Source organism: Sylvia atricapilla, chromosome Z (genome assembly GCF_009819655.1).
Source record: "Sylvia atricapilla isolate bSylAtr1 chromosome Z, bSylAtr1.pri, whole genome shotgun sequence".
Taxonomy (NCBI): domain Eukaryota; kingdom Metazoa; phylum Chordata; class Aves; order Passeriformes; family Sylviidae; genus Sylvia; species Sylvia atricapilla.
The window spans coordinates 46,493,953-46,566,041 of record NC_089174.1 but is presented as its reverse complement, the minus strand read 5'-3'; positions in this window follow the sequence as shown (position 1 = coordinate 46,566,041).

Genomic DNA, 72,089 nt, shown 5'->3' with positions numbered 1-72,089 from the left:
CTGAAACCATGAGGCAAATGCAAGATTTCAAAACAAGACTGTTGAACCTTACCCATTCTATGCTTTGTGTCCAGAGCATGGACAGAGAGAAAATTTAAATCACCTCTGGCATTGCAATGGCAGACCCCTAAAGCTTCCTGAGACAAATAAATCTTGCTCTAACATCCAGTATATTATATAAAGGCATAACATGCAGCTAACATTGGCTAGGAATCACCAACTGAAGAACTTAAATAACTGTTAATTTGTATTTTATACCCAAAGGTAAAGCTGAAAGTACAATTTTCTCTCACAAAAGAAAAAAATTATCACAGAATTTGAGAGATATCAAAATATGTTGTTGTGTCAACCATAGTTGAACTGTCTTCCCAATCTGGTCATCTGTCAGAAGCAAAATACCATGAAAACCATGATCAGCTAAAATGAAGTAAAAATATTTTTTAAAAGAAAAAACATTATTTGTTTAAAGAAACAAGGACAAGTAGCAACACAAAACTCACAGTAAACAGATTACACAGGGAATTTTCCTTTTAGTAGGAGAAAAGGTCCAAGATACCATCATAGCAGGGAGATGTAAACATTTGTGGAACTGAAGAAAAAAAAGAATGTTCAGAACCAGTATAACTCAAACCATCGCAGGCACAGCTGGACACCAACAGACTCAGAACAAGAATCAGATAAGCCAAGAGACCTTGGGAAGCAAAAGCTGTGGCAGGTCAAATCCCCATACTGAGGCCAGGCAGGTAATATCAGACAAAACAGAAGACAGATATGAGCAAGCACTGAATGCAAGGACTGAATGGAGGACGAGATAAATGGATCTACATTGAAAACAGAAATTGAGGCAAGCACTGCAGTGATAAGAAAGTACTGTATTTGGGAAAAGTGAAACTGTGTGGAAATTTCAAAAGAAGAAATGGACCAGTCAAAAGCAGTGAGGGAAAAAACTCTTAAAATGTGTGCAACTAAAAAGCCTCAAACCTCACCCTGTCAATAAAGCAGATAAGGCACAGCATTCTTGAGAAGTCTTCAACAAGCACCACTCAGCATCAGACTGAGAAAATAAGGAACAGACTGTGGTTAACTTAATGATAACATGAATCCAGGAAAAATCAGAAGCACAGACTTCAAATGAACTGCAGAAAACAGAAATGCACCAACAGCACACATAGCAAAAAGCATTTTCTGTACCTCACTCATGCTGAAAAAGCTGTTCAGAGAAGGGAAAAGGAATACCTCCAAATGGTACCACATTTGAATCATTATCAGGATATTCCAACATAAACTTTGCAATTATTGCAGCAGCTGCAGAGGTGGCTTGGTCTTATAAAGTCTTTTATAAGGCAAAAATGCAAGGAAAAGCAGGAAAGACAGATGCAAAGCTGAGAGAGTATACAGACATCAAAGGTAGGCCAGTTATTCACCCTAAGGGTACAGCAGAACTGTGGAACACAGTTGCCCCTGCACATCTTCAAAGATAATGACGTCAAAACAGCATTTTACAGCCTTCCCCAAATCTCTTTTTTGAAATACCAAATATCACAAAACCAGAAAATTCCTGAAGATAAAATTTTTCATTATCATATGAATCAAATACATTTCATAAGCACAAGAAATAAAAAATAGTTGCAGGAAATCTTTAATCTTAAATTTCTACAAGATAACAAAGGCACATGAGAAGAATCATCTCTCTGACTTCTCTCTGAAAGTCTTTCACCCAACTTTAATGCCTTTACTTCCATCCTAGACAGTGAACATGCTAAATCAACTTTTAGCAAAACCTTTTCTTAAGAAGCCCAGAGGCAGTGACAAGAAGGGTCTAATGAGACCCTGCTCCCAGGTTTCCTAGGTTTCCTAAGTAATTTGATTTTGACAATCTAGTGTGCATCCAGTTTGTCATGATAGTCATTCTCAGCCTGTCAGCTGAGCTGGGGTTTTTTAGCGTGTAGTTACCTGCTTTATCACCAAAGGAAAAGAAAGATAAATCCTATAAAACAGGAAAAGGTTGGACATTGTGTCTGTCAAACTTCATGTCAAAACTCTGGATATTCAGCAGTTAACTGTTTTGATTCTTACAATGTCTATCAGAGGCTGATAGTAGACCCTAAAGACGAGTACAGATTCCAACACAGAGAAAACTACTGTGTGTACAACTTCACTATATCCAGATATATGTCATAGTGCACTTCTGCATTTTTGTAAAATAGAGAAATATACAAAAATAATGGTGAATTATTTAGCTGAAATCTATTGATGACATTGGATGACCACTGAAAATTTCCCTCCTGTCTCCACACATATTATATTACCCTTTAATCATATTCATTATTAAGGGGAAGTGGAAAATAAAAATTGATGTGTAATAACTTGATCCCATCTTTTCATGAACACATATACTTATTTTGAGTTTGACAAACTAATACTGTAGAAAGATCTCTGCTTTTTCTAAGTGTAATAACCACATATATAATTTCTCTCTGTAACACTCATCTATGCATTATAAGGTACTCACAATGACTATTGGAGTGACTTGGAACAGAAAATAGGTCAGTGAATCAAGCAAAGAAGCACTAATATGGGCAAGCTGTAAGTCAGGAAATGAAGCAAAGAAATACAAAATCACTGGTCCTCAGGCAGCTGAAGTTACAATGCACAAAGGATTTGTATAGAGCTCCTTCAAGCATTAGACTATCAGTCTGGCTTCTAACTCCCTGAGTCTTTTTCTTTCTTTGAAGCATCTGACAGAAAACTGCTGGTCCTTTGCTGTTCTCCTCAAGCCTGACATCTGCATCAAAAAACTTAAATAAGGACAACCCAGTTCACAGAGCCCACATAAATGGCTAGCAGCTGCCAGACATTCCCAGACAGTAGCAAAGAGGGATGGATTGGTAGCAATGCAGGACAACGGCAAGTCTCTATATTGTGCTGGGAGTTTCCTTACTAGCTGTTACTTTCATCAAAGTGCCATGCTGTGCAATACCACTGTCTATTTTGCCCAGTATTCAAAAATACTGTAACACTTTGAGAGGCCATATATAAGAACTTAGCGCATATTACTACTACTGCATTATACTTAGTGCACACTAATAAAGGTGCAGCAAAATTCTAGGTGGATTAAAGATCAGGATAACTTTTCCTTCACTCTGTATTCACTTGGTGCATAGGTATTCTGGTTAAATTATCCTTTCTGGTGCTTTTGAGTCAGACAAGAATGGGAGCTTTTGCTTAGGTATGTGCATGAATTATGTTTATGATAAGTGTTTCCTTTCCTCACAAAATTGGAAAGCTGAATTAATATTCATTAGAAGGTAATAGGAACAAATAGCACAAAATATTTTAGAACACTAATTTAATATACAGATGCATATATGCTGCAAGTCTTTTGTCCCTGATTGGCCTTCTGTTTTCAAGCTCCAAAGTCTTTGAAATCGGAAAGTGAGGTTCCACAAAATAAGTAAAAATATTATTTTGCCTATTGCAAGATCCTGATTTGTGTGTGCCATCCTGTCAAAATGGAGCCTGTTGAAAGAAATACAATACAGCAGACCATGATGGAAGCTCAGAAAGAACCTTGTCATTATCTAATAAAGTAAAATGAGCAGATTTTACTATCTTTTTTATTATTATTAAATTGTGATTAATACCCCATCTTTTTGAAGACAATGAAGAATGTCTAAGACTTTCTTTTCCTAAGACTTTCTATGTTATATAAGTTAAGATTTATCAAGGAATCCTTAGGTAATGGAAAGAGGAAAAAAAGGGGGAAAATAGATTTATTTCCTAGTAACAGACATGCCCACATACACACCAGTCTCATGACCTGTTTTTATTTTCCTGAACACTTGAAAAACATCATAATACAAAGACAGTAAGAGTGATAGGAGCCCAAGGCTTTTATTTTGAGGGTGAAAAAAATCACACCTAAATTTTACAAAAACAAGTACTATTTCTAGTCTTTTTATTTCCTCTATTATTTTATAAGATACTGATGCTTGGGTTAAAAATTCTGGCGCAGAGCTGAAATAGGCAGTTATGCACACTTATTAGGAACAAGAGAGCTTTGACTGGGCATAGCCATCAGTGTGGTTTTGGTGCATTATCAAGGAGAAACAAGCTGTGAATGCCATCTGCTGGAGGAAGGCTTGCCAGGCCAAGCATTGATGATGCCTCACAATAGCTTTGGGCTGGGTAACAAATATCTGACACTGCATATCATAGCAATTTTTTCCATCAGCTCTGTCAGCAGAAGCAAGAGTCGATGCTTATTTTGAGGGAATTGGTCCATTCCTCTTTTTTTCAGCACTCTTCTTCAAATACAGTATTGTGCAGTGGAAATCTCTGGTTTTGTTCGATGGGAGTGGACTGGGTGAATAATAAGAAGGGAGAAGAACATGCAACAAAATGTATTTTTTCAATTGTGGTTGGGATATGAAGACATGAACACTTCCTCAGTTCATCACAGTGTGCATATGTTGACACAGGTCTGTCATCACACTGAGATGAGAACTCTGAGGAAAAAAGTCTCTCTGGATCGACTGTATTAGAGCTGGTCCAGGATGTGATGAGTTCAGTATTCTGTAAAAGCCACTTTAGGACTTGCTGCTTTCTTTAAGACTGGAATGAAGGGCACCATGCGAAAAGCTCCCAGGAGTTATTAATTAGCTTGATCTAGTCAGCCAGAGTCCTTTTAAATTAGTAGAGAAATCAGGCTTTTGCAAAGAAAGATAAATTTAAATATCTGTCATAGGATGGGACAAACAGGCCTGTAGGATATTGACTAAAGAGAGTATCTTCTATGTAAGTTGCTTAACTGATTTCAGCTATCTAGTTACTACTTTAAAACAAATCCTACTCTACCCATCATTCTCTCACTGAAATCAGCATGAATTTTGTGGAGTTCACCGTAAGACATATAGCAACATTTGACTAGCTTAAAAGGTATTGTTATGTCTTCTTACTGGATAAATTACTTTATTAATTTCATCTTTATAAAGAGACTCAAAGGATGAAGACAAAGGACTCAGCAGCTAGTGCTCCATGGGATAATTATGGTCATCACAATTACTGTAGGAATTTGAAGTCCCTGCTCACTGTTACTGCCTTGGTCATAGGACAGTAGATTTGGACATAGTTCCATTCTCTAGCAGTAAATTAATATTCATTCAGTGAGAAGAAAGGGACAAAATCCAGGCACTTTGCTGAGTTAAGAAAGATTCAGGCCTACATCCCATCTCTTAACCTGTAGATCTGGGCCTTAGCGCTTCTGACATTCACAACCCAGAGCAGATCCTGCTTCCTATTCTGCATGTCATATCTCCTCACCCAAGTACCTCAAGCTCCCCCCAGCCTAAATCCAGTCTGGATCACACAGGTCTTTCTAACTAACTAATATGATTCATCAAAAAGTCATTGAAATATTCCTCTTTCCCTTCATATAACTATGGACAAAAGACTAACTAGCAGAAGTAGCCAAGCTTTGGCGATTTCAGGCCTATACAGGGATTTGAAAACAGGAATGTGAAGGACTCTAGATCTGAGCACACAGTGAGAGAGGAGAGGAAGGAGTGATCAGTAAATTTCAGCTGTTTTCTGAAGAGCAGCAGAGTCTGAATCGCCTCCTGATTTGCTGCAGTGATTGCTTCCCCAGCAGGAGGTCTCAAGAGCTGTATAAGATGCTATGAAGCCCCTAGACAGAGGTGAAAGTCAGCCTCCCTTGAATTAAAAGTGGAAAAAGAGTGGGTTATAACAGCTCTAGCAATAATGAAAAAAAAGAAAAAATCACACTCGGAAAACAAAGCTCCAAAGGACCAAGAATACAGATGAAAAATTAGGGGAAAGGTGAGATTGTCTGTCTTGGGGATATGAAGCAGTGTATTAATCTTAGCTAAGCTAAGTCAGCACAGACAACTTGTTCTGCCTACAAATTAACCTCAGGTTTGGTCTGCTGCTATCCCAGTCAACTATCCAACATCTGCCTCTCATCGCCCATTTAGGTTAGTTTGAGCCTTCTAGTACAGATACTGTTACAAAGCAAGACTGTCCTAAGGTGAATCTATCCAAGCATAAAATGAGTTTATTGAATGTTTTTTCAGACATACAGGTTCACTGAAAGAAACCAGTTACCTTTCTTTACATGTTTAAGAAAGCTACAAACAGAGAAGCTGCCTAGGGCTGATAGCAGATCACAGCTAGGTCATGCAGAAGTAGAAGTGCTTCATTTATGGTAAGAAGACACACCAAGCTCTGAATTTTATGGTGTGTATATATTTTAGCTAAGAAAAAGTATGAAGCAAGAGTTACAAATCCAGTACTTGAAGGCAGCATTTACTTCCTTCAGGACAGCCATTTGGATTAAAGGGCAAGAATGTTATTTGATTCTGCAGTGACACAAAAAGTTTCATATATGATTTAGTAATTACACAGAAATAAAAAAAAAAAAAATCTGTACACAATTTTTAAATTATTGTCATTGTAGTAGAAGCAAAGAGGTCTGTGAAGTCTCATGTCATGTAACAACTATCTCCTTTCATTTTCAAAAATTGCATTAAGAATTTTAAAAATCATAGGAGATCAAGTGCACACTATGTAACAATTCAGAGCAATTATTTTTATTACCTCTACAGCTGAGTGAAAATCAGACACATTGTCGAAGGATAGTTTTTAAATATTTCTGTGAGAGCAATTCTTTTCCTCTGCTTTACAATATCCATCTTTTTTGACTTAGAAATTGGGAAAATACTTCCAAAATTTTACAGAGGTTTTTGATAACAAAGAGACCTTTTATATTTTCTCACTGTGCATATGATTAACTGGTTAGCATTCTCCACCACCCACTGCTTCTTTGCTGATCTATAGCTAGTAAATGAAATCACAAGGTGTCTAATTAACTACTATGACACTTTGAATCAATATATATGTATGTACACACATATTCATGCTTCAGCTTTTGTTCCAGCTGCTTTTTTTGCCACTGGCTGTTTAATGATTTTGACTCTCAGTTTGGATCTTTTCACTCCCTCCCCTATAAAAGACTTGTGTAAACTTAAAGCATTAATTTTTCTTTCTCTGTCATTACCTTAACTTTGTCCTTTCCTAATAAGATGCTTCTGTCAGCATGTCATGAACATTCATCAGAGGATTGGCACAAAGTTTGGCTGTAAAACTTTGCAGTGAGATGTGTCTGGATTATAGCCTATGAGAAACCAGGGTAATTTTAGATATTTTATTTTTATATTTTTTGATACTTCTGATTTTTGGAGTTTTTAGACTCCAAACAGCAGAAGCTAAAGCAGAATATAAGTCTGAATTTACATGTGCTTACCAGAGAATGCTACCATTAAAATGCCAGGTTGTTTTGTTTTGTTTGCCAGTGGTGCTCTTTTCCTAACTGCATGCAAGTCATTAAAAGTACCCAAAAGTAAGGCAAAAGCATACCTTCAAACATGAGGTTATTAATTTCAATATAAGTAATATTAGAAGAAGACTCTTCATGCAGCAATTTAGGGATTCTAACACCATAAGCCAAAGGGCATCTAGTAGACAGGAAATTATGGACAGCCACTCTATACTATATACAGCTGCACTTCTTGTCCAAGTAATTCTCATTATTCTGTCTTCCCTGTTATTGCAGCATCTTTTGTTCTCTTTATAAGTCTGTTACAAATTGTAAGTCTTGAAGAGTATATTAAGCTCTTTAAAAGAAACAAATGTTTTTAAAGTATTTGAAATTAATCCTTGTTTGTAGAAAAAAAAAAAAAAAAGGTCTTTAAAAGCAGAAGAAGAAATACTTGAGTGAAGCATTTAACAGAGATAATAACACATTTTTTTTATTTCTGGAACAATTTTAACACAGAAGCAGCATAATTGAGACTGTGAGAAGTGTAAGAAAGTATGTAAAAAAACATAATAGGTAATCTCCTGACTAACACAAATGAGAAAAAGCCAGATGCAGTCATAAGAGCCACTTCCACCTAGTCTCCCACGCTAGCCACTGTATCACCCGCAGTATCAAAGTCCGTGGGGTAATCATGGTTGAAGTAGTTGATACAAGAGTCCCTAGAATAAAGTAGCATCTGATCTTGAATAAAAAGTTGCAAAATGTTGCCCGGGGAACAAGAAACAACTGGGCTTTTGTTTGCGTGTTGCCTTGCATGACAGCTAACTTTCACTCCCAAATGCATCATTAGCTGAAGTTCACCTATGGCAAAAAGACATCTTCATTCCAAGAGCAGCACTAATTTTTTTAAAGTGTAAGATGAAGGCTTGGCCTTACTTTGCTTGTATATATTTGATTATACTTGTCCCTGACTGTGGAAGACAAGAGGGGGGTACCACAAAGACATACCTCATGAAATGATGATTGCTCTATGAGACACTTATAGTCCGCTAGAGTGATACACATTTAGCCCTTGAAAGACATCCTTTCCAACACCACTTTGCAGCCATAGCACCACACTCCCACAGCTAAATCAAAGGCCAGCTGATTAAGATGTTTATTGACTAATGAGAAAACTGTCAGGAAATTGGTAGAGAAGTAAAAGAATAAATTATCTTCACAATATAAGAATTATATAATAATGCCTGACTATAAAGCTAATAATTGTAGCTCTTAAGTCTAATGAATTACATACCTATGACCTACTCAATCCCAGTTCTGTTAGTATGGAAAAACAAATCTATTTCCCTCTGCAACCCTGGGCAGCAGGTCCATGGAGCAGGATGGCCTTTCAGCATTCTGATGAGTCAAGGCATGCCAGCAGCATTACTGCTGTCAGTTGGCATCACCACTCCTGATGAGTAAGGATCCATTTTTTAATTTTTTTTACATGTATAGTTTTTTAATTTATTTCCTGTTCTTCCTGAGTTCAGACTCACATTTTTTCCATACTTCCATATTTAGTCTTCCTCCAAGTTCTTTTACCAACAATATATTCCTATTTGTCCTCTCTTTATTTCCTCCAGACTTGCTACAGGACCAAAAGCTGTTATTTTTAGCATCTTTTCCCAGACAACATTGGCCTCATGGAAAGGATTACTTCAGTATGAGTGTCTTTGTACTCAAAGTTCTCCCATCATTGTCCATTTTAGACTGACCAAATTTTGTTTGCCCTGTTGAGTTATTGAACAAATATTTTAGTTTTAGTTTTAGCCCTGCCTGGCTCCTGCTCAGAAGTGGGCAACTTCTCACCATACACATCAAGTGTTTACATATCAAGGCAGCAGAGTAAAGTTGGTTTTCACACTTCTGCCTTGGGAACACTTCTGTGCTGGTCCTTGGGAGGACTTCGCTGCTGTGCAGCCTCATGTCCTGTGGAACAGAAGTTTAGGTTTGGTCAGCTGCAGCAACAATAACCCCATAGCCTTTAAAAAAAGCAAAAATCTTAGCATATTTCTGCTGCCACCAGCAAGAAAAAAAACATGCACCTAATTAACATCTTAATTGCCATCTTCTCCAAGGCAAACTCAGGGGCTTTCCAAGATTTGAAGATGATCTTGAAAGACTGAAGATATTGTTTTCATTTGAAGCCTGTTCACATGATAGGATTTTTTTCTTTCCCCTCAAAAGAGGTCACCAAATCAGTCTTTCTTCCACCATGTATTTTAATCTTTCCCTGGACTAGTAGCTTACCAACGTATTCTATATGGGCTTCCTTTACTGTAAAGTTGGATGGTCAAATTTTGCTTTGTTTGGTTGAAACTTTTTTTTTTTCTTTTGAACTTATATTTCTTAAGCATACAGGCTTCTTATTTTAAGATTTTAAAGTGCTCATTTCCCTGAGCCATCAGTAAATAACACTGCATTTCTCCATGGTCTGGTTTGCACAAATTGAGTTTTGTAGTTTGAAACTCCCTTATGCCTAAACAATCCCTGAATTTCACTTAACAGGCTATTAAAGTTATCACATAATTGTATAGAAGGGAACAAATTTTTAAGAAAACAAACATCATTTGGCACAGTTTTTCTTTAAATTCAAGAGAACCTCGAGGTCAACAGAACAAACAATATAATTAAAGCAGTCCTCTTTCTTGTGAAAACTCAGTTTAGGGTTGGAACAAAATATTCATCTTGGAAATATGCATTATGTATTACATATTCTAATACACCAGATTTCTTCTTTTGTCCTAAGAAATTGCATCACACATGTAATCTCTGGAAAAATTCTGGTTTGTGTGTTTTTCAACTTTGCTATCAAAGTAAGATATCCCACAGGTTTTGCATTGCAGAAATAAGTTGCTATCAAAGTAAGATATCCCACAGGTTTTGCATTGCAGAAATAAGTTATCTGCTCTTCTTCCCAAAATCCTGACTAACACAGAAGGGATTTATCTTGCTCTTCCAGAGAAGAGCTTTGTGGTCATACTGTGAAGTGCACCATACCTGCGTCCCAGTGCACATCTTTGCTCAGGCAGGAGATGTTGCTGGTGTCACTGGCTGTATCTAAATAAGGGGATGCAGGTTTCCCAGAGCCCAAACCCAGAAGCATGTGTGGGAGTGGGCGGAGCCCCAGCTGCTTTGCCCTGGAGAGAGCCAAGCTGAGGAGTTAAGGAAGAATTTCGCAACTTCACCCAGAGCCCCTAAGACAAAGACAAACCTCCTAGCCACGGCGACCTGTCCGGAGACCCACAAGCCCCCTCGGGATTTTATGTAGATCTGTTAAAATTGATTGGTTCTGTACCCTTTTCCTCCCACCCTGGTGTCCCATAAAAACCCCTGGGTTTCCTCTGGTCGGGAGAGGTTCCTCGTCCCTGAAGCCTTTCACTGGTACCCTCTCAATAAAGTACCACCTGCGGAAATTCCATACGAGACCTCTCTCTCTCTCACCACGGCCGGCTAAAAGAGGGGCTAACTCACAAGGGCATGAGCTAAGAGCACTGAGCTGAAATCACTGAAAGCTGAAATCACTGAGCTGAAAAATCACTGCTCTGCCCGCCAGCTGAGAAGCCCCTCTGCCAGCTGAGGAGCGCCCTGACCCCCCAAGGAGCTGTTTCTAGCGAGACATCCTTTGGGGTGGCTGTGGCTCTCTGGGTCCCAAGCAGCAGACCCCATCCACCAACTAGAATAAGCATGCATCACCTGTGTCCAAGATATGAGGTGGAAGCACTTCAGTGCTGTATACTGCTGGTTTCTACGGGAGAGGATGGACAGGATGCATGGGAGCCTGTACATGATTTAGCAAGTCCTCAGTCTGAATCGATGGTAAAACTAAACCTGAAGGTGTCTACAGTAAAAAGTTAGTACAAACTCTGGATTCTGGTTCTTGACTATCAATTGGGATCATGTTCATATGACAGGTCAGCCAGGGCTTTTGAGATCAATGTAGCTAAATTTCCCATCACAGCCTACTTCCCTCCAGGCACGGAAGGCTTTCCAGTTCAGCCAGATTCTGTTTAAAAATTATTTAGGAAAATTCACCCTCTCAGCAAAACCAAATTCATTAGGTCAGACAGTAGAAATAAAAATGTTTAAGCAGAACTCTTCTGCCAACATTATCTTTGTGAGCACATCCTAGCTTCTTCAGTAGATCTGTTGCAGGTTTGAGATGGATCTCAATGGTCACTACTCAGGTGGCTGGGATGTCCCTGCCTTTCCTGGTTATGACCTCCATGGCCTTTAATCCTCTTCTTATCTCAAATAACCTGTGACCACCAGAAATGTCCCTTGTCTGGACAGGTTCAATTTGTTTCCTCTTGGAGGCAAGGTATCCTTGGTAGGAAGCGAATGACTTGCAAAAGAGCCTTTTTTAGTTGAATACAGTAACTAAGTCCAAAGCAGCCAAGAAGCAGACTTGACATACCCCTGTACAGACAGGAACACATTTCTGGAACATAGCTCTGTATGTATGCATTGCACTCTGTTATTTACAAAAAGACTTCTACTATGATCCAAAAATAAAAACCATGATGAAGATTAGGTTCGGAGTGAAAAAAAAGCACAACAAAATTCAGTGATTTAATTTATGGAGACCTCTACATTAACCCAGCAATTTCAGTGGTCTGCCCCTCATAAACATGCGTGTGTTCCACAAGGAATTCTTTCATCATCCAGGGACAGCCCTGTAACCCAGCCTAACCTGCACCAACAATTCCTTTTTCTTAGCCAGTTCAGAATCACAGTGTCACAGAATGACTAAGAGAAAGTTTGTTCCCTGGAGGAACAATTCCATGAAGTACAAGGAAAATTCTTCATAAAGATTTACCTTCTTTTATGTATTGTGGAAGCATAATTCACTTCTAATTATCCCAAGATTTAAGCTTAGTCAAAGCCAGAGATTAGGAAAAATAAATATTTAGTTACTGGCCTAATGTAATTGAGATATAAAAGGCACACAGGTGCAAAATCAATGGAAGAAAAACATATTTCACAGATTTATTAGAGCCGAGTCACCATCCCTGGAGGTATTTAAAAGACGTGCAAATATGGCACTTAGGGACATGCTTCAGTGGTGGACTTGGCAGTGTTCCAGTAAGTATTTTTTGAGGAATACAACTGGTGCAGGTAGCTTGGTCTGCAAGCTGCAGCAGCCACTGGGTGCAACTCTGAGACAAGAGGCCAAGAACCAGCAGTCCTTTCCAAAACAAAGGGCATGAAGACCAGTGCCACTGGCTGGGGGATCGGACAGGTGAAGATATGGCAGAAGCAGAAGGCTCAGGAAGAAGAGAAAGACTTGAGCTTGCTTAAACTGTAAGGGTACAAAAGCTCAGGGGTTCTATATTGGGGGTCCCTCCTGGGAGGAACCAGCTCGAGCTGTTTCTGTGTTACTGCATCCTGAATAAATTGCTTTATGGAATGAGATATCGAAGACTCTTCAAAGGGAAATCTGGTGTCAAAGCAGTAAAGAAACCTTGTCTGATCATGTGATCCCATGGTGAGGGGAGGACCCTTAGGCTCACTTGAGCCACCCACTGCAAAAGGGCTTTGGTCCCAGCAGTCAGAATCTCTGGTAGTGGAATTGTGACTGTCAAGAGTCTCCAGAATGGCCAGAATGCAGCTTCCTTAACAAACCGAGTTGTTATTTAATGGTCTTTTCCAATCTAAACTATTCCATGATTCTGTGATTTTAGATATTGTAAAAGCTTCGCAATAAGGGGCAGGAGGAGCCTGACTCATGTCTTAAAGTAAGAATAGCTCTCTTACAAACATTGAAGTGAAAGGGACTTTGTTAAGCTTTTCTCAGACTTGCAGCCAAAAAAGTTATTCTCTGAAAAACATTAAATTTAGAATTTTAGAGTTTATAAGTTTTAGTTGTTGGGGGCTGGAGGGCACTGTGGTTTTCTTACTTGGATTTTTTTTATCCAGACACAAGAATACACATATGACTGAGAAAAAAAGGAGACAAATGGATAATACCAGGAGTTCAGCATACAGGAATACCTATACTAACCCTATCTTTGTAGAAGCTACCTGAGTCCACAGCTACAAATCTACAGCACATTTTCAACTTTCTTCTGCTGTTATTTATGCTCTGAGTTTTATTCATTTATTGGTCTCCATTGTGGAAGCAAGGAACAGATATGAAGGGACAGTATAGCCTCAGGGCACTGTGGAGAATTACACAGACGGAGACATAACTTCTCAAGTTTTACCCTAACACCTGCTCTGCTTTCCAGCAGAGTTGCAATAATTAGCCAGTTAGAAATTCAAGAGAACTGACATTCCGTTCCACAAAAAGCCAGCACTGTTCTTCCATCCTCTAAGCTGCCTATAAAATATTATCTTTATTAAAATATTTTCTATACCCATCATGACACATTGCAATTGACATGAAAAGAAAGTGATCTCAGATAACACAAAGACAAAATACCACAATCACCACCTGTAATAGCACCTGAAATAGCACCATTTTGAGGAAGAACAATTGTGTAGAAAGGCATTATATTTCCCTCTAATGTTGGCTTTCTTCTTCAGAAAATATATACCTTCTGCATGTTAAGTATGAATAGAGGAGCTATTGAGAAACATAAAGGTAGGTGACATGAATTGTTAATATCCAGTTTTGTTCATCTGTCAGGAAGAAATCTAATCTCTAAAAGTCTGAGAAAAGACCCTGGGTGCTAGTAATGGCTATTCCAGCACATACTTTTGGGATTTATTCCTTTGCTTTTTATGAAGTCTGTAAACAAGATAGAATAGGATTTCTTACATACTTATGTAAGTTTTTTCAACAACAGTGTAGTTTCCAATGGAAGACTAAGCTGATTAAAGACGAATATTTTGGTTACTACTAGCCCAAGTCAAAAAAACAAGATGCAAGTGGCAGAAACTGATGCACAGGAAGTTCCTCCTGAATATAAGGAAGAATTTCTTTACTGTGCAGGTGACCAGGAAAGTGGGACATGTTTCCCAGAGAGGTTGTGAAGTCTCCATCACTGAAGATATTCAAGAGCTATCTGGATGTAATCCTGGGCCATGTGCTCTAGGAGTTTGCACCAGATGACCTACTGTGGTCCATTCCAATCTGACCCATTCTATCAGGCTGTGATAGTGCTCCCCAATGTCAAAGAATACACTTGAATTGTACTGTTTTAATATTTCTAAAACCCCAGTTTTAGAATGGCTTCTCAGTCAGAAAAAAATTCCAGTGTCGTCTTAGAGTTTAACTTCTGCAAACAGAAATTTTGAAAAATATATAAGATACAAAAGCAGATGATCATATAAAAGTTTGAAGACAAGCATTTGTGTTCCTATCACACTTAATAATCAAAACATGATTGAATTCACAGGTGTGGCACAGAAAAGAGAGCTCAGCTTCTGAAAGAGCAGATGGTGCACTAGAAATGTGGCCAATGGTAGGATTCAAAACAAAAAGTTAGCTAAGTAGATCTAGTCTAGCAGACCCAAATAGTCTGTTTAGGCTTTCTACCTGCTTTTCTTCTGGGAAAAACACAGTCATAGACTGGGTGATATTCAGGTACTTAAATTTTCAGATTCTCTAGTCCAATTGTTTTGGAAACAACAAAACTTTTCTTAGAAAAAAAACCTGCAGTTTATTTAAGCAATTTTAATAGAAATATAAATTATGAATAAAATGTCTGTGAGGATGAAATTTGTGAGAAAAAGTGAGCCATTTACTTTCTACATGAGATGAATCAAGATAAAGCAAGAGAAGGGAATAGGACCTGCATGTCCTTTGCTAATGGAGAGCACTCTAATATCTCAGACTTTAAATTTCCTTGGTTAAACATCAGTAAGGTTGAAGATTCAGTGGGAAGGGGGAAAAAAAGGTATCTTAGAAGGTTTTGATATTTTTCTAGTGAAAAATCGAGGGAAAGTGTTTGTGGGATGCAGATCTGGTTGTATGAAGTTCCACTCTCCACTCTGAAAGTACAAAATTACCAAGCATAAACCCAAAAATTACACCTATTCCATTCACTATGTTCTTATCCTCCTGATCTGTTTTCTTGATTTCCTGTGTCCCAATCCTTTTTCAGTTCTTCTGTCCACTATTTTCCCTTGCCACTTTCCAGAGAAGCAGAGAGAGTATAACTTATCTTTGTGTCTCCCATGCTTTCTCCAAAAATAAAAAACTCACGATTTTACCATCTGATCTCTTAGTCCAACCCTGGGCTAGGTTCAACATTATGGAAGAGAATGGAGAGAGGAAATTTTAGCACTGGTTTTCAGTCTTCACAGCTCTTAACACAATCCATAAATAATGGATAGAATAATTAATATTGGCAAAAGATTCAGATAGTGCAGTGATAAATCCTTGCAGAAAATCTCATTCATTAGGATACATTCAGAGCCATTATTCCAACTTCAGAGCACAAAGTCTGCCCTGAAAGACAAACTGGAAACAAAACACATTTCCACTGGAGTAAGATAAGGAGACAAAAAAAAAAGGGTAAATTTTTTTATCCTTTAAGCTTGCCTCAAAAGAAATTAGGTCAAGTATTAAGAATAATTATATTATTCATTTATTTTTAATATATTTGATACAAAAGCAGTAATCTTATCACTATCAGAATTGTGATGGTTAAAAGAAAATAGAGTGAAGCATGCTTCCAGTAGAATATTCGGAACAATTTGTAGTTAGCTGATAGTGTACCATTTTATTTACTGGATAGAATACTGATCAGATTCATTGCACTTAAGATCTCAGGATAACATAATTCATTGCAGGGATGCAGGAAATATATAGAATACAATTGAAAGATTTATTATTAAATTTTCTCAGCTGCTGATTTTACAGTGAAATTTCTGAAATGTCTTAGGAATCTGGGGGGAAAGCTGTCACTTTTGAAATTTATGGTCAAGATGCAGTTTCGAGGCAAAGATTAACCACCTACAGAAGCTATAAATCAGCACAGGGATTTATATTTCCAAAGAAAGAACAGTCTAGACATAATTAATGATCAAGCTGGCAAAATGTCAGAAATTATTACAGATCTAGATTTAGAATGTGTGAGCTTTATGTTCTTCTGTATCCCTCTATGCTTCTTCTAGATCACTTTTTAAGTATAAAAATGTAAATTATGACTGATACAAGAAAAATTGATGTACAATAATATAAACATATTTATTTGTGCTTTTAGAGTGTTTATATGGCCCATAAATGAAGTGCAGATAGTGAAAAAACTATCCTTAAAGTATTAAGATGCAACTTTAAAACATCTATAGACAAGGAAATTTTTGATAAAACTCAGCACACCCTCAGTTTTATCTAAGGTGGCAAAAGCTTAGGGTGTTCAAAATCAGAGGAGGATTATTTTGAGTGCTTTATCCAGACAGATGATCCTTGCCATATCAACATGGAAAGAGACCTGCCTAAACAGGTAGACAACTAGATAATGAACTGTCTCCTTTTTTATGGCCACCCTCACAGTGAAACATGAAAACTTAGAGAAATAAGAATCTAATAATTCTACCTGATTATTTATGACTTAGTGAAACAGAAATTCATTTTGATATGAGTTGTTATGGAAGGATTTATTTTGTATGGGCTTTCCTCACAAACCATAATTTACTGTCAATACAGTATTTTCTAGCTAGCTTATAGAGTACAGCCAGGTAATTGTAAAATCCTTCTTCAAAAGGAAAGCTTTTGGGAGTGTTAGTGGAAATAGTGATTCCAAGTTAATCTTTTACTTTTTTCCAAGACAAAACTACACAGAATAAGGCATTCTTAGAGAAAAAACTGCTTTCCAATTCTATGCAGTGTTACTGATATCCTTCAAAATAAACTGTGAGACTGTTTACCACCAAAAGTTTGTTTCCCTAAAAAGCAGATTTCTAACCATTGAAACACAGAAACCAGGGAATGAGAAAAGCTCCCAGCTGATTACAGGATAAACATTTTCAGAATCATAGAAATACGATAATGCAAATACAAGGGAAGATCCTAACTAGTATCTGTCTGGACCCCATGCAAGGATATTGAGATGCTGTTCTGCTGATATTGGGTATGTGAATCCTGCCAGCAGATTGGTGAGAAATATTTTTTCTTCCTCATGCCTTCCCAGTTCTTTCTCAAAATGTGCACTTAGGTTGGGGGCAGAGGTGAAGTGGAAGAGCTATATGGGAAAGCTGTGCTGTGGAAAGGTCCTACTGCATGATCTGACAGGGAGGAACACCCTGCATCTGTAATTTCACTCTGGTTCATATTTACCATACACAAATGAAACCTATTAGAGGATAGAAAGCAAAATTTCCCCACAAAACCAAATTTATTTTTTTTTTTTCTGAGAAAGAACTCAGTGAAGGAGACAGGAGTTAAAACATCCCTTTCTAAGCATCATACCTTCTACTTTCTTGTTGCTTATTCTTTGTGTCATGCCTCTGGCAAGCCATCAATGGCTGCATTTACGGTTCATACCCTGTTCTGGGGATGTACCAGGGAAATATGGAGGTGCAAATATCATCTTTCCCACATCTGTCTTCCAAACTGAGTCCTCTCCTTGATGCAGACCACCTGATGCCATCTTTTAAAATCACTGAAACCCCTGTCTTTAATGCTTTTCATCTGCTTGAATTGGTCTTTTGCTATTACAAGTCGAAGTTTCAATTTTTGGTTGAGGAAAATATTTTTGTTTGTTCTTATTAGCAATGCTACTATTTCACTTCAATGTAAGCATGAAAACATCCTTCCTGCCATCTTGCATGCTTGCAGTGAGAAGAATTTGCAACACTTGGGGACTCAAAGTGAGATTTCTTGGCCATACTTCTGCTGGCTGTGAGAGATGGGAGAAAAACAGTATGATGCAGGAGATCATCCTGCATCCTTCCTTGTCCCTCTTTGTTCACAAATAACCTTTTCTCTGACAATATGTGGTAATGCTCTCACTGACTGGCTCAAGCTCCCAGAGCACTCACGTTTCTGCCAAATATGTAGAAACACCCCCTTTCTTACTCAGCACTTTCAGTCACAATGTGACAATAGGAAGTCTTTCTTCTCTGTGGAAGTGATTATTTTTTCCCCCAGTGTTCAAGTCCATGGGCCCATCCAAGCACCAGGAGAACAGCCCTTTGCATTATGCTGTTCTGGTCTTTGCCTCAAAAACAGGTTTCAGGTTCTATGGATAAGCCATAAGATTTTGTGATGTCACAGTCTGACATGCCAGACCGTCACATCCCAGAAATATCTCCTGGACATTGCTGCAAACCAAATGCTGTCCTATAATAGAACATCTTTTGTTTTCTCGTGCCTCCGACTGTGTTCTTCTCAGGACAACATAGGTTTTGTCAAATTATAGTCCACTGTCAGGTTTCATGATATGTACAACATTTCTGGGGCTTGTAGGTCGTGTTAATTTATTTAATATATAAAATTTCTGATAAAAACATAAGTTCGCTAGTTTAATGAACTGTCCTGGGTTGTAGTATAGGATGTATTCTATCACCATCCTCATGAACTGATGAATCCAATTGTTGGAGGACTGCTCTTCCCAGGCCCCCTCCCTCTGGAGTGCCTTCAGTTAATGGCCCATCAATGCCTTGCTGCACGACTCATAGATAACTCCCTCCGGGGGCTATCTCTCTGTAATGGGCCATCAAGGACCTCCTGTATGACTCCTCATCCCATTGTGAGATGCTCCGCCCAGGGGGAGGAGCCACGCATTCTCACCTGGATATAAGCTGGGATTTGGGACAGTACAAGTAGCCCTTATCCACTGGATTCCCAGAGGACCAGAGCTACCAGACCTTTTCTACAAGATCAGTGCTTCCGGAAGACAACCTCACCTGGACTGCTTCCATCACCCTGCTCAGGCTGTATTCTGACTCTGTCAGTGATCTTTTTGTATTATTTTATTTTGCCTTTTTCCCCTTTTCTTCTCATTAAATTGTATTTCTTACTTGGAGCCTCTCACTCGGTTTACTCTCAAACCGCAACATGAACTTAAAAAAAATCTTTACTTTATGTTAATTAATTAATTCATTAAAACAAAACAAAATCAAAAACCCAACTAGTTTTACTGTATCTATGGAAATAATAGTAGTAATGTTTTTGGGTTTTTTTGAGATTTTAAAATGGAGACAGCTTTCTGAAGGATGAGATCTAGTACTATGGTCTAGAGCCAAAAATAATATACAAGCAATTGGTTTTTCTACATAGACTATACAAAGATTAAACACTATCAAGAGCTAATTGATGGTATGGATTTCCAGAAGGACTTTGGCAAATATATTTTATGAGGTAGAAAATTGATAGCTTATGTGTGATACATTGCCTTTAATAGTGCCTAAGGTCTCAAATCAGCCAAATAACTGCAGTCAAGCAGAGAGTTTTAGCTCAGAGTTAAGCTAAAGCTTAAAATTTTATTTAAAGGCTTCAGGAATTCATGCTCCACTTTTTGCAAAACCAGCTTAGCTTTTGGCAGTTTGCATGTCACTGCCCACACTTACACAAATGGTCAGGTACATACTACTTGAAGCAGGGCTCCTGACCCTGATCCAAACTCAGACTACATCCCTCTTCTACATCAGAATGTCACCTAGCCAAGCACCATCATCTGCTACCCACCACGCTTTTGTGAAAAAGCAAGCTAGAATGCACAGGGAAGGCAAAAGACATGATATTCTCCTTCAGGTTCAAGGTCTGGGTAGCTTGAAACAAGAATAAATGACATATCATAAAATAAATCTGCTCCACTGTGTAAAAAGCATATGTGGTTAGTCTCCTCAGTGGAGAGAGTCTAGACTATAAAAATAATTTAAATATTTTAAAATATTTGACTATTATATTCTAATTTAATTTGGAAAATAGCCCTTTGCTATCCAAAAATGTTTAAACACCACAAAAACCAACTCATGGTAAAAGTCCTTTTCTTCTTGCACAAATTTTGATGCTTGGAAAAAAGCTAGAAACAACTGTCACCTCCTCTTCATGCTAACTGATACACTTTTCTGCTCCAACTATTTATTCTCAGAATGTGTTTGGGGGAATTAATAATTCCATTTCCTTAGTAATTTTTAATTTTTTTTTTTAAATCACTTTCAGCCACAGGTGTATAGGCATAAGCATGCTTTTGTGAACATGCATGTTAAGTGATCACATGAGCTTTATTAATTTAGGAAATAAGTCTAAGACTTCTTTTAATGAACTGAAGACTTCAGGAACAGGCTGCTGACTGCACACTATGATATTTTTCTATGTCATATTTAATCAGAAATTTTAATTAAATATAAATTTAGGTGAATCTTAAATGTTTGTGAAGTGTTTATTTAAAAGGAGACAAATGGTCAGTTATCATCTAGCTGTTGTATCCCTCCCCGCCTTTAGTCTGCAAAGTTCACTCTTACTTAAGAGGTTAGAGAAATCCCATTGTTTATTTCTGTTTTGTTCCTCTTATATTCTTGACATAGAAGTAGAAATCAGCATATTTGGAGGAGCAGCTGCAAGATGCTGCTGTGGGAAATATCTGCTCAATTTGTTGCTGCAAGCAGATTCCATTATTTGATTAAAAATAAAGTGGTTATTCTTCATCCCCATGATTGACTGTTCTCTATAGACATCCTTTTGGCCCAGCTTGGTAAAGCAGAGAGGAAACAGAAAGCACTCTTTTTGTATAACTTGTGGAAACAAGTGTAGGAAATATTTACAAACACTGATGCTCTGTTTTGGGTGGTATGGGGTTTTTGGTTGGTTGGTTGGGTTTTGCATAGATTATCTTAGCTTTTCCTATTGCACAGATAGGTCACTGAATCTGCTTAAGTTTATATTCTTTAATCATAAAGCCCTATGCAAAAGTTGTAGGGTATGGATAAGAATCTGGGTTGGGGTAGGGACTGGTGTTTTAATCTGAGCATTTCTCAGACACAGCATCTTAGCATGGATAGGGACGATACCTTCATTTCCTTGTGATCAATCACACTCCAGGCAGCCAGCACACAAGTCAGAACTGATGATCTCTCTTCATGTCATATTGTTCTCTGCAGCAAAATAGAACTCAGTTTTAAATTATCCTCTTCTTTTGATCCATCAGAAGACAAAAATGAAAGCTCAGGTAGGAGCACAGCCCAAGCAATTTTTACAGCAGAGCAGACATCAATACTTATAGACCTACTCAGGGTTTACAAACACTGCACAATAGGGCATCTCAAACAGAATTGGCTAAGGATCAAAACAGGTTATAATACATAATTAGCCAGGAAAACCAGTGTGTCTGGCAATGGAATTACTCATAACATTGATCATTTTGGACACTGAAGGGTACATATGTCAGCTTTGGAAATAGAGACAGAAACCAAGTCTCAGGAGTTGTTATATATACCAAGGACTTGGTATGTCTCAGGACTTGGCATGTATATACAGCCTCCTCTTACCACAACACCTGCACTTGCTGGGCAGTAATTCTGGCTACGAGTGCATGTCCATGCGCATGGCATTTTGTTGTACTGCCTTTGCACATCTTCCTGCATCAGCTCTCCCACATCCTGGTAAAATCCTGGCGGCCTGTGTAAAAGCCAGCCCAGACACTGTTTTCCATCCTAAACACAGAGGCAGGATGAAGAGTACAGACAAGAATGTGTAACATCAGTACTCATGCTACAGAGCTACTGCTTTGAGAAAATCTCCCTTTGTAGTTCCGTTCACACAACTACAATACAATAGCTATTTAATAACAATAAATAGCTATTGTATTGTTTATACAATAGCTAATGGCAATAAATATGTAGTCTGATACAACAAGAGCATATTACTAAACTCACACAAGTGAGCAAAAGTGTGCACAGCTCACCTCCTCAAGGCTTGTGGTTAACCAGAGATATATGCACTGGTGGAACACTATGTTGCCTGTACTCCTGTCTCTCTTGTTTCTCCTATTCTTTCTGAGCTTTTAGACCTCATCTTATCTTTGAATAGCAGCATAAAGCCCACAGGAACTTTATTCTAGGACTCCTACAATGTGGTGCCTTCTTTGGACCCACAGGTCACACATTTTCAGTCTTCCCATGCTTGGCAGTGTCCAGGTAGTGAGATCTGAAGACTGACACTGAAAGTACATAGTAAGACTAGACTTATTTAAATGCCAGTAATCACTGAATGGATTGTAGTTTTATGTCTTTATGTCTCTTTTCTTTAAGGGTTGTAACACTGATTGACTAATAGAAGATAGTCTATAATGTTAAAAGTAGCTATTGTAACTAAAACAACAGCATATTTTATTGGAGCAGATGTTCTGCAAATGAGCAGGGAATAAGGAGAGCGGTCATTTTTTTGATGTTGCTTAAAGGGCAAGAATGATGCCAATCATAATTACCATCTGCTATAGTACATAAAGTACCCATATGCTCTTTAGATGGCCCCAAAATTGATTTGAACTGCCATACTGAGGTTTCTCATTTGAGGACATGGTAGTTCTATATCCCCTTATCAGCTCCTGACTGACAAAAGTCTTCAGAGCAGTTAACAAAAATGTCTCAAAATCCTGGCTCAAGTAGTCACAGATTAAATTTAGAGCAGATCAACCTTTGCCATTCTTTCTTGGATCTTTTGCCATGCTAACATTTACCATCTGAAGCCTAAGCATGCTAGACAGCTGCTCAAAAATATAAACCAAATCTACAAATCCTCATTGCTATACTCCGCAGCGCTTGCAATGTTTCTCATTGTTCTAAAAATGTCATGTTAGAGCCCACACTCTTCTGGATATTGGCTCAGAAACCAGCTCTGTAGTTAACCTTCTGTCCCACAGCTTCCAAGTGAAATGTGTGTTCTTTAAACTGATGGCATGTCCAGCAACATCTCACATAGTTAAAAGAAAGAACTCTCACATTTCCTCTCCAACATGCAGAGGAAAAAATATTTTTAACCTTGCAAATCCATTGACCTCTTCATACTTTGCAACTAGATTGCACGTGAGCTTTCCAGCAAAATTTTATGTCAACTGAGTTAGCAAATGTTATCACAAATCCAAGAAAGAAGTCCAAATTTATCTATAATAGGTTACTGAAATACTGTCAACTCAGACTCCAGCTAAAATTTAGGATTTTTTTTCAGTTACACAGAAAATAACAAAATGTATCACCTATGGAGATACAGTGATCATCCATTCATTCACATGTTTTTTCCACAACAGTCCAAATAACAGATGTCTGAAAAAACTATGCCATACCCCATATAAAACAGCAGTAGTTCAAATGGCATTTTGATGCTAAGCCCAGTCAGTTAGCAACAGGCTTATTCTACAAAAGAGTTTCGCTTATATTCCCCCTCCTTTTCTCTTTCTTTCAGACTGAATTTTTTTCAGAATTATTATTTTCGTTATAATGTGATTGTCTAGTTTTGGAACCTACCTGTGATTTATCTGGCAGCAAAACTTATGGAATGAAGCTAAGACATTTCATGAAACTGGGCTTAAACGTGCCATCACAGATTAGGGTATCTCCTTGCCACCGTGTTCATGATAATGCATGAAAAGTAAAATTTTGAGAGCAGTAGGGTGTGTTTGTTACAGTTACAGAGGGTTTTTTGTTGTTTTTTGTGGTTTTAGATTTCTTCTTACAAGGCTGTAAGCAACTTATGTTGTTTAGTCATTTCTGAGATGCTTCAATTCATATTCAAGGTTTTAAGTGATCAGTTTAATAGCCAGCATGCAAGAATTTCAGCAGTGTTTCTCCAATTTTTAATGACATCTGAGAGAATCCATTAAGGTTTCCCTGGCACATACACATCTCTGTGTTCTTCAGGGACTATTACTGAAATGCCTGGGTAAAAAACCAGTTTCCTGGGTTTCTATCTTTGCCCTTGATCCTTCATAAAGGGTTATTATAGTTTCCCTTTCATATTTTTATTTTAGTTATTTCCCTCTTGGGCATAAGGATGGACATTTCAAAAGGAAACAACTCTCTTTAAATCAGGAATAAAAGACATGCCAACACCCTCTACAAATACCAGTAGAGTTACCACACAAATTCTCACATTCTGCTCCAGCAGCAAAATGACATAAGTCTTTTAACATGAACAAGCAGAAAAATGTGTATGCTAATAGAGACTATGAGAGAAGAAATCTTACGAATAGAACAGTATTATAAACAATTACTCTCCTTCAGGAAAACAAAAATTTTTCTCGGGTTGTTAAGTCACATTACATAATGCTAGAGGGCATTCAGCAGCAATAGTGATCCAGTGATGAAGCTGGAAAAGAGCTGTAGCAGAGAATGTGGTGTTGTATGTATGTTTTTAATTGAAAGTAATGAAATCTTAAACAGAAAATTTGAGGATAAATGCTATTAAAACTCTTGCAATGCGCAGCTCCTTTGTATGATCATTATACTTTCAAGGCACTCCATTTTGCTTTACTTTATTTTGCTTTACTAATCTGTGAATAGCAAGCTATACATTTATGTGTGAGAAGTTTCACAGAACCTTGTTTGATTTTATGTTAACATGTATGCCTGTTTATTAGGATATTGCTCATTGCTAAATTTTATCTGCCATATGGTTCACCAAAAGCTTAATTAATATTCTTTGCTTGGCTGGATATTACATTGTCTTGTTCTTTATGCTGAATGCACAGAATTCTATTTATAGCATAACTGTGACATAGAAGTTGTTGATAAGAACTAAAAGGTAGTAAGAACTGATGTAGTAAGAATATTGATGATTTACATTAATATTCATTATCATTCTAAAAAGCAGCATAAAGGCCATAGGGAGTTGGAGGGTTCATATAATTTCACTCTAATTATTTTAATTTACTGTAATTAAGATACTAAAAAAATCCAGTAAAATAAAGACATAACATCCTTTCTATACCAGTAAAAGAACCACACTTGCATTGTGAACCCTGTCCTGGGTGAGCAGGACAAAGGCACCAAAGACACTCTGATATTAAGAAACTAATTTTTATATTCACATAGGTGTTTGGAGGAATAATTTTTTAAAATATATTTGTGTCCCTGCATTTTGTCCTTCTTTAAAAAGACATCACCAACATCAAAAGACATGGTTTCAGAGACTGAATTATTATGACTAATGGCTTAAACACTGCAATGAAGGACTTTTTGCCCATTATGGAAAAACTCTATAAAGAAGCTGCAACCATCAAAGGCCACCCCTCCCTGAATACGCCCTGAATTTCCCCTCCTGGGGGGAATTTTGGTGAGTTAAGCTATTTAAGGCAACTTGAGGTAAGACAAAGGTGACACTGCTGTCCACTTATCTCAGGTCTAGAAATAAGCTAACAAGGCTGAGAGAGAATACATCCACAAGAAAATCAAAGCCAACAGTTCTCCTGCAAAGGGGCTCTGGCTGGGTTCAGGGTGGGGAAGCTACAGCCCACAGGCCCATCTGCTGAGGCCAAGTTTGCACACAGTCCCTGAGCCAAGATGGGGGAAGGTTCAGGTGTGTGGTGTAACACCTGGCCAGAGGCAGTGGACACCCATCCTTCCTTACACAGACTGGCTCTGTTGTAAACACCCCTATACCTCAGGAAGGCCACATCCATGGAACATTCACATGAGGGGCACTTGAGGAGATGTCATAATCCCTCAAAGATTGACAAGACTCATTCCTGAGGCCTTGCATCAGGCAACTGCAATGCAATGTAAAGTAATGCAACAGATACAGAGATTTTGCAAGCGACTGGGTCAAACTTGCCCTACCCAGGGAAGGTACCTGGGCATTCCTACCTGGCCCAAATGTATATTAATCCATTGAACTCTCTGTTTTGTGGAACCCTTACCACCAAGAAGACCAAATGGAGAGGATCAAGGGGATGCAGTCAGGATCCACAGAGTGGTGGCATTTTCTACTTAATCTTTTTCTGTCACTCTTTCTATCCCTCTCTCACCTCTTTTTCTATTTCTTTCTCTCTCTCCCTCTCTCCTCTCTCTCTTTCTCACATTTAATCTTCAATAAAATGCATAGTATTGACTTTGGCATATGGTCTCATTTGCACCTTAATTCAGGCAGAGGTATCTTTCTAAAAATTTTAACAACTGGATCTTAAAAATGAGGCAAAACCCTGGATGAGATCTCAAGGGCCCTAGCTGCATTTACAGTCACAAGCAAGTGGCTGTAACCAAGATGATTCACCATTACTTTCAGCTGTGCAATTAGGAGACTGTCCTGACCTCTTCTTGAGACTCTTAAGATCCATGAATACACTTGAAAATTCATCAACCAGCCAATACCTGTGATGCATACCCATTTTCTCTTGCAGTCTCCACTTTTCTATAGGAAAAACATCCGTGTGTGTCACTGAGCCATCTTTTACCCACAGGATGCAGCTCAGTACCAGAACGGCTCCTGTGTTTAGTTGGTTACTAATCACTTAAAACAGTGTAACAAGCTCACAAAGCTAGTGCTGATGTACAGTCAAAAGTTTAGCTGTCAAATGGAGAGAGAGGAAGCGAAAAGCATATATTTTTTCTTGTTTTTTTTTTTTTTTCTTTTTTTTTTTCTTTTTTTTTTTTTTTTTTTAATTCATAAAGGACAATGAAATACCGGGCTTTGATAGAACTATTTCATATTGACTGACATTATTGTTCAAAGTGCAGAATGGGTGCTTGACCTTCTTGCCTCATATCAACAGCCCAGGAGTTACAGGGGAGCTTGGAAAGGTCAAGAATCATCAGTTTCTTGTTTTGAGAGGTGAAGGTGCACATGAGGAACTCAAGGGAGGTGACAGGAAAGGAAGGTGCAGGATAACACCTTCATTACTCAAACCTGGATGCTTCAAACCAGCTGCCTCAATTCTTTTGTCAAAAATAGCTCATGAATTTCTGAATACCCTTCAATCAAGTCCCTTCTGCTGCTGTACAAAATCCTTGGAAATTTGCCCCAGCTCTTGGTTTAAATTATTTCCAGCCCATTTGTCTCAGAGTTTACATAACAGGTATTATGAATTTCTATATGCTTCCAAAGTCCTATATGATCTTCAGCTGAAACCACTAAATGCAAAATATCATTCAATATAGTAAAGAAATTAAAATGTGAAATAAGGCTGAGAAAAACCCTTTCATAATACAAAACAGGAAAAGGAAAGGAGAATGTCATTTTCTTGACAGGCCATGATTCCTTTTTAATGTATAATCACTGGTTTAGACATAGAGTTCCCTTTTTAGGAATGTCAAAGAATGACAGGACAAGAGGAAAAGATCTAAAAGAACAGGTCAGAAAGAGCCAGCAATTCAGGGTCTAAGCAGCTGAGTGGCAGGGGAAAAAATCCTCTGAATTTAGAAAGCTTCTCAGCCCTTAGAAGTCCTTCTGAAAATATCAAGTCTGGCATGATCCAAGACTTATGATAAATTTTCCATTTTATGACCAAGACAGTTCAGGTTTCTAAATATTTGCTGTAATCACTATACACATCTGTACCTAACACTGCATATGTAGATGCCCAAGTAAATTTCATGCAGTATGTGTTTAGCATTGTGAGGCTGATTATATATCGCTAGGAAAGAAATCCAGATTTAGCTGGTTGGGTACTGAGGTCAATTGCTCCTGTAGGATTCAGGACATGTACACCACAAGCAAAAGCCATCAGGCTGAAAGAAATATCAGGAACAGGTTTATGTTGGACAGGTGGATGAATATCTCTAAAACAAAACTTCATGTGTACAGATATTTTCTCCCCTTTTACTTGCTTGTTCTATTTACTACATAAGAACAACCTACATTAAGCACAGTGGGAATCCTTTAAGAGGATTGTGAAGCACTGAAAGAACACAAATGAAGGAAAATAATAAAACAGGTTAAGTATGTTTCAGAGAAGTTTCCAGCTTGCAAAGGATGTGTAGTGTGTGCATTGCAGCCTGGCATGCTTCATGCTCTCAGCATGCACCAAGGTGCAGCATGCATGCCAGGAAAAGGCTCCCACAGAGTCGTAAGATGGGCTGGGAACTGCCAGTCCTGTGAGGGTGGCTGGTACATACCTTCACCATACAAGCACAGCCTCCTGGTAGTGGAGCAGGTACCTCATTCAATGTCTTTGTAGGTCACACCCCCAGCAATTATCACATCCTATGGGACCCTGGAAATCTGCTTTACAACACTGAGGCTTATAAATCTCAGGGTCTGGATCTTTGGTAAATCTATTTTCCAGTCACCTTCAGGGAAGAAAAACAATTGGGAAGAAGCTAAAGTACAGATCACTAATAAAAATCAGCATTTTAAACGTATTTAAATGGATTCATACCTAAATATAATGCGTATACATACATGGACAGATGTACCTTTCTTTAAGCAACAAGTAAATAACGATTTAAGTCTATGTAATATTTCAGAAAATTTTCCTATATTCTTCTGCTGCAGATCACTGTAAGGTCTGCAAAATCATGATTTGTTCTTTACAATTTAAATTTCTGTTTCCAGAATTTCTATTTCCCATTAAAAACAGATATTAGAAAGCTGAAAAAATGTTGTCTGCAGGTTTTTATTCTCCTTCAAGAATAATCAGTTTCATGTGTACACTCTTCTATTCATCAAAAAAGTTATTAAACAGTGTAATGCAAAGGATGGCATATCTAGTTTCTTATTCAAGTGGAATATCTCTTCTCCCAGTCTTTCTACCCTCATGCATATATTTTGTCAGCAACTACTTCAAGAGTATTGAACATGCACAGTCCCACCCAAATTAGCTTGAAATAAAGGCTACTGAGTTTTAAAAATCTCTCACATTCCTATTGGAAGAAAAGTCTTCCAAAAGGCTGAGCAGGATGAAGTTCAAATAAAGGGATGTTCAAACTAGCATATGTATATCCCCCGTCCTATCTCAAAATTACCTAAAAACACATCTTTTTCCCAACTGCCAGCACACAGTGGGTTTGGCGCCAGATGTTGTGCAGCTGACCTTCATCTATCCAGAAAGACCAATACTTTGGCTTTGTTTTACAAACATTGACAAACTTATCCCACTTGTGATCCCTTGTTCAACATGACATGCCTCCTGAATTATTCAAACCTGTCTTCTGGGACACAGGTTTGATTTTATTGAATACTATGCAGGTAGAAAAAAAATGTCCATGATGTTTGATAGCTATCAGCAAGACAGAAAAAGACTGCAAAAAAGTAAGAAAAAGTGATATAATGGGGGGTCTGTGTCTTTTCTCTGACAGGGTTTATGCCCTGTAATTACAGAAAAATGCTTTTTCCTTCTCTGCTATCTCTCCTTTTTAATACCAGGAAGCTCATATTTCACATGTGAAAGAAATGAAAAAGATTTAATTAAACAGCAACATATCTTGGGAGTAAATACACCCTGAGATGCTGATGTCTTATCTTCAGTCAAGCCAAATGGACTTTTGGTGGGGGAAATTGTTTGCAAAACGTAATCCATCAGACAGTACTTACAGGGTTTAGCACCACAGACCCACATATAACAGCTCATCACAAAATAGCAAACACCACAAAGCATGCTTTGAAGAGTGAATGAGACACAAAAATAAGATGCAGCCTGCTGAGTCTGTGGCAATGCATTTCAATAAGCTGAAGTCAATCTCTGTGTGATTGTTGAAATGCTTGGGAAAATAACTCCTTTTTTTTATTCATTCCAAATTATTTTTCTTTCTGTTTCTTGGATCTACTGAACTTAAGGTCTGAGATCTTGGGAAGAGAGGGAGAGAAACTACTTCATGTTTCACTTAATTTCAGTTTAAGACAGAAAAATTTGCTATGACTATTTTTAAGGAAACTAGAATAGATTCACCTTTTCTGTTAGAATTAGAATCCTAAATAAAGACTTTTTTGTTCTTTGGGACAGACTCTAGTTGTAAGTAATACTTCATGTCGCAGTACCACAAAGCAAAACTAAGTTTTTAAAACTTTACTTAAAACTAATTTCTTTTAACCTTGCCCTAAACTTTTATTAATCTCACATAGAGATAAGGTGATGAATGGATGTGTTTACAACATGCATGTTCTCAGAGAGGACAAGGAAACTGGTTGCCTGGCACCCTAATAGAAAGCCATTTATGCTAAAAGCTGATAATCCAAAAAACACCTCTGACCCTGGTGAGACCATGGTCAGAATTTCCACCTGCCCAAGAAGCCATGATGATGCTGTTAAACTCTGTATGAAACTCTGCAAACTCGTTGAAATATTTGACAAACTCTTTCTGAATTTATAAGACTGCCTTGGAGTATTTCCATTTGACATTAGTTTTTTATACTATCCTTTGAGGTGAAAGCAATGAAAGCAATTTCTACAATGAAATTATTATTATTTGTAGTGGATTTTTTTAAAATATTATAAAATACATTGTTTCAAGTTGCTTAAATGTGAATGGAATATTATTTATTGAAAATTATTTTTTAAAAATACATTTTTATTAAGAATGGAATATAGAAATATGTGTGAATTTATAATCCTAAGTGAAAAATATACTGCCTTGATACTAAAGGCTTAAAGATGCACTTTCCAATACACATGCTAAATGTCTTCTAATTTATACTGAATTTTGCTATAATTTGAAGCAATTTGAACTTTGATTATGGTAGTAATTGTACAAATACATGACGTTTGTCAAGTTGTGGCTGTCAGGTGAAGTCCCAGGTGACTGGAAAAGGGAAAACACTATACCTATCTTCAAAAAGTGTAGAAAGGAAGACCCCTGGAACAACTGACCTGTGGGCATCACCTCTGTGCCAGGGAAGATCATGCTGGAAGCTGCTGGAAGCTGCTGGAAGCTGTGCTAAGGCACATGGAGGACAGGGATGTGATTTGGGACAGCCGGGATGGCTTTACCAAGGGCAAGTTCTGCCTGACCAACCTGCAGGCCTTCTATGATGGAGTGACTCCACTAGCGGACAAGGGAAAGGCAGCAGATGCTATTTATCAGGACTTTGACATGGTCCTCCACAGCATCCTTCTCTCTAAATTTATGTGCTGCTTTACAGCAAAAAATAGGTTAGAAATTCCAAAATTAGTTACTTCCCCTTAGTTTTAACCACTGACCTTTCACCCATAAGGAGAGAGGAGTTGTTCCTCATAAGAGAGGTGCTTCAGCTGTCTGATTGATTTTGGTGGCTTCCTCTGGACTCAGTCCAGCAGTTCCATGTCCCTCCTGTCCCTGCTGGGACCCCAGAGCTGGATGCAAGGGTTCCAGGTGGGGCTCTCACCAAAATGGAGCAGAGGGGCAGAATCTCTTGTCCTGTCCTGCTGGTGACACCGTGCTGGAAAACTTGTGGAGAGAAGGTGCTGGATGGGGTTTGATGTAGAGGAAATATGGAATATACTATTTTTTTCTTTTTTTCGGTCACCTCATTTACCTATGACAATTGAATAGAGATGGATTTGCTGAGAGGACTGACAGGTGACTACGGAATTCCCTGCACTGTCTCATCCAACAGACTGCCAGTTGTGTCCTCACCTGCATCCAAAGCAGCGTGGGCAGCAGGGGAGGGAGGGGATTCTGCCCCTCTGCTCTGCTCTGGTGAGGCCCCACCTGGAACCCTGCATCCAGCTCTGGGGTCCCAGCACAGGAAAGACATGGACCTGTTGGAGTGAATCCACTAGGGAATCCACCAAGTCAATCAGAGGGATGAAGCACCCCTCCTATAAAGAATGACTGAGAGAATTAGGATTGTTAAATTTGGAAAAGGGGAGGCTTCTGAGTGACCCAGCTATGGCCTGCAGTACCTAAACGGAGCCATCAAGAAATACAGAGAGAGAAGTTTTTAGAAGGGTTAAGACAAGAAGGAATGGCTTCACACAAAGAGAGTAGGTTTAGATCAGGTGTTAGGAAGAAGCTATTTTCTGTGAGAGTGGTGAGACACAGGAACACATTGTCCAGATAAGCTGTGGGTTAAATTAGCAGTTATGTACCAAGGGCTAGATTCTCCAGTTATACAGATATAATTTTTAAAATATCCTGCATGCTCTAGGGTTTTTAATTTGGCATAAATTACATTTGTATCCCCTTCAGGGCACCTTTAGCCTTCTGGAACGATGACAGTTGATTTTGCATAAATGAAAACCCACCCGCCAAACTCATTATTGTACTTGGACTGAAGCCTTCTCAGCAGAGCCTGTTTGCTATAGAATATACCAGTTCACAGTCTGTTACAGGAGTAACAGACTGTGAACTGGTATATTCTATAGCAAATCCTTTCCTCTGTATTTCCACAAAATTTAAGCCCAGCCTCTGACAACTTGACTGTCCGCACACCAGCACTGTACCAGAGCAAATGAAATCTGTGGGCCCATGGAAGAGGAAGCTGTAGAACATCAAAATATAAGACAGGAATAATGCAGAAAAGTATTTATTTCAAAAAAGTTCCTTTCTCCTGAGTAAATTTCAAGCTAAGGAAGGGTAGCCCAATATTAAATGTTCTAAAATTTTCATTACTAGAAATTTAAAATAAGTTAGTAAGCTGAACATTTATACTGGCTATTTGTGTGGTTTATTTTTTTAACTATCCTGTAGTCTCCTTCCCATGCACCTGACACTACAGTAGCCTTAGATATCCTACTCTTCCCATACATATAATGTGTGTGTTTGTGTGTGCATGTATTTCACTGGTTTGTGTGTATATATATGTCCAGAATGTGACTCCTTATAGGCATTTTTTCTGTTTGAATTACAAACCCCAGGTTAACATCTTCTGGATGTCAGAAGAATTTCATACATGCAACCTACTAGCCAATGCCTGCATGAACTTGCTGGAAAATTCTAAACTGAAAATATTCAACATGCAAGATTCATTCTTTTCCCCTCTTTTACTTTATGTATCAAATTAATTGCCGAGCCTCAACACAGTATGCACTGTCACTATTACACCTTCATTCGTATTCTTCCTACATTTTGCTACATGAAAATTAGAGTTAGCAGAAAGTGAAACATTTCTTAATAATGTCAAACTTTTACATGTGCAGTAATTTTGCCTATGATTACATAAGCCAGGCTGTTTATTTTGTGAAATGACCAAATCTACATTTATATAGTAAACATCCAGTTTCTGTCCATATACCTCGCATTCTAAGCCACTCGTTTTGAATTACTGTGGAATTATACTGGAATAAACAAGGAATATATGGTATTTTATTTAAATTGAATAAGATTAACAGTTTATGCTATCTCTTCTAAAAACAGATACAAACCCCTGGGTGTTATGAAGATCCATTCTCAAATGTTCTCCTTCATAGCTTATAAAACGTAGAGTTTGCATGAGAGTAGGTTGGAAGTAATGCTCCAAAGAGTGTCAATGGGCAGGCAGTTTTGTTTAGGTTATACCTAGGGCTAACCAGAACTGTTGAGCAGGAGCATATATGTGGAAAAAAGAATTTAAACTGCTTTTTGAGCCTTTCAGCAAAAATTACTTCATTGCATTATTTTAGGTGGATTTTTAACAACACTATGCTTAAAGTGGTGGATAGTTTCTGCTGACTACAGTATGGGCTTTAGAAAAATCCAGTGTTAAACAAGCCTTTCACTAAAATACTTACATACGTGGTAGCTTGAATTGTTAATAGAGTAGGATATATTCCTTCCCTTTTTCTATGGAAAAAAAAAATACACATTTTTGTTGGTTAATCACATGTATCATTTGAGACAGGCCAAAAACTTTCCAGTAATTCCATCATTTATTTCTAATTTGAACTTCTAGTCACAAGACTTCATTTTGCTTTTGTCTGAGAGATTAGACTTCTCAAGTGCTATTAATCTTCTCCCTGCAGAGATACTTCTCTATTGATGATACTTATCCAGCCCCCATTATCCAAGAAAGAGAAGAATGTGCTCAAGATAACAAAGATAACTTTGATAAAGAAGGCAACTGCCAATTGCTTCTGTGTTAAACCTTAACATCTGGACCACTCTTCATCTGTGGAGATCATCATTTTGCAACCAAATAAAACTATCTCAAAAGATAAAAATAGAAAAAAAAATCATAAGAGTCATTAAAAAACATGATCAGCCTGGATCATGCTTTATACTGATTTTCCCAAAGGTACAGAGTTAGGCTGGGCCTTATTGTGTGTCTCCTGTTCTGAGCAGACAAACACAGACAGAACCTTTACAGAAAAGATTGATTTCTTAAGATCTTTTGAATAGGGTAGTATTTACATAGTAAACTGAAGCTCTTAAATATGTGGGCCATTTGCTGGCCAGATGTTGACAGGAGGTTCCATTGCAAGCATCTGTGTGGAATCTTCAGCAGAATTAAACATGATGTGCCAAATCATAATTCTAGATCATTTTTAGGACCCAGCTCACCCGTGGCTCTATGTGATTCCTCCAGCATACACATGACCATTTATTATGGATCATCTCCAGATGCATGTAGAAAACTGCATAAGCAGGGACAGTTTCTACTGAGTATTTAAAATATGCATAGGACTTGTTCACAACTCTCTTCCAGAGCAGGAACAAACTGGGGATATCCCTGCTGTAGACTGTCCCAGATATTCCCACTTAGATGATTAATCAAGGCATATGAAAAGTGCCTAATTGAGTCTGAGCACAGCGAGGCTTCTCCAGAGCAGGGAGGGATTCAGGACTCTCCATAAGCTCCTTTATCACGTTCTCTGTTCCTCTGCTGGGAAGGTGTTACGAAAAACTCCTTTGCCTCTTGAACCAGCCTGGTATGCAAACTACATAGAGACGGAAGTGAGGACTGACTGCAAAGGGCAGGGATACAGGCAGAGCCCTCATACACAGATACACCATAGCTTAACTATCAGTAAAACTTGAATTTCAGTCTTATGTTGTTTCAATGGTACAGAGAGTTCCCCACTTGTGAAAATTCTTGTGATTTATTCCAGAAGAGGTTTTTTGCCCCTTACACCAACACTCACCACAGATTAGCAAATGTATTCTATTTTCACCTTAGGGAAATATCAACAACAATTGACAGAAATCTTAAGACCAGTATTGCAATTGGAACCATACTAATTATATGACTGTAAAATGAGACATCATCTGCCTGGTTTCCCTCACTCTAATATCCATTTGTCTAAAGTATAAAGTTCTCCTCTTTTCTGCTCATCACCCTCAGAATCTGATTTCAACAAAAGCCAACACCAAGAAACTAAATGAGGAGATTATGATAAACAATATGATGCAAAGAAGGAGTTGAATAACAAGGAACAAAGCAAGCATTTTCTGTACCACTGCAGGAATGGACAAAACAAAAAAAAAAGACTTCTCATGACGGCTGCAGAGTGGAGGGTTATGGGAGAACAACTAGTGAGCTAGGGAAAGTAAAAATGGGAAGTAAAAATGAGACTATTTCAGTAGAGTGATTGAATAAAATACTGGAAGGAGTTGTATAGTCCATGTGAATCTGTGACAAACATTTCAGAAGTTATATATCTCCCCTTACTTCAGAAATTTAAAATACTGTCCAATTCATCTTCCTTTACATGTAGCAAAAAGAATTTTGTGCAGTTCCATGGTGTGATGCATCTTTCCTATTTCAGGTATTTTTAGCATGTGATGAATTATCACTGTATATGTCATTTCTCATCAGCAAGATATGTAGTACAGCAAGCGCCATTGCTGTGGAGGCCTATGGACAGCTATCTCATATTTGGCAAGGTAAACTCAGTCCTCTGGAGCCAAGAATAGCAACATTTTCCTTCTGCAGGAGATATTATGGAGGAAAAAAATGCTTAGTCTTTTTTGTAAGAATTGGATTCTTTGGTGGATTGTTTTAATTACAGCAGACTGATCTAATTCCTAATCCAAAGAACTAGAAATTCAAGCCTAAGGACTTTAATCTTCACAGTGTTATAAATAGCCACTGATTTAAAATGTGCAGGTCTACCTGTAGGTAATTAAACCATATCTTCTCTTTTGCAGGGTTTCCTTCATACAAGTGAAAACTGCTGGTATACTAGGACTGATTTACAGCAGTCAGACCTTCCTATTCTCAACAGCAGCTTTAGCCAACATCATTGGTAGGCTGTTATTTTAAATAGACAGCTGTTTCTTCCAGTTTCATACTAGAAACAAAATCCTTTGAAGGGAAAACCTATTGTCCTAATTCTAGCAGACTGAATACTTTTACTTTCCTGCTCATATTGCTGGGCATCACATCTTTTATAGCTCAATAACTCTTCAAAAGGTCAGTTGTAATTCTTACAAGTCCTTTGAACTATATTCCATAATTTATTCATGCTGAGAATTGCTTCTTTTCTTATGAACTTCAGACTGATGGGCTAAATTAATTCATGCAACTTCACCTTGCACAAGGTAGTGCCTTTCTAACATCTGTTTCCAAGAAAATGTAGTAGTCTGGGAAGAGATGCAACTGTAGCCATTGGTTTGAAGCTGGTAATTCTCTGCTAGAGGTAAGATGTACAATAAAAATTTTAAGCCCTTGTAAGCCAAACACATGAGGTAACATCCAATAAAGTGTCTCTTTGATGTTATTTCCACATGAACGCTTGTACTATCAAGCTTGATTTGAGTCCTGCAGAGTTTTCTGCTTATTGTTAATATTCAGTCTCTTTAGTTGGTTGAAAGTTTTTTCACATTGCACTCTCTGCAGCAGACAGTTATATTTTCAGCATACTGTTGTGCAATATGCTTTACCTGTTGCAGCACAGTTGTATTGAGGAGGCCTGTCATGAAAATGTTGTGCCATCAAACAGGACAGCAGTAGTCTGTTTGCCCTCATTTTCCAGAGCACAACAAATCACAGTCTTAGCCTGGCAAAGAGTTTCCTAGGCGTGACTACCAACTGCAGTAGTTAGACGTTCCTATTCTTCACAAGACTTCAGCCCTTAGTTTACAAGTCATAGCATTACTCAAAACTTCAGGTTTGCAGTCAGCAGAATTAGATGTTTATTTCTAACTGGGCCACAAGAAGTTTATTTCTAACTAGGCCACAACAATGAATGACACATTCAAGCCTTTCCAGTAGGAAGAGGAAAAAGGTTGTTCTGAGAGAAAGTGGTAAGACTACATCAATCAACCTTCTGCCAGCAGTTCCACTTTTAAATTGCATCCATCAAAGAGCAATGGTAGAACTCTTTTACATCTTTCTTTGGTCATCTCGTCTGTGAAATCTTCAAGCGCTCTGTTCTGTTACATTTTAGGCAAGAAGGTCACTAGAAGAAAGATAAGCAGACATTTATGCAACCTACATCAAGCTATCCTATTGTGCAGTCTTGTATCTTGCTGAACCTGAGCTCCATCTCTTAAAAGGTGTTATGCAAACAAAATCCAAACACAGATAATAATGCTGAAATAAGGGAAGACAATTATAACCTGTTAAATTGAGAGCAGGTTTTTACCAAGTTGGAGGCTGTTATTAACATTAAGTTTTCATTATATTAATAAAAAGAAATCCCTCCTTTCAACTGAAATATTTGGATGGCAAAACATAGAAAAATATAAATAAATAAATAAATAAAGGACTCAGTATCAGTGGTAATTTTTCAGTGCCTCTGGTGGAAACTATGCACTACCCTTGTTAATTTCAGGTGGGTCTACACAAAGTACCTACACAAAGTAGGTGAAGGACTATCTTTCACCCCATCAATTCTGACACATTTTGCACTATATTTTATAATTTTTAAGCCCTTTTAAAGCAACCAGTCTATCTGTGGATTTAGGTATTGATCTAGACTCAGTGGTGCCGAGACATCAATTTATTAGTCAGTGTCTGCTATGCTTTACGTTACATTTCATTGGTCCCTCTATGCAGAAAAATACTTCAATGATTTCAGAAGCAGTACAGCAGGTGATGTTATTCTGTATGGTGGCAGACTGAATTGCTGCCTCCAAGGTGTTTAACAGCAATCATTTTCCCAAGCATTTTATTATGTGCAAGTTTTTCGTTTTCAGCAAGATTTTCAAAGTGGTAATATGTTGTGTACAGAGGAAGGAAAGCCTAGTCAGAGCTGCTTGCCAGACCTCTTGAGACAGGAAAGGCTGAAAGATAAAGCTTGGAAAATTCAGACACATCTCTAAATTAGCAAAACATTTTTGGATGGCTGCCCCTCTCTGCTTACCTGGCAATCAGCTGGCACTTCTCCAGCAGCACTGCAGCACTTCTCTGCAGAGCTGCAGTTGAGAGTTACTGCTTTGGGCTTCTACAATAGGACTGTAGCAGGAACAAAAAGAAAAAGATCAGAGCCAATACAGTAAGAAGGAAGAGAAGGAAAGGTCCTGCAATGGCAGAATTTGTCTGAGATCTTGCTGATCTAAGTAGCAGGAGAAGCCCTCTGAATAGTCTGCAGTGATTTTGAGTAAGTCACCAGCCCCAATGTTTCCTTCTTTTTTATGCAGACCAAACTGTGAGAGTGACTCACATTGAAATTTACTGAATCCCCTTATAAATTTCTCCCAAAAGCAAAGTTATTTCGAATTTAGTCGAAAACCCTCTTATTCCTATCCCTCTTCCTCCTTTTCTATATCTTAATTTGAAGCACATACTCATCAAAATTAGATACAGATAGAAAAATCTGTAGATTTCAAGATATTTTTTCTAAATGTTCTATGAAAGTAAAATAACAAATTAATTTCAAAAAGGTAAAAATTAAACACAAACTGTTTTTCTTCCTCATTTTCCTCTTACCTACTATCCTTGAAACTATTCAACTATTAAAAACTTTTTCAGAAACTCAAGAGAAATGCACACCCATGCATAAGTTAAGCATCTCAGCCTGTCATCTGGCTTAAGCTAACTGGTTTCTGTCTCTCTTGAGGGATGAGAATGAGAAAATGGAGAGACAGAGAAGCGTGGTTAAGGCACTCACCATTTCAGAGGGAGGAGTACTGCTTTTGAACAGAAAGGAAGTGATGTTGTGTCTCTTGGTATATGAGAATTGGAGGAATTAATGTAAAGTCAAACTGTAAATCACCAAGGGTAGAAGTTCAGTAGGGGTAGGGTGAATTTGTTTTCCCCTCTAATAAGTCTAATTTCTGTGTGCTGAAGAAGCATGTCAAAACCTAATGTGCACCTGTTAAGGGTTGTCTGCATCTTGCTCTAAACTGGCATAGATTTCCTATGAGAATACAATGCTTCGAATAAGAACAGGAAGGTGGGAATGGCAAAATGAAGAATCTGTTGATGACAGGGTACAATGCTTTGCGTATAGAGAATAAAACAAAATTTTCTTCATTCATTCTGACACAAGAGAGGGGACCAACCCTATTCAGATTCAGATTCAGCCCTCTAGCCAACCCTATTCAGATTCAGCAGCTTCATAAAAACAGCTCAGGTTGTTAAGGAATTCATTTCTTACTTTTGTATGCTAATGTTGAAAATTAATGGAAAAAGGTTATATTCTGGGAAATCACAACCCACCTCCAAATATTCACTAACTTGCTAGAATACCTGGAAGAGGAGTCACACAGACCTCTGCTAGCCTAACACAGACCTACATGACAAATTCTTAAAAACAGAAATGTGGAGATCTATTAACAAATGCAAAAAAATAAGTACAGTGTATCTGTTTGGAAATATACAGAAAAGGCAAAACACTGTCCCAATTCAAGTTGTACTCAACAATACTGGTGCAACTCACTGAGTTTCCCTATCATCTCCAGCTAATATTGAGGAACACATTCAGTGCAGGCAGCTTGGGCAGCAGCTGCTCTGGGAACTTCAGGTTCAGTTCTGGGTGGGAGCCCAAGGCAAGAGGCCAGGAACTGCCAACCCTTGGCCCAACAAAGGGCTCTGGGACCTGTAACACCAGCCAGGGGACCAGACACTGAGACACAGCAGCAGCTGATGGCTCAGGGGGAACAGTGAGGGTTTTGCCTTGGACTGTGAGGGTATGAAAGCCATGGGGTTCCTTTGTTGTGGGTCTCTCCTTGGACACACCAGCTCGAGCTGTTTCTGTGTTACCGCACCCTGAATAAATTGCTTTATGCAATAAGACATCTGAAGCTCTTTTAAGGGAAACCCAGTACTGATCTGGTAAGGAAACCTAGCCTTACCATGTGAGAGTGGAATGTGGGGATAGCTTTTTCAAAGGGACTTCAGTCTCAGCAGTAGAAGTCTCTAGTAGGGGAAGTGTGACTGCCAGAGTGCTCCTGAATGGTCAGATGGGGAGGTTTCCTTAACACTGGCACCTGGTAAATGTCCCTTGTATTCAATGAGATCCATTACATTCCACATTAGATGTTACTTACATGTCATTTACAAGGCTGGATATTCCATGTTTCCAAATTTTAATTCACATATATTCAACAGATTTAGAGCTACTGTACCAGCAGGTTGGTCCTTAAACCAGAGGGTAAACAGTAGCTCAGATTGCTGAGGACACTGAAAAATAAATTTCTTATTTGTTTTGGGCTTCAGTAACAGCAGATTGGTTTTCCCATCTCTCACGACATGTTAAGGAAACAGATATTTAAACTAGACCAGGTAATGGGATGTGATGATTTGCACACTGGAGAGTAAGATTGATCTTTCTGCCATTTACGTATCAGCTACCAGAAGTATTATTTAACTGCATTTAGAAGATCTTTAAGGTCAGAAGTTGCAGAAATACAGCAAAAGACAAGAGGAATCTGTACTGAAAATTTTGGACAAAAACTATCAGCCACACCAGATGCTTGCACAACCTTTTGCTATTTATTTCTTTAACATGCACACACACAAAAAGATTCAGTTGTCATTGTTGAACTCAAGAAAAAGATTCAGGAGAGGCCTCCTATGTTTAGCATGCTGTTCAATATCTGTGAAGCACTCAGGAGCAACAGGAGTTTGCACTGAATTTTTCAAGAAGCGTTGAAGTTAGCTTTCTTCTCCCTGTCTCTTTTTTTCTAATTCTGAAACTACTGGAACAATATGAGAAAGCTTCCTCCAGAGCATATGCTCTCCTGGATTTTTTTCACCATGTGTCTCTCATTTCTGCCTTAATAAGGTGTTCAAGAAGAGCATCAAGAGCTGTGAATTTCTGTAATGCAGCAGCTGATCGTCTACAACATTAAAATACGTCTTTTGTACCTCAACCATTTAAATACAAATCTTCTAGAAGGCTGAAGCGTTCTATTTCTCATAACGAATGTAAGAAGTAATATGACACAACTATAAGTAACATGACATGCAAGTTTGTGAGGCCATCCATAAGTTTTTTTCTAGAATGTCTGTTTTCAGCCCCATTTAATAACTATTATTGATCTGAACAAGGGAATCTGCTGCAACCTCATTTGACCTGTAGATGGCACCACGTTGGGCAGGAGTCACTGACTTGCTTGTTCAGGCTCTGAACAGGGATCTGAACAAACTAGATTGATCCACTGAGGTTGGTTCTATGATGTCCAACAAGGCAAAGTGCCAAGTCGCGTCTTCAGGTCACAACAACCCCATGCAGTGCTACAGGCTTAGGGAAAAGTGTCTGGAAATCTGCCCAGCAGAAAAGGACCTCAGGGTTCTGGTGACAGCAGCTGAGCAGTGTGCCCAGGTGGCTGAGAAGGCCAAAGGCATCCTGGCCTGGATCAGCAATAATGTGTCCAACAGGACCAGAGGAGTGATTGTCACCCGGTACTCGGTACTGGTGAGGTCATGCCTTGAATCCTTTGTTTAATTCTGAGGCCCTGAGTACAAGAAGAATGTTGGGGATCTTGGAGCATGTCCAGAGAAGGACAATAAAATTGGGAAAGGGTCTGGAACATAGGACTAATGAGAAGAAGCTGAGGGAGCTTGGGGTGTTCAGCCTGGAAAAAATGAGGCTCAGGGCTGACCTTATCACTCTCTCCAGCTACATGAAAGGAGATTGGCTGGTGCACCTAGGTTACACATAACAACACAAGAGGAAATGGCATTAAGTTGAGCTAGGGGCAGTTTACATAGCATATAAGGAAAAATTTCTTCACAAAAACATTTGCCAAATTCCAGAATAGGCTGTCAGGAAAGCCATGATCCCTGGAGGTATCAAAAAGGCATGTAGATAAGGTACTTAGGGATATGCTTTGGTGAGTAGAATGTCATGATCCTAAAGGTCTTTTCCAACCTAACTGATGTTATGATTTTATGTGTTAATAAGAAAATTAGGCATTATCCAGGAGTTCCCATTGGTAAAGGTGAAAAAAACCAGATGGGGTGATAAGTAGCCAATAGGCTACATTAATTTTTATTTACTACATTGCAGTCTTCAACATCCTCATAGAAGAGGCATAGGACAATCCCTTCAGTCTTGTGACCATTTATAGCACTCGAGGAAACAGTATGAAGCTGAGTCAGAGAGGGTTTAGGTCAGATATTAGGAAAGGGTTTTTCATCAACAGGGTGCCTGGGCACTGGAACGGGATCTCCAGAGAATTGATCATAACATCACAGTTCAAAAAAGCATTTGGACAAGGCTCTCAGGCACATGCAGTGTTTCTTGGAGCTGTCCTGTGCAGGCCAGGAGCTGACTCTGTAATCCTGATGGGTATGTAGTGAGAGGTAAGATTATATGAAGATTTCAAATTTACACATAAAAGTATGTTTTTGTTACAGAGATTCTATAATCTGTATTATCCATTTGCTCACATTGAGCAAATTGAACCTATTCTATTACATAATCTGCTGTAGTTCTATACACAAACATAGCAAAAGAAGCATCCCATCCCACAATTGTGTTATTTTGCACTTGAAACTATGTGTATACATTAATTCCCATCAGGAAAAACCTGAAATCTTCTTCACAGTCATGGGCATTGGAATAGTTAACAAAGTCTCCTATCATCATGCATGGCATTGTTAGAGAGAACCACTATTTCCTTTGGAAAGAAACAGACTTGATTTTACAAATCTGTTTACCTGTGTTCTTTACATTTGTTTTCTATTTTCATTCTGTCATTAGTCATCAAACATTTGCATGTTTCCTGCATATGTTTCATTGTAGCACAAAATTTTGCCATATTCCGTCAAAATTGCTTCACTTTTTATGTACTCAGTGTGTTGTATGATTAAACTGATGGTTAAATTATTTAGATTCTGGTGGATTTTTAAAACTTTTGTAATTTTCCAAGGAGTTTCTGTGAAGCAGTACTTGCATCAAATGCTTTCATTCTCCTCTTAGTTGAAATCAAAGCTGACAGGTAGGCTTATGTGTGAAAAAATGTATACTGACTTTCTATCTGGTGAACTATTGTTGTGCTCATGTGGATACGAGAATAATTCAGATGAGATCTTCTGAAGTTGCTGTCTACAAGTAGTGGAGTTTTTGTCTCAAAGGCCTACTAATAAATTCAGTTCAGATTATACTTGCAGGAGGATGGTGTATCCCAAGTACTTCCTAGAATGAGAGAAAATGGCAGCATTATCCACAAAACCAAGATCAAATGTCTCAAAAATAGTGATGCAATAATCAAAATGAACATATTCTAAGTCCAGTAGAGCAAGATACTGGTTTCTAACTTAGCTCATGATGTATTTTGTATAAGAACATTTTGTTTAAAACTAGAACTTACTGGTAAAATTTAGTTCCAACTAAATTTCAAACAAGGAAATTAATGTACAAAATAGAAACTCCATGCAACAGAACAGAGGTCATACTCCTCTTCCTTCCAACACAGATGTGATTCCACCCAAACTTTTATATCTTCACAGTCTGTATTCCCCAAATATTAAAGTCTTCTGAACTACACACACAGGCATGGACCTTACAAACCTGATTGTCTGACAAACCTCCTGCTCAGCATCAGATTACTGCAAAGAATACAAAAAGTATTATAGTTTCATTCAAAGATCTTGAAAAAGGGTAAAGGAAATGTCGCAGTGGAAGGACGATTTAACTTATCTTTCACTGTAGGATATTTTTTTCTTGTTCTTGCCTGATGCTAGCACTCAGATCTACATATAATCATTGGTAACAAAAAACAAGCCTACTTCCTTTTAGCCTTGGCAAGCCATTAAAACAGACTGGTTTGAAATAACAAGCATATATATCCTTAAATGCCTCCTGAACCGCCTAGACAGAATCACTTATTGCTGTAATTAAGGCCAAGAATAAAACCTATAACCCTGCTCATTATTATGTCAGACTGTGGGACTGACTGAAATTAGAAAAGGCACATGGTGAACTACAGTATAGGGAGTGACTGTGAAGAACGTTTTTTTAGCCACCTGCATTTCTTTCCCTACACTCGGCCACATTTTTTCCAAATTTGTAGCTTTGGTTGTCATGGCTGCAGCTTAGTCCTGACAACTACCTTTGTTACAGCAACCCCCTCATTCTGAACTGCTTCAGTTTAGAAGGTGGAAGTAAAATAGAAAGTTATCTTTTCCCACTCAGGGCGCTGCCTACATGGTGACAAAATATTTCCTATACCAAAGAAGTCAGAATATTCAATACACTGTTAAGTACTATTTCTTGAGAGCAATGCCGTCATCTTTAAAACCCTGGAATGAATTGTTGTGAAGAGGCTGTTTGTGAAGAGAACAAATTGTTGTTTCATTGTGTCTTTTTAAAAATAGGCAATATTCACTATCTTGATGTACATCACAAGATATCTGAACAAATAAAGTTCAGAAAAGAGGATCATTTGCTTTGAGTAGTTTGAATTGACTGCTTTGAATTAAATTAAGCCTACTCAGTCACAATGATCACATTATCACAGTATCACAGTATCTTGATTTTCTTCCCTCAGTCACCACAAATACATATATCACAACTTGAAAGATATTGACCAAAACAGAGCTTTTCCCAAAGAGTCTTGGTGCTTCTTCTTATTTGCAATCCATAAAACAAGAATTTATTTATCATTTTCAGACACCAAAAAAACTTTTTCTCAACACTCTTTGTTAAAGAGCTCTGCCATGGGACTAGGCTTTGCCTGGGAAGCAGTAGTGACATTTTTGTCACTGTACCTTCTTAGACACAAATCAGATTAACCTGCATCTGTCTCCTAGCTCTGAAGGAGATCATGAGCCAAATTCTTTTTCCAGAAAGTTTTATAATATCCAGACGGAACCATTCATAAAGCTACTCATTGCACCGGAGACTTCTTCATTAGCAGTAATTATGCAAACCAGCATGCCACATAAGAGACTGAGACTACCAGGTGGGCAGCCTGCAATGCAGGGATGATTCTCCTGATTTCTGGAAACTGATTAACATTCTGCTTCTGGCTTAGAAAGAATAATAGATTTATAGTTATCCTTGCCTCAATTACTATTTTGTCTATTTTCATAATCAAATAATCACATTAGGCCTACAGCAGATATTTCTAGATTCAGATCTCCCTACATTTATATCAATTATTCCATCACACACTATAGCTCAGTTTCCCTTTTGCAATTACTTGTGTCCAAATGCATAATATGATATTATTCATTGTGTGTAAGAACTAATCAAGCTAGATTCCTGAGACAGACAATCATTCTAGCCCCTTTCATTGTACATTGTATTCATAAATACCTATATATGAAAACACAGTCTTCATTAAAATCTGACACACTTTTGAAAGCCCACATCAGCACCCCAGCTCTTACACAAGTAAACCACTGCTGGTGGCTCAGTTCATTGGTGCTCCTGAATCACATTGCTGGAGCTGTGGCACAACATCTCCAGGTCAGCTTCCAAACACGTTTGTCAACAGCATGACTTATGCGTCTGTGCTGCTTTTGGACCAAGAGCTCAGCACTACTGTGGGCAGCTCTTCACTCTGTCCACTGGAAAGCCAAGGCTCTCTCACAAATGGTTCTGGTCTGGATTTACCAAAGTATGTGGTCCGCTTCTCCATGGAAATTTCTCCTTCTCAGGGAAGGGAGGAAAGAAACTACTCATATGAAAAATTTAGAAAATAAATGCATGCATAGAGCTTGTAAAAACTAACTTTACTTAAGTAATCAGGAATCAGTTTAGCAAATGAGCAAAGATTCAAATAGTCTCCTACAGACCTCAAGCTAGTGGTAGTCTTTGTTAAAAACAGAGTTCAATTTTACAAAATATTACTTGACACAGTTGCATTACTTCTCTGCAGAGCAACATGTGGTGCAAAGGCATCTCAGCTTGATCTAAATTAATTTTAGAAAAGCAAAGACTCATATCTTTTCATTCCCTTTCAAGACACAGCAGTCAAGAAGAGATATGTAAAAAAGGGAGATATGTAGAAAAGATCAGAGGCATGTACTCCAGATGTATTTTTGAGCTTTGCTTCTACCTGAGGAAAACAGGAGCAGGAGTGACAAGAAGGATGGAAACAGTGCTATCAGTGATAAAATGTAATAAGAAGTATCTGTAGGCAGAAGCTGAATAAAATGTTAATAGCAATTTTCTGCCTCCCTCAGGCAAGAATGTTACTACACTGAAGTAATGATTCTCCTACTGACTTACTGAAAATCGAATTTTATTTTTTATATTGGTTGTTTTAGAAACTAGATCTTGGGTTCAGACCTCAGGATGTAAAATCTGCTCAAGAATATCACATTACAAAAGTGTAACTTACACTTACAGTGAACTTAGGTTTTCTGAAGTCAACAGGAAATGTAAATAAGCCATAAAGATAATTTTTTAAGAAAAGCTTTAAGAGGTAGAAAAATAAATGCAATTATGACAGCCTGTGGGAGAGGATTTCAGTGCTTTTGCAGCAGTTAGTACCATAGATTTTCCACCATGAATGGTTTTGTCCAAAAACACACGTCAACCAGGTGTCCTTTTGCCTTTTTATACTGTGAAACATTTTGGTAGATGGAACTATTTGCTCTGATAAACAGAATTTTCCTTTTTCCCCCCCTCTTAGGACATTAGGAACTTATGTTATCTACTTTAACAAGAAGATTCATTTTAATTCAATGTTCCACTCAAGGTCATGAATCTAATGCCATATTCTTGACAAACCTTGTTTAAAAGCTTGTGTTTCATTCCATGTGCTCTCTTTGAATGTAATCTCATTGTTCAGAAGCCCAGTGTCAACACAACCACAAGAAAAGATTTTTTCCAGGCTGATACAACAATATAGCACAATTGCTTGCATAAATGTTTACAGATTGTTTACAAGCTATTAACACATAATTTCTGATTTCATTACTTCTAGACAGATTAAATAGATAATCCCAACCAAATGGATAAAAAACTACTTGGCTCTAAAATACACTGAGAAATAACCAAGAAAAAAAGTGTATTTCAGCAGCTGCTTATCTTTTTCTCTGATTTATCTGCCTCTATACACAGCAGTGGATTACAGCTGGGGACTTTTCACCTCTATCAATCCTACATTCCCAAGGACTTTCAGATGGGTAGATAGACTGAAAAATTATTGTAAATTTTTAAGTGGGAAGGATTCCTAATGCATATTTCCAAGTCATTCTTGAAATCCAAAGTCACACCAATGCTTCCAGAAACATTGGTAAGGTTATAACAGAATTATCAGTAAATTTTATTTAGGCTCTTGTATTACATATCCAAGTTTCAAAAAACTGTGTTTAACTGAGAAATTAAATATGAAGACTTTTTTTGAGAGCACAATGAAGGTGAAAAACAAACAATGCTGTTATTGACTTTCTCTGCTGTTACAAAGTAGCTAGTTGTTTGCTGAAAGTATGGCCAGTGAAACAATCTGCACTGACTGTGTAATTATCATTGTTTATGTCAGTGTAAAATTCTGGTGGATCATATTCATAAAAACACCACCTTTTTTCTGTAGCTTTGAACAAAATTTCCCAGAAACAAAATACTAAAAAACTAACCAGCTGGTGATGGATGATGGTCTCTTACTCAAGAAGTGGAATTCAATAAATGTCTCTTAAACAGGTAGTCTCATACACCCATCATAATTTTCCCCACCACAAAATGCTAAAATAAAATCACAAAGCAGAACATAACTTCCACCTCTGGGTATTTCAGTTGGTCTGGTTGTTGTTGTTTCAAAGTCCAAGGCCTATGACAAGAAAATTTTTTCTCTCATGTTTTGATATCATATCTCTCCCAGACAGCCTGTCTGATTGTGTTAGCTGAACTCAAGTGCTGTAAAGCCACATCTGGAGACATTCAGCACCATAAAAAGCAGCTCTAAACTGCTTAGAGTCTGCTGTGCAGACCTCATGCCTTAGCAGATCTTTAATGATGGCAAACAGCACACAGCAAGAGGAAAATACAAAAATACAAAGAAAACAGCAATAAAAGTGACTCTCAAAAAATAGGAGATAGAGGAAGTGAAAAGGAGCAAGTGAATATGGCTGGGAAAAAAAAAAAAAACACTGAGAGCTTACTGAGAGGTTTTTTAATCGTGTATCAGTGCACTGAGTTGAATCAGAAGGTAGGTATGGTTTGGTATTTCCATGGGTATGAGCCTTTCCTTACTCTTCACCAAGTAACCCTCAGCTGGTCCACAGAATCTTGAACTCTCCCTGTTCACCCTGAAATGCTGAACATAAGAAATATATCATTAAATGTCTCTTTTATTTTCTGTATATTTAAGTCGTTTTCCATTCCATTAATATGAAAATGCTACACGTTATTAGTGGTGTGGCTAATTTTCCACTTGCTTTGCCTCAGAACTAGCTACTGCTTCATTGTCTCTGTTCTTTCTGTTTCATTAAATCATTTTGTTGTTTTGTCTCTTCTTCTTCTTTTTAAGTAGATCTACTTCAAATATTTGGTAAACAAATTCTACAATTAAAAAGTTGGGATTTTTTCATGTAGATAGAATTCCTATAATATTCATAATGCATTACCTATTGCTCATGTGTAACACAGCACTGTAATTAAATTATTTTCCAAAATTAACTTTGGCTATGTAGTAGCTGGAATGCAAGATCTAATTTAACATAAGATTAGTGAAACATCTCCTCCAGGGATAGACGTTAGAGAGCTAACAGTACTCCTTCGCTGTACTTACAAACGTTGTGAGGATTGGCACACTCCACTGACTGCAGCAGGCAGCAGCCAGACTACTAGGTTCCTTGTTCACAGTCCCAGAAATTGAAAAGAAACAAGGAAAAAAGATATCCTCTGAAGCGAGCAGTGTGAAAATGTATCTTTATGTACCAAATAAAACAGAAAAAAAGCCACACGTCATGGCTTTTTTACAAGGGTGCAAATCCAAGATTTGTGGTGAGTGTCCAATATTTTTATAGCCAATGCATTTGAAGCAGTTCTCCTCATTTTCCTCACCCTCATAACCCTCGCATTTGGGTCAGATCATAAAAGCCAAAAGATGCTGGGAGCGTCACAAGAGTAAATCAAGCTGGAAAAAGCACCCGTGCCTACCTGGAAGGGAATGAAGGCGCAGGACCTTGACGGGGCCCAGCTGCTGTGTATGGTGGTGACTGGGGTGAACGCAAACCTGCCACTGAACACAGGTGGAGATCCCCAGAGGGAGAGAAATTGCTATGAAACAATGGATGTCTTCCACTAGCATGGACAACACCAAAGATTTTAAAAGCCTTGCAAATACAACTCCACAATTATAAAAGTTGCCACTTAATGTCCACAGGCATATTTTTATGCAGCCAATGAAAATACTAGGAGAATACTAAAAGTAATAAACATTCCATGAGCCACTTTTATGCTGAGGTAAAACTGCAAGAAAATGTTCACAGCTAAGCAGTTGATATTGCAAACCAAAATCACCTGCAAATTTCCAAGTGCTGCACAGATATTTTTACATTGGAACACAAACACTCATACCAAAAAGAAAAAAAAGTTAAACTCTTTAAACTTTATAGATGACAAAATCCAGTTAAGAGATAATGTCCTATGAAGATAGGTGCTTCCCTTGTGCTTAAAGCATGAATTACAAATATGACTCTCACTGAACTGTATAAAAAATGAAGCCCTGGGTCAAAAGGGAAGAGGCATGCTGCTTCCCTTTTAAACATCCTTTCAACTTTTCAGCATCATTTCCAGAAACCCCTCCTGCCAAAGTTTCATTCCTTCATATATATTTTGGTGTTGGAAAGTGTGGAAATCAGTCTCTTTCTAAACTTCTGTGTTATGTCATTTCTATGTTCCACATCACTGCATTATGTCTCATTAAAGGATTCTCACCATGTATGATATTAATATGATAGTTTCTATGCTTTTCTTTCAGGATAAATTTGAAGGTGTCACATGTTCATACTTCTGTTTACTCTTATGATAAGAATATTTTATCAACACTCATACAGTACTGAAATACTCCCAGGGTATGAAAATAATTTTGGCTGCAGTGCTAAAGTAAATTACACAGAGTCATTGTATTTTTTGAATAACAGTTGAATATCCAGGATCTGCATTTGGCATGCTTTTCAACTCATTCCAGTTAATTCTCAAGAAAAATAACATTTTTTGAAGTAATTGTTTTATTTGCATAGCCCTTCATGCATCTTCATTTAGTACCAGATGACTGTTGCAGGTGGCAGAGTGCATTGTCTCCCTCCAGGAGTGCTAGTCATCCCTCCAGGAAAGAGATGCATTGTCCATTATGGAATTGTGCATATGAATTCATGTGCACACATATTTGCACAAGGATCTACTGTTGCAATCTGCAGAAATGCTCCCTTTTGGCTGCACAAAAGCAGAAATCTTAGGAAAGGATGTAAATTGCCCTTCTGCTAAATGAAGGTTCAGTGTAATCTTCTGACTTGGAGTGTTTCGTGTTCCTTGATAAGTGGAAAATTTCTTCTGTGAGCTATCAACTGAACAGCTGAGCAGAATTCCCTCTGGATGCACAAACCAGATAATACTACAGCTTCATTCTGGGGCATGAAACATGTCACGTGGACCCCAGTGGATTATTAGGACTGCTATCGTGTATGACAAATCAGAGTATATGCAAAGTAAAATTTATGTCCACAAGGCACCCATGTAATGTGCTGTGTCAGACCTTTTTGTTAATGCAGTTGCTCTCCTGCATTTTGAGGTGTGCCAACATTTAGAACAACCCCTAGATGATTTACAGGTATAGATATACCTGTAAATAGATAGATATACCTGTAAATAGATAGATATACTTCCAGGATGTATAGGCATGTTGATCTCATAGTCATCACCACTCTGAGCTGTCTATCTAATGCTCAGAGTAGAAATAAAAATAGAGCTACTGGCATTACTTGGAATATAACGAGGCAGAAATTCATCTTTACCTCCATCTCCAGCTGTTGGAAGAAAATAGATCTTTACAGAATAGTCAATTCTTATAAACTGAATGATACTCAGAAAACTCAGAAAACCCAGTTTCAGCATTCTCTGCTTTTTAATAGCTGGCTGCCTAATATTCTATTTTGACATCTGAAGAAAATTATGACACGCTATATATAGTGAATTAAAAGCAATAAGAAAATCTTTGCTGAAAGACAGAACTGCATTGACAATTTGCTGTTCAGGGTGTGGTTGGATAGGGACAGGCGCTCAGAAGATCTCGGTTGTAACGGGAAGAGCAGAGAACACTCCAACCCCCTAAGATAAGATCCTACTTACATGTGCCAGTACTTTTCCATTCTCCCTACTAAACTCAGGAAGTGTGGCAAGACCCCTCTGACGTAGTGAAGAACCCCAGAGTATTTAAACTGCATGTTTGAGATAATAAATGCTTGTAACCGTCCACCAAACTGGCGTAAGCATGTTACTGAGACCGGCGACACCTGAGCATGTGTACGCCGTGCTGTTGTTCCTAAAGACCAGGCTGCCACCGTTGCAGAAAAGAAACAGCAACAAGTGGTGCCGAAAGCCCGGGAGAAGAAACCTCGGCAGACGGGATTTTCGCCTGGAAGGAGACAGCGGCAGTAGCGGCTGGTCCGATCTACTGCGGAGGAGACAGGGGGACGCCCCAAGAACCCGCGAACGGCATGGAAGCCTTAGCGAAGGTTGTAAGTCTAATGGAGGTCCACTGGGGAATACGGTGCGATCAAAGGGACTTATATCTTGCTATTGCAAGGCTTTTGGATTTGGGTGCAATACAGCGCCCCGTAGATATAATAAAATCAGAGGGGTGGGAGAGCTATACTGCTGCTCTGGCTGAAGATACTAAAGCCACCGGAAGTGGAAAAATTTTAAAAGCATGGGGAAAAGTTGAGAAAGCGTTGTGGAAAGCAATAGAAGAACAAGAAACTTGGAATGCTGTGAAAACATGTTTATTTGCTGTTACCAGCAAAAGGGGGGTAGCTACGGTACAGTAGGACCCCCTAGATGTGGTGGTGTGTTTTGGTTATGTATGTTTTCATTACTTGAAGTTATTTATAATGGTTTGTTCCATGTACCCCTTTGGTTATTCCCCGCTTGGTTTACCCCAGTCACTGTTTTCTGTCAATCATTTGTTATGTAACCCAGGGGCCCTGCCTGTCACCTCGAGGCCTCTCCTTACCTCTGGAAAGTTCTAGGGAGAGCCTCGAGGGATAGGACAGGATTCCAGATTTCCCCTTCTACCCCACCTTGGTTTGTTCCTCTGTTTGTCTATTGTGTCTTGAGCCACGCCTGAGTTACCTCTGATTGGACCCACACAGAACCCATCCCTCTGTACCACCCCCGGGATAAAAGTTATTGCACAAAGGGTGACTCTGGACTCTGTTGAGGCAGACACCCTGGGCAAATAAACCCAGTTTGGTTGACCCTCGACAGTGTCCCCTCTTTCTCTCTCGCGCCATCACTGCCTCCAGCCAAGGGCCAGCCAGGACCCACAGGATCTCGAAGGTGACCCGGTCACTGGAGAGTACCTTTCCTGCAGCGGTGTCAGGGTTAGCCAGGGCAGGAACAGCCGCGACAACGGTACAGCTGGCGCCCATCACGTGGAGCCCTTTTGAGGCCGCTGACCATGAGGCAGTAGCATGGTGACCGACGCGGTTGGCCCGAGGACATCTCCGGACCCCGTGGATTGCATCCCTGGACCGCTGGAATTTATTCCTGCGGAGCTGCAGGGGCTTTCGGCACGCCACGCACCTACCTGTCGTAGCAGCCTTCGTGGGTGCGCTCCTGGTAGGAGGGGAAGGTAGCTTCTCCCGCACCCGGAGAAGTCTTCCCCAGGCGGAGAGGACCAACACCGCCGGCTTTGAAGATCCCATCCCGGAGCGGTAAGTGGTCAGCCCCTGACAGGGCGCACTTGGTAAAGGCTTCGAGCCTGGAGGCTTTACGCCTCATCTGGGAAAGCAGCTCCGTTTGAGCCTGCTTTGGACTGCGCAGTCCCGGAGGGGGGGGGAAAGGTTGTTTCTGCCCTCTCCCGAGAAAAAAACTCCGGGAAAATTTGTGTTCGTTTTAGTTTGATATTTGCTTTTGATTTTATGGGTCAGTAGCCTTTCCAGCAAGTGGCTGGTTTGTGGTTTTGCTGCTGACTCTTTTTTGTTTGTGCGCGGCACCCCGGGGGTGTGGATTTCTGGGTGTCCCCTCCCATTTTAAGTGTGTCTTAGGGCGCTGGTTTTTGATTTTAATTTTTTGTTGTCCGGTTGTGTTGGGTGAGCGGTGAAATTACATCGAGCCATAATGGGTGCCAGGCTCTCCACCACCCAGAAAGAGGGTTTTTATACAGTTTCTGGTTTGCTGTCTGTTTCTAATGTTAAGTTCTCGAAGGGTGAGCTGAAGCGGTTTGTCAGACGGCTTTTCCTCCACTTCCTACAGACATCTCCTGAGATTGTCACTGAAATCCGATATTGGGACTCAGTGATTGAAAAATTTGATCAATTGGCGCGATCGGGAGATGTTCAAATTGTAAAAATGATGTTTTGGCCGACGCAGATCCGATCTGCGCTTTTGGGGATTAAGAGAGTGGAGAAAAGGCAGCCCTCTCGAGAGAGTCTTGTTTCCCCCAGTTCGGTTTCTCCTCACCCCAGTCCCAAATCCCTCTACCCCAAAGCAGGTATTCTTAAGGGAGCGGCAGGAAGGCAGAAGCCTTCTCCCGCCAACCCTGGCTCCCCTAGAATACCGGAGTCCCCCCGCTCGGGTAGTCTTGGCCGGACTGCTCGGGATTCCTGTGGTAGCCCTGGCCAGGCTGCTCAGGATTTTTCCCTTCCCCGTTCTTTCCCCAGTGAAAAACCCCGTGTTCGGTTCAGTTTGGCGGGGGGGGGAGATGCCGCAAAATGGCGGCGACCACATGGCACAGTCATCCTCCTTGCATTCTTTTCCCGCCTTTACCCCTTCTCCTTCCCAGAACCCTTTTCGTTCCCCGACTAACCCTTTCCTTTCCGGAACCCCTCCCTCTCCCCGAGCTCCTCCTCCTTGGCAGTCTGCTCCCTCACGCTCCTCCCATAGACCTGCCCCTCGGGTGACATCATCAGGGTGTCAGACCACTCCCCCTGAGTGCCCAAGGCCACGCCCACCTTCTGGTTCCCACGCTCCCCCTCCCAGTTCCCACGCTCTCTCTTCCGGTTCCCACGGTTGGAGCTCGGACGAGGATGAGCCGGAACTGGAAGGCCCGGGCCAGGACTTAATCCCTTCGCTTGCTCCGGTTACATACCGGCGGTCAAGAGGAGGGAATAGTACCACTCCATCCTGGCAACCGTTGTCGCCAAAGGTAGTACAGGATCTGTGCAAGGCCCTCAAAGAATACGGGCGGGATAGTCCGTATTTTAGAGGAGTGTTAAATGCCCAATTGACCGGGAGTGTGGTAGTCCCATACGACCTAAAGTACCTTTTCTGGTCTCTCCTGAACGCTACAGAATATAAGGTTTGGGAGAGATCGTGGAAGCGTATTTTACAGGACGCCCTCCTGAATCTGTTAGAGGATCCTACTACGGCGACAGATGAGAAAGGGCTTGACCTCACCCTTAACCACCTAAGCGGTGAGGGCCGGTGGGCAGATGCGAGGGTGCAGGCTCTGACATCCCACCCCCCGTCCTAGAACAAGTCACAGAGGCCGTGGAAAGGGCATTTTTAAAAATGTAGCCTGCGGGTCCCCTCCCACATCATTCAAAGATTTTTCAGGGTCCATCTGAGCCGTTCATTCACTTTGTCGAGCGTCTCACTAAGGCTGTCGAAGTCCAGGTTCGGCGAGAGGTGACTCGAGAGGAGGTGTTGGAGCAGTTGGCATTCGCGAATGCCAACGAGAAGTGCAAAGCTGCAATCCTCACATTGCCACTGCATCCTCCTCCTACCCTAGAAGACATGCTCGAGGTCTGCGAGCAAAGAGTTCCGCTCATTGGGCCCTCAGGAGATCAATGGAAGGGGAGACCTCCTGCTGCTGCTGCCGCTGTTACTGCTGATGCCCGACCATCAACTCTTCCGTCAGCTTCCCGCACCCCGGCTCAGAGGAAGCGCTCCTTTCGGGGAGCCGCTGATAAGCCTTGTGCATTGTGCGGGAAAGGGGGACATTGGTGTCAGCAATGCCCCCTAAAGCAAGAGTTTGACCAGTTCAGGGACGGGAAGGGAAAGGGGGGGGGTTGTAGCTGCCCGTCAAGGCTTCAAAAAAACTAGAGGGAGAGCGCGGGACCACCCAGCGCGATGACAAAAATCGGGTGGCCCGAGCCAAAAGGGGGGGGGGAAGGGAGAAATCCGCTGGACTGACTTACACACATGACACTCAACTGGCTTTTTCCACAGATCCTCTTCAGGATCCACCGGACCGGACAGCACGCCTGATCTTGCCTCCACCATCGGTCACACTGACAACTGACTCCCGGTACGAGCCGTTTCATCTGAGTCTCGTTGAGCCGCTCCACCTTCGAAATCGGGATTGGCACACTGCTGTAGTGGCCAGAGAACGAGGTACGTGGCATCGTATCGAGGGAAAGTTTGTCGTCGTTGGGGACTGTAAATACACACCTCAGGAGATAGAGGTTGCTCCGGGGTTGATAACATCTGACCCTGAGCGATTTGTCCTTTGGCTGCACTGTCTAAACCCACCAACCTTCCTTCCCAAGGGGCAGGTCATCGCCCAGATAATTCCAGCTGACACAGACGCCACCCCGCAGGTGAACGCGATAAGGGCGATTGGGAAGGACAAACCTAAAGAGACATGCAAACTCACGGTGGGTGGGGAGACCACCACGGTAGAAGGTCTCCTAGACACTGGGGCAGATGTGACGATTATACCACAAAAGATGTGGCCGTCAAATTGGGCTTTGCAAAGCGTGGCTGGACACGTTAAAGGTGTAGGGGGCATGCAATTGGCCAGACAATCAAAGAGCGTGGTACAAATTGAGGGGCCGAAAGGACAATTGGCTACCCTTCGTCCTTTCGTTTTAGACTATGAGGCACCCCTGTGGGGAAGAGACCTGATGGCCCAGTGGGGGGTCAAAATTGACATACCCGACCCTCCAAAGGATTTTTGGGCGGCGGTCACTGAGAAGCACCCCATCCAGAAACTGAATTGGAAAACGAATGACCCAGTATGGGTGGAACAGTGGCCGCTATCAAAACAGAAATTAAAGGCGCTCAATGAGCTCGTGGAGGAGCAGCTAAAGAAGGGCAACATCGAGGAAACCACTTCTCCATGGAATTCCCCGGTGTTTTGGATTCAGAAATCAGATAAGACCAGGTGGCGCCTCCTCCACGACCTCAGAAAAATTAATGAAGTCATAGAAGATACGGGTTCTCTTCAACCAGGGATGCCCTCCCCAACCATGCTCCCCCGAAATTGGAATTTAGCAGTCATTGATATTAAAGATTGCTTCTTTCAGATTCCTCTGCACCCTGATGATGCCCCACGCTTTGCCTTCTCGGTTCCTACCATCAACCGGGAGGCCCCTCGGAAGAGGTACCATTGGAAAGTTTTGCCACAGGGCATGAAGAACAGCCCAGTCATATGTCAGTGGTATGTCTCTTCCCTGCTGTCCCCAGTCCGTGCAGCCGCACGCGAGGCCATTATTCATCACTATATGGATGATGTACTCGTGTGCGCCCCAACCGACGACCTGTTGACCCACGCGCTTGACCTGACAGTGACTGCACTGGTTGCTGCAGGGTTTGAGCTGCAGGAGTCAAAAAAATTCAGAAGATGCCGCCCTGGAGGTACTTAGGGCTTGAGATCGGTAAGCGGACCATTGTTCCGCAAAAATTGGCTATTAAAACCAATATTGCGACTCTTGCAGATGTCCATCAACTGTGTGGAGCTTTGAACTGGGTGAGGCCTTGGCTGGGTCTATCCACCGAAGACCTAGCCCCTCTTTTCAATTTATTGAAAGGGGGAGAGGGGCTGAGTTCCCCTAGGTCACTCACCCCAGAGGCAAAGAAAGCCCTGGAAAGGGTCCAAACAGCAATGTCCACAAGACAGGCCAGCAGGTGTGACCCTGACCTGCCATTTAAGTTCATCATTTTAGGACAGTTGCCACACCTCCACGGGGTGATATTTCAATGGGACGAGAAAGTTGCCACCATTCCCAAAAGGGACCGAGGCGGAGAAGATTCTCTTTTGATTATAGAGTGGGTCTTTCTCAGCCACCAGAGGTCCAATAGAATGACACGGCCGCAGGAGCTGATGGCGGATCTAATCCGGAAAGCCAGAGTCTGGCTTAGAGAACTGGCTGGTTGCGACTTTGAATGCATTCACGTACCGATCAGGCTGAAATCGGGCCAAATTACAAAAGCAATGCTGGAACACCTGCTTCAGGAAAATGAAGCGCTGCAGTTCGCGCTGGATAATTACTCGGGACAAATTTCTATCCATCGGCCTGCCCATAAAATTTTTAATCAGGACACTCAATTTAAATTGGCATTGGAAAGCGTTCAGAGCAAAAGGCCTCTTGATGCCTTGACCATTTTTACAGACGCGTCCGGGAGATCCCACAAGTCAGTGATGACTTGGAAGGACCCTAAAACTCAGCAGTGGGAATCAGATGTTGCTGAGGTCGAGGGATCACCTCAAGTTGCTGAGTTGGCCGCAGTCGTCAGGGCTTTCGAGAGGTTCTCTGAACCATTCAATTTAGTAACTGATTCGGCCTATGTCGCTGGAGTAGTGTCCAAAGCAGAAAAGTCTATTCTGCAGGAGGTGTCCAACATTGTGCTGTTCGAGTTGCTCTCGAAATTAGTTAAGTTGATTTCCCACCGAGAGCATTCATTTTACGTGATGCATACCAGGTCGCACACGGATCTGCCAGGGTTCATTGCAGAGGGAAACAGGAGAGCTGATGCTCTTGCTGCTCCTGCTGAAATGGCCCCGCTGCCGAATATTTTCGAGCAAGCCAAGATCAGTCACCAGCTCTTCCACCAGAATGCGCCAGGTCTGGTCCGGCGTTTCCACCTTACTCGGGATCAGGCCAAGGCGATTGTGGCCAGATGCCCCAATTGTCAGCACCATGCCCTCCCCACCATGAGTGCGGGGGTAAATCCCCGGGGACTTAACAGCTGCGAGGTGTGGCAGACAGATGTCACACACTTCCCTCAGTTTGGGAAGCAGAAATATGTGCACGTCTCAGTGGACACCTTCTCAGGTGCTGTCTATGCCTCTGCCCACACAGGGGAGAAATCTGCAGATGCTATCAAGCATCTAATTCAGGCTTTCTCCTGCCTGGGCATCCCAAAGTCCATAAAAACCGACAATGGCCCTGCGTACAAGTCCAGGGAGTTCTGCAGTTTCCTGCAGCAATGGGTTGTGGAACATAAAACAGGCATCCCCCACTCCCCAACAGGCCAGGCGATCGTGGAAAGGACTCATTCAAATCTGAAGAGAGTCCTGTGTCAACAGCAACAGGTTCTTAAGATCGAGCCTCCCTCGATACGGCTTGCTCGGGCTTTGTTCACCCTAAATTTCCTAAATTGCTCCTTTGAAGCACTCAATCCACCAATTATGAAACATTTCAGGGGGAGCGGACAACTGGCTCTGCGGGAGAGACCGAAGGTCCTTGTGAAGAACCCGGAGACCTTGGGAACGGAGGGACCTCATGACTTAGTCACTTGGGGGCGCGGGTACGCCTGCGTTTCCACACCTGCCAGTTTGCGGTGGGTTCCCTCCAAGTGGGTGAGGCCCTACGTCCCCAAGGCCTCTGGAAAAAAGGCAAGTCAGGTAACGGTGGCTTCCTGGAGAAGGAAGAAGAAGTCAGTCAGTCCAGAGTGAAGTCCTATCCCCATTTGACTCAGGTGTGGCTCTTCATTTAATTATGTTATACCTTAAGTCTCCTTAGGTTGAGAAATGGAAACAGCCCTGAGGAAGACACCCACGGCAGCCCACCTCCTGAGAGCTGCGACTGTCACCAGTCTCCTGCTGCTGACCAGATTCTGGGAAACTGGGGTGTCTCCAGATGGGCTGGATATATTATAAAGACTGGACTTTTGGTTTTATTTATTATAATAATTATTTCTGTGGCATTTGGACTTATGAAAAGACTTATTTATAGACTATTTTCTGTTTCCACTACACTCCCCAATGCAAATCACGTCACCATCCCTACTGCACCGGAAGAAGAGGTGCCAGAAGGACCAGACGACGAGAAGGACCATATTCCCGAGGAAGAGGGACAGTGGCCGGTTCCTTTCGAGGACTGGCCTACGAACCAGCAATGGTTTGAGGACTCATATTCTAACTCTGAGTACCTAGCCCCTCAGCCACGGTTCTCCTCGTTCTAATAAAAAGAAAAGGGGGAGATGTGGTGGTGTGTTTTGGTTATGTATGTTTTCATTACTTGAAGTTATTTATAATGGTTTGTTCCATGTACCCCTTTGGTTATTCCCCGCTTGGTTTACCCCAGTCACTGTTTCCTGTCAATCATTTGTTATGTAACCCAGGGGCCCTGCCTGTCACCTCGAGGCCTCTCCTTACCTCTGGAAAGTTCTAGGGAGAGCCTCGAGGGATAGGACAGGATTCCAGATTTCCCCTTCTACCCCACCTTGGTTTGTTCCTCTGTTTGTCTATTGTGTCTTGAGCCACGCCTGAGTTACCTCTGATTGGACCCACACAGAACCCATCCCTCTGTACCACCCCCGGGATAAAAGTTATTGCACAAAGGGTGACTCTGGACTCTGTTGAGGCAGACACCCTGGGCAAATAAACCCAGTTTGGTTGACCCTCGACAGTGTCCCCTCTTTCTCTCTCGCGCCATCACTGCCTCCAGCCAAGGGCCAGCCAGGACCCACAGGATCTCGAAGGTGACCCGGTCACTGGAGAGTACCTTTCCTGCAGCGGTGTCAGGGTTAGCCAGGGCAGGAACAGCCACGACAACGCAACACCCGGAGATAGTGAAATTAATGGCGGGAGCATGCGGGGAGCGGGCGCGTTACACCCTTCTCCGAGCCCATGCCCGAACCCCCTGGAGCCCATAGGAGACCCTCAGACCTTCCCGCAGGACCCCCTGGATCCAAAAACCCCCACAGAACCCCCAAAAAAAACCACGGTTCTCCCGACCGTTCCTCCCCGCCGCATCCGGGATCCAAGCGCGTCCAGCAGCGGCACCTCGCCGGGTTCAGCAGTGCTTTCGCAGAGCGTGTTGGGCAGCAGCCCCCCCCCCAGAGCCTGTGGAGGATATCGCGGCTTCTCTGACCGCCGAACCGGTGCGGCGGGCAGAACGCACGCGGTCTTTCTGGGGAGAGCTCGCATGGGAAGTGAAAAGCGCCGAGAAAAAAGCCGGCACCGGAGCGCAAGCGGAAGCCCCGCTGCCACCGCCATATAGCCAAAATGGCGCCGACCATCCAGAGCGGGGGCGGGGCGGCCGACCGCATGGCGCTGAAAACCCGGAAGGGCAAACCCCCGCGAGCGCGCATGGGTGGGAGAGCGAGGGAGGGCGGATACGCGATCGGAAACCGCTCCCAATGCCACCATACAAGGGAGAAACCCCTCCTTGGGGGGGGCAGGGCGAGCCCAGGGGGTGGGAATGGGACCGCCCCCAAGAGGCATGCCGGCACCACCCCCGGGAGGAGGGGAGGGGCCGGATGTGGGAGGCAGAACGGGGCCGAACCCAAGGGGAAGACCGAACCCACTCACGGAAGGCGGAACGGGGGCGGAGTCCGACAAAAAGGCATAGCAAACCGGAAGTCTACCAACAGTCCACTTCTGACACTGAGTGGAGCAACAGCTCCGCAGCTAGCTCTATAGAGAGCTCCGAGTCCGATACAGAAACGGAGATAACAGAATTTATGAGGTTTCCAGTGAAACCGGGCAAAGCTTTTAACAATGTAAGGGAACAAACTCAGTACAAACTCACTGATTGGGGCAAGATAAAAGTAGCACGCGCTGAGTGGAAACCAGCTGCTACAATACATGCATTCCCCAATCACATTGGCCCAGACATTGGCAAATTAAAGAAGTCCCTCCTGTGAACGGGGTAGGGGGACAATCCAGGGCCTGGGTGGGACCCACCAGAGCCCGACAAGTTCCTACAGTTCACCTGGGCACCCACAGGTTGCAAAACACCTCTCTTTGTACATGGAAACTCCTATCGAAACAGCTATAAAATCCCTAGATTTCGAAAATGCATTTACTATAACATGACAGTCTTGCAGCCCAATCATCCTAGTTGGACAGTGGGTAAAACATGGACAATGGTCCTTCAAGGGTCGAAAGAGTGGGGGAATGTGCGAATTACCAGGCTCCAACCATCAGCATCCTGAGCGGTTGGACCCAACAAGGTGATTAAAAGCACGCAGACAAAGAGAAACATGACCTACCCCAAAGCTGTACCCACAAATGTCACCAAAATCCCAACTAGCGATGCAAAAGCCCTTCAGATAGACTGTTTAGCCAGGTCAGACCTGGACCCAATCCTTCGTATGTTAGAAGCTACCTTCCTATCCCTGAACGAATCTAACCCTAACCTAACCAATTCCTGTTGGGTTTGTTATGATGTCCAACCCCCTTTCTATGAAGGAGTTGCTTTAAACACCCCATTCAGTTACTCCACAGCTGATGCACCTCACCAGTGCAGATGGGACACTCCCCGCAGAGGTATTACCCTGAGTCAAGTCACAGGTCGAGGCAAATGCTTTGGTAATGCAACCCTAGCTGAGCGAAAAGGGAATGTCTGCACCAGAGTTGTAAAGCCCAGCAGAAAAAACAATAAGTGGGTAGTTCCATCTGCGTCAGCAATGTGGGTTTGTCAGAGATCTGGAGTAAGTCCTTGTGTATTTCTTCCCAAGTTCAATGATTCTAACGACTTCTGTGTCCAAGTTCTGATTGTTCCTAGGGTCCTGTACCACTCAGACGAAGAAGTGTATAACCTTCTCGAAGAATCCAACAGACTCCAAAAAGAGAGATAATGACAAGTATAACTATCGCAATGTTGCTCGGCCTAGGAGCAGCCGGAACGGCAACAGGTGTTTCGGCCCTAGCAACGCAACATCAAGGTCTGTCTCAGCTACAAATGACCATAGATGAGGACTTGCAGAGAATTGAGAAGTCCATTTCCTACTTGGAGAAGTCAGTCTCCTCGCTCTCAGAAGTGGTCCTGCAGAACAGGCGAGGACTGGACCTCCTGTTCATGCAGCAAGGAGGTCTGTGTGCTGCCTTGAAAGAGGAATGCTGCTTCTATGCGGACCACACCGGAGTCGTCAGAGACTCCATGGCAGAACTCCGAAACAGACTGGCTCAGAGACAGAAAGATAGGGAAGCTCAGCAAGGCTGGTTCGAATCCTGGTTTAACCAATCCCCATGGTTAACCACTTTAATTTCCACTCTGGTAGGCCCATTGGCAATGCTACTTTTAGCTGCTACCTTCAGACCATGCCTGCTGAACAAGATAGTCTCATTTGTTAAAGCTCTCCTAGAACGGACTAACATTCTGTTCATAGGCCAACATGAAATGCTGTGAATTAATCAAGGAACATTGCCAGTCACAAGATTTTCCAAACTTGCCTGGCAAAAACTTACTCAGGTTTCCAAACTCCTTTTTCCCTTGTTAAATCCTAACCTTCTACCTCATTTAGTGCCTATATATATATATATATATGACTACCTCGTTCTTTTGTAAAAGAGGGGGGGGAGATGTGGTTGGATAGGGACAGGCGCTCAGAAGATCTCGGTTGTAACGGGAAGAGCAGAGAACACTCCAACCCCCTAAGATAAGATCCTACTTACATGTGCCAGTACTTTTCCATTCTCCCTACTAAACTCAGGAAGTGTGGCAAGACCCCTCTGACGTAGTGAAGAACCCCAGAGTATTTAAACTGCATGTTTGAGATAATAAACGCTTGTAACCGTCCACCAAACTGGCGTAAGCGTGTTACTAAGCCCGGCGACACCTGAGCATGTGTACGCCGTGCTGTTGTTCCTAAAGACCAGGCCGCTGCCGTTGCAGAAAAGAAGCAGCAACATCAGGGTATCATTTGAACAGCAAAACAACAGAAAAAAATCAGGATGCTCGGAAACCATGCAAAGGGGTATGTATGATAAAACTCCCTTTTTTTTATCCTCTGGGAAGACTTCTCATCCTACTATTGAGAAAGACCCAAACAGATTGTGTCCAATGGTTATTGCAAAGTGATGAAATGCCTACAGCTAAAAGCCCAGGACCTTGCAATTGTTTTGACCAACAAAGCAAAAGAAGAATTTCTTGCAATTTATTGCCTAAGGTACACCATGCTAGGCACAAAGACCTACACTGCTCATATAAAGCTGCTATTCCACTGCCTGTTTAAAAAGGACTCAATCTTCAAATAAGGTGAAAAATAAGCATCAAGAAACATGCATTATTTATTCTCTCTGGTGCCCATTACTTTATTTTGCACTACTTCTAACAGAAACAAAATGCTGAAATTGTGGCAAACTGGGACATTTTATCACCTAGAACACCATATCAACACATGCATGGTGACAAACCTCAATTCCAATTTCTCACATGCATTTAGTTTCATTCCTTGGTGCTTTTTCATGAATTTATTTAACACTGAAACTGGGCAATCCATTGCTTAAGGTGCTTCAGATCCTTTGAAATCTCTGAATCCATGACAGTCTAACACTTTCATTAAGATCCATCTCCATTTCTGTAGCTGCAGATAGAGAGTTTGCATTTACATACTGGTTTCTTTTACTTTCTGCTGTAAGTACTTAAGATTTCGTTTAAAACATTATCATTGTTTAATTATCATTTATTAATCAGCCATACTGCCTCAGATTTACAGGGTTTTGAGGCTACAAAAGATTCTTTACTTCAGAGACCTGAAGGACATTTCAGAAGCTCCAGAGCTTTATATGTTCCTCTTTAAAAGGGGTTCCTGGTGTATTCTTTCAACGTATTCTAAGCTTCTTGTTTGGGCTTTTCAATTAACACATCCTTTCTTAGTGTCTGACTTAGGTATGTGAAAACATACACATTACTTAAGGGGTTCACAAACAGTTACCAGTAAAATAAGTTACAGTAGGATATATACATGACCAGTATAATCCGCTTAATGCAACACTGGCCTTGCTGCTTATGTGTGGCACATCAAACAGCCCAAGTATTGCGCCAAAATTTAAGGTCCCAAAACTAAGGGAACAATAATTCGTGAAGGAAGAAAAATGTGTGCTGGCCTCGTAATATAGAGACATAAGAAAGAATTGAGCTGAAATTATTCTAGTGCTACTTTAAAGATTCTTACCTCTTCTACACCCTCCTAACACTCAATAGAGCTGTCCTCCAACCTGAGAAATGGAAGCTCATTAGACACCCCAGTTCATCAGCAGCAATCTCTCCATTTTCCCAGATCATGTTCCTACTTAATTTCCCAACTATGGAAAGAGACAAAAGTATGTAAACCCAGAGCAACATGTGAAAACAAAGACCCATTTTAATTTCCTGAAACCGCACAAAAAAAAATCATTTGCATAATCACAAGCAGAAAATTTCTAACACACACATATCCCTCAGGAGTATGTTGCTTTGCTAATGACTGGTGAAGATCCTTGGAGTGGTTCACACTGACAGTAAATACAGTTAGTAGAAGACCACAAGTACTCAGACTTGGTTGGTCAGGGTACAACCAAACTTCCTACAGTCTCAGGAGTCATTTCTTCATAGTGGTCTTCGATAATCTTTTCGATAATCTTTAAACGTGGTGCCTACCATCACCAAAAGTTCTTCCAAAAGAACTTAAAGTTCAAGGATTTCCAGGGCTAGATGTAATTTTGTAGTAGTACCTAGTAGATAGAGATAGTAGATAGCACACAGATGTAGAGTTTTCTTACTTGAACTTCTCCTGTCTCCCTGTATATTATGAAAGCCCAGGAAAACCCATAGCAAGATATACACAGCTCGGTATCCACAGCAAGACATCCACTTACAGCTTGAAAATTCACCTTTTTTTCTTTCTTTTGAACCTGCCTCTTACTGACTTCATGTGATGCCTGCCATAATGTGAAAGTGATGTTCCAAGAGGCAATGTGGAGGCAAACATGCCACTGGGAAGTAGTTCTGTGACTACTTTTTTTTTATTTTCTGAGTATTTTCTCCACAATTTTTATTCCTGGTCATTATCATTGATTCAAGCACAGTAGAAAAGCCTTTCATAAAAGCAATTTGACTTAACACTAAGGCAAATTGGTAAGTGCATAAAGTTCTTCATAAAATATCAGGTCATTCATCTTAGAATTGCCAAGCTCATTTTCCAAAATAACAAATTCATGGCTAAAATGCATCCCTATAATATGAGGTGCCACAAATACCGTTCAGCCCTCAATCAAGCTCAAGACTAAAGCTTAACTGAGGCTTAAGTTGCAATGTGTCTAGAGTTTCCTTCTGTATTATATATTAATTTGTATTAGTTTATGCAATTGCCCAAAAAGAAGCAAAAATATTTAGTATATAAATATAACATTTGTACATCAGGTTCCTGACTGGGTAGTGACAGGGTAAAGCACAGTCTCAAGTAGAATAAAGTTACACAAGACAATAACATTAAACTGGGTATTGTAGTTCTCCCAATGCTTTAAGGTTGTCCTCCTTTCAGCCCAGAAAACGTAGGCATTGCTCATTTAAACAGTTAATCACTTTAGTGTAGAATAATTATGTGGCTCGCAATTAACCATTAACATTCATTTGAGTTGAGATACAATTAGCTAGTTAGCTACTTCCTAGTATGGGGCTGATTTGAATTTGTGCTTAACCCAGGGTTGATAATATAGTGATGTTTTAACTAATGCTGAGTGTGGCTTACAAAGAGCCAAGATCTTTCCTGCTTTTCATACTGGCAAGCTGGCAAGGGTGCTGGGAATGCATGAAAAGCTGGAAGGAGACAGAGCCAGGACAGGTGACCTAAACAGGCCAAAGGGATATTCCAGATAATTTGATATTGTGCTCAGTAATTAAAGTAGAGGGAAGAGGGAGGACAACTGGAGTAGTGGTGGAGTAGTAATTCCCAAATAACTGTTATACATGATGAAGTCCTGCTTTGTTGGGGATGGCTGAACACTGGCCTGCACATGGTGCAGTGGTGAGAGATTTCCTTGCTTTGTTTTGCTGTGGACAAGTTTTTTGCTTTTCTTATTAAACTGTATCTCAACCCACCAGTTTCCTATCTTTTATTCTTCCAATTCTGCTGGCGCAGAAGTGAGTGAGTGACAGTGTGGAACTTGATTGCTGGCTGGGGCTAAACCATGACGTGTATAACAGAAAAGGTGACCTTCCTGAAACCCCAAAGCAAAAGGCAATAGAAGAAATATAATTACTAGGATGTTAACCAAGGCAATGCCAGATTTTTACCTTTAAAGGCTGCTGGGGACTATTAACTTTCTTTCTAGATTTATTTAAGATGCATGTCTGGACTTTGGATAGTGCTGCTGTGAGTATCTGCACATCCAGTTGAATTAAAGTATACCTAAATTTTAAATTGGCTGTTATTATGCCATGTTTTTCTGCAGTTAATTTTGCTTGTTTACCTGCATATGCATTGTGCAAATTTATACATACATAACATTTTCCTATTCTTCTGCCATATTACAGAACAGATGAAAAATTAGAAAGAAAAAACTCTAGGCTTCAAACACATTAATTTCTGAGTCTCCTGGGATACCTATGTACTTTTGCTGAGTGTTCTGTATTCAGAGATCCAGAAATTATATTACTGGTATATATATAGTATGTATTTAAAGCTTATTTGCAAGAAGGAAACAAAGACGCAAGTTTAAAATATCAGTAGATAGAAAAATACTTTCCTTGTTTGAATACCTGTTCAGCTAAAAACAAACAATAGTGTCATGTCGAAACAGCAGTGCTTATAAAACATCACCATACTTTTCCATTTTTATCTGATACTATTTTAGGAAAAATAAATTTATAAAATATTATGAGTAATTTTATCATTGTTTTTATATTAATTACATAAAATGGTAATGTAGCAATTTTAAACCTCCCTGGGAAGAAACAAAAATCAGTCTTTTTATAAAGTAACAAGGGCATGAAGTCAAAATGATGATAGATAAGTGCAGCCAAATATTCCAAAAGCTCTAACTTTTGTATGTATTGTAACATCCATTTAAAAATCTTTAATTAAATTTAAAAAGAAGCTGAGATTACTTCCTTTTGACTCAACACACACACACATACTACTATGACAAAGTTTGAAATACAGTTAAAATAAAATAAAAAGTATGTCTCCTCAGAGACAATATTTCATACTTATTGTCCAGATTCCACCAATCCAATCAGATTATTTGAATTGATAGCTCATAAATTGTTAATATATTGCTCTGAAAGTGAAGAAAAAGACTTATCTCATTTTTCCAGCCTGCTGGCTCAGTTTCGGCACTTTACAATAATTTGTTAGAAAATTTTCATTTTTCCATTTCTTTTTATTGTTAGTTCAGAAATAAAATCCTATTAACAGAGGATTTATGATGACAAGATAACTATAGTGTGGATAGCTACAGGAGCAGAGAGGGTGTGAGTTTAATGAGACAGAAATAAAGTTTAATGAAATATTATGAAATGGAAATAACATAGAGCCTGAATAAATCTCACTGGTAACTATGTATTATAACTGTAGGAAAAGAAAATTAATAAAAAAAAAAGCTGTAAATATAAAGAAAATCAGTACACTAAGCAAGCAGCAGAACTATCCAATATGGTAGCACTATTCAGACTTTAATTCTTAAAGATTTACTAAAAAAAATTCTAAACCCCTGTATTTCTACCCCAGGCTCTGTTTTTTTCCTCTCAGTCTGCAGAAGGGCATCTTCCAATTAAAAGGAAATAAATTATATAAAATATCAATACATCTAAATTATACAGATTACATATTCAAAAAAAGAAAGAAGATGGGATATTGCAATGAACCATGCAATAACGGAATGTGTATCAAATGCTCCACTCAAAAAATTGATTTACTTTAAGCCATCATGAAAATTCTCTAGTGAAAAGAATCTCACACATTTTTAAAGCAATTAACATGGAGGTGCTTTGGAAGGAGTGAATTATCAGCACATCTAACATAAATCACGAAGTATAAAGTAACTTACATCTTAAGGAGGAAAGGACATGAGACCCAAACATTGGGAAAGCTAAAGATGAGTTAAAGAACAGCATAAAACACTGTTAGCAAAGAATTTCTATCTAATTAAAGGCTAGTTAATAACCTTCACTTTTTTTTTATACACTCCTCCAAAGGAGTATTTCTAACAAAGCTGTACTGTTCTATAACCTGCATATCCTATTTCTCTTTCTATTAGTATCTCTGCAAGATCAATTGTTCCAAGTCATCCAAAGAGCAGGGTACAAGAAGTACAAGCCTATTGCCCAATTTGACTCTGTTTGGGGGTTGGAGGGAGCTGCAGCTGTTGCTCATATATTCACATGTCTGTCCCACCATTGTAGTCTCGTTTGCTACATTGTGTTGCTGCAAATTATTCTCCACTCTGCAGAGAAATCACTTCTAAGATGCTTCTCCAATCCATATTAAAACTCAGACATTGCATAAGTATTAAATCAGATACAGTGTTTGATTCATAAAAAATTGCATACAAACTCTGCTAATTATAAATTGCTAGGTGACTGGAATTACTTGCAAATTCTTCAACTAGATAATTTATAGAGAAGATACAATTCACATAATAATTAGTTCAATTATTCATTATGAACTTTTAACAAGTACTACGTAACCATGTTACATATACACCTCCCTTTGGCAGCAGTAAGTTAAGCTTACTTTAGATTTGGCAAAACAAAATAATTTCTATAGATAAAAACCATGTAATCATAATTCAATTCATTGAGAACACTTCAGATAAAGAATATTACAAGTGTAATTATAGATCAGTGTGCCCATTTTTGTAGAAATTTTCCGTTGCATGGAATTCCCCATTTCTTGGGGAAAGCATAAGCTTGCTTATAATGTATATAACATATCTATCAATAAAAGTTTCAAAACTGATCTGTTAGTTCTGTTTGTCAAAGAAGAAATATCATTCTTCCTTTAGAAGTGTGGCAGTGCTGAGAAATATTACTGTTGATCAATATTTACTAATAAGATTGACCCGGTATGTTTTTGACCATACTATTCTAGTAGTAATATTATAATCTCTTTTAATGGAAGATAATTTTTAAATATTTTTACCATTTAGCAAAAATATTTCTGAAGATAACAAGGCTCATAAGTTTTGAAAGGATGATATTTAGGTTTCTCCTAGGTTTTTTGCAGCTACCCCTATTATTTTTGAAACACAATGAAAGCTTCCTGAGAGTCTTATATCATGAAAACTGTGGCTTCCTGTTGCCCTTCCACTTCCTCTAATGCTTTCTAATTTTCTGATCTAAAAAGGCCTCCAGCTCTGATAGAGCCTTTGGAATATTTAAAATTATTTCTTATTTATATAACTTTTGGGTTGCAGTCCTACAACAGAAACAAACTGCAGTGGGACAAAACCAGGAGGTGTTTGTTTTTTGTTTTGTTTTTTGGGTTTGGGGGTTTGGTTTTTTTTGGGGGGGGGTGTTGTTGTTGTTGTTGTTTTGTCTTAAACTCATACAAAAGGAGAGAAACTTCCATCAATCAAGTAAATTGAAATGCTGGAAGGAAATGTGTGAACAGATGGAAAGATTTTTGAAACAATCTACAGTCAAGTTCATAAGGGTGATGCTATTGATAACATGAATTTCACTGTCCTGGAACCTTTGGACAAGACCACGCATTGAAAGACATTCTGGAAAGAGAAGAATTACTAGCTAGAGAAATAAAGGAAAAAGTATTCAGAACTACCAAGGAGAGAAAACTGAGTGAAAAAATATTTCTACTACATGGAATCAGAGTATGAAACTACATCATCAGACTGAATGGGTGACAAAAGTAAGATCAAAAACGCAAGCAGAAGAATTTGAAGAAGTAAATCCATTCCAGATTTACAAGTCACAAAGGTATCCCCCAATTTTGAAAGCAATTTGCTAAAATTTACATGTAAAAGGTAAGATTTAGAAGGAAAATTAATTCTATCCATTTTTTTCTATCTTTCCTATCTTTCCAATCCCTCTTCTCCTATCAAGAATATTTTTATATGATTCCCTTTAAAATTTACTCATATTTTTTAAATTTTTCCTGGAATATTTTTGCATTATGTTTAGGAATTTGTATTCCTAAGGGAGAGGAAAGGGTGTGGGAATGGTATTCCTGTATTTAGCACTTCCACTAAAAAGAAAAATAGAAGCTGCTCCCCACCCCACTCCAGCAGGGGACATGAGAGGCGGAGACTATGCATTGAGATAAAAACAATTTACTGGAAACAGCAATAAAATAAGAAAACAAGCAATAACAGCATCGATGTTGTGTTTTGTACACAACAGTGAACAAAAGAGATGGTGATTTACATGCAAAATGCTTATGAAGCCCAGGAAAATAAAAAATTATGGCAGACAGATCCTCTACACTGCCTTGGAGTTTTTTTGCAGACCACAAGCTACATCCACCTTCTTCTCAGAAGTGGGAATCCCTTACTCTTACCACTGGTGGTGACCTAAATGGTATAGAATATCAACCTTGACACACTTACATAGGCTCTAGTGTCCACTTTCTCATGGCTGCTGTGAAAAAAATAATTCTGTCCTGGTCAAAACCAGGACAATTGCCTATATTCTTATACTGAAAATACCCTTATTTTTCTGTTTCACATTTTATGGGAGCAGTTGGAAATGTTTTCTGATCAATAATTTTGCTTGGTAGAAGGTTTTAGTTGACAATTAAGAGCTTTTTCTTCTTCTTTTTCTTCCATTGTACCTGATGTTTTTCCTCACTTAATCAGTGAGAAAATACCTATCTCTATAATCCATTGGGAAGCCACTGCATCTCTCATCAAGAGATACTTTCTGTAAGTCTCTTCCCCACCCAACATTCATTATGGTACCATCCTATTTATGAAAGCTTTGCCTAATTTTTTGCTCTTTCTGAGTCTCAATTGTCCACCGAAAGGTCTGCCCCTGGAGAGCAGGGGTAAATGCTAAAGTACAGGAGTTCACAGAGGAGACTCATTTCAAACAGCCTTTAATTCACTCAGAACCTTGAGCACCTGCCAGTGTGCGCAGTGAGTTAATCCTCTTTGGCAGGCAGCTGGGCTATGAAGCAATCTTTTTGCCATGGAGGGCTGCTCATTTTGTGGTACTGCAAGGGTTTCCCCTTAAGCTAAAGGACCTGTCATCATGCAAAAATAAAATTTAATAAAATCAAGTGCAAATTCTTCCACTGTTATAAAACGTTTCTGCATATCTTTTATGTGAAAATATATGCAAAATTTTATGGAGTCTGTGTGAATGGTCATTCCTCCTCCTGTTGGTATTTGATTACCTGCCACATGAGAAATGGAGAACTAAGAAATCTAGTTTCTGTTTTGGAATCAGTAGATTCCAAACCTCAGGTGAAATCAATTTCTTATAGTGCCTTTACAGACCTGGTTTGGGGTAAGGAGATGAATGGGGGAACTGGGTCTTATTTTGACATACACAAATACAGTGCCCAAGCGTAAATGATTACAGCATTAGAAGAAAAAGGGAAGGAGAAGCTTATTTTCAGATGCAGGCTTGAATACAGTGTTTACTTAGTTGAAGTTGTCTTTTGAGGGTGAGTACAAAGAAAGGATAGAAAGGAAAAGAGGAATTATG